The sequence below is a fragment of the Chionomys nivalis genome, chromosome 8 (assembly GCF_950005125.1).
Source record: "Chionomys nivalis chromosome 8, mChiNiv1.1, whole genome shotgun sequence".
Lineage (NCBI taxonomy): Eukaryota > Metazoa > Chordata > Mammalia > Rodentia > Cricetidae > Chionomys > Chionomys nivalis.
In genome coordinates, this window is record NC_080093.1 from 93,151,776 (window position 1) to 93,223,864 (window position 72,089).

The 72,089-nt window shown below is 40.6% G+C and overlaps 2 protein-coding genes across 2 annotated transcripts in view; both read left to right on the forward strand.

Annotated features, from left to right (window-relative positions):
• The window catches only part of LOC130880509 (tripartite motif-containing protein 30A-like), a 13,660-nt gene extending 8,246 nt beyond the window's left edge, over positions 1-5,414 (forward strand). Inside the window, exons 5-7 of the mRNA XM_057779574.1 lie at positions 4,177-4,277; positions 4,550-4,576; positions 4,816-5,414. Of these exons, the coding sequence (XP_057635557.1) occupies positions 4,177-4,277; positions 4,550-4,576; positions 4,816-5,414 (727 nt within the window). The remainder of the gene's footprint in view (positions 1-4,176; positions 4,278-4,549; positions 4,577-4,815) is intronic.
• Positions 5,415-29,259: 23,845 nt separating this feature from the next.
• Positions 29,260-52,365, forward strand: LOC130880352 (tripartite motif-containing protein 30A-like). The gene is made up of 7 exons (XM_057779340.1): positions 29,260-29,685; positions 31,959-32,054; positions 33,054-33,284; positions 37,678-37,700; positions 51,121-51,239; positions 51,493-51,519; positions 51,767-52,365. Exons 1-7 carry the CDS (start codon positions 29,266-29,268, stop codon positions 52,363-52,365), a joined length of 1,515 nt encoding a protein of 504 aa, XP_057635323.1. The 5' UTR covers positions 29,260-29,265.
• Positions 52,366-72,089: the final 19,724 nt, after the last annotated feature.

Consider the following 72,089-nt stretch of genomic DNA (forward strand, 5'->3'; position numbering starts at 1 on the left):
CTTCCACTAAGGAGTCAACAAAGTTTGGCATATCACTTTGACGCAGGACCAAGACCCTTTCCCCTATACCTAGACTGAACAAGGTATCCCTCCAAAGAGAATGAGCTTCAAAAATCCAGTTCATGCAGTAGGGATACATCCTGGTCTCACTGCTAGTGGCTTTATAGACTGAATAAGTCACAGAACTGTCACTCACATCCAGAGGTCTTAGTTTGGTCCTATACAGGTTACCCCACTGTCAGTCCAGAGTCAGTGAGCTCCCATTAGCTCAGATCACCTATTTCATATTATCACTCCCCCCTCTCTTCGACTGGACTTTGGAGCTTGGCCCTGTCCTTAACTATGGATCTTCACATCTGCTTCCATCAGTTGCTGGATGAAAGTTTTAGGATGGCAATTAAGGTAGTTGTCAGTCTGATTACAGGGAAAGGCCAGTTTAGGCACCCTCTCCACTCCACTATTGCTTAGGACCTTAGCTGGGGTCATCCTGTGGATTTTTGGGAATTTCCCTAGTGCCAGGTTTCTCGCCAACACCATAATAACTTGCTCAAAGAAGATAGCTGTTTCCTTGCTCTTCCTCTCTGTCCTTCCTCCATCTTGACCATCCCATTCTCTCATGTTCTTCCCCCTTTAGCTTCTGTCCCCCATTTTTTCCCCTCCAATCCCAATTCTCTCAGGAGATCTCATCTATTTTCTGTCATCTACTCCTCCTGGGTGAGTCTGCTTTTTTTTTTTTTGTTCTAGAATTTCAGTTGTGCTGTTAAGTTTCTAGTATGAGATTTCTCCACTTTCTTTATGTAGACACTATGAACTTTTCTCTTAGCACTACTTTCATAGTGTCCCATATGTTTGGGTATGTTGTGTGTTCATTTTTGTTGAAGTCTAGGAAGTCTTTAATTTCTTCCTTGACCATGGGGTGATTCAGTTGAGCATTGTTTAATTTCCATGAGTTTGTAGGTTTTCTGCAATTAGTGTCTAACTTTAAGACAAGGTAATCTGATAAGATACAGTGGGATATTCCTTTTTTTTTTTGGTATTGAGGTTTGCTTTGTTACCAAATATGTGGTCAGCTTTAGAGAAGGTTCCATGAGGTACTGAGAAGAAGTTATATTCTTTTGTGCTTGGGTGAAATGTTCTAAGATGTCTGTTAAGTTCATTTGAGTTAAGACATTTGTTAGTTCTCTTATTTCTCTGTTAAGTTTCTGTCTTGCAGAGCTGTCTATCAGTGAGAGTGGGGTGGTGAAGTCTGTTACTATTAGTGTTTGGGGTTTAATGTGCAATTTAAGCTTTAGTAATGTTTCTTTTACATATGTGGGTGTTCTTGTATAGATGTTCTGAATTGGGACTTCATCATGTGCACAGATGTTCTGAATTGGGACTTCATCATGATGGATTTGTCCTGTGATGAATATGAAGTGTTCTTCTAAATCTCTTTGATTGATTTTAGTGTGAAGTCTATTTTGTTAGATATTAGGATACCAACTTGTTTCTTAGGTCCATTTTATCAGAAAATCTTTTTCCAACCCTTTATTAATGTGTGTCTTTGGGGTTTAAATGTGTTTCTTGTATGCAGCAGAAGGATGGATTCTCTTTTTGTATCTCTGTTAGCCTATGTGTTTTTGTAGGTAAATTGAGTCCATTGATATTAAGAGGTATTAATTGCCAGTGATGGTTAATTCCTGTTATTTTTTGGTTGGTAGTGTTTGTGTGTTTTCCTTCTTTGGGGTGTGCCGGTGTGAGGTTATCTGTTGCCTGTATTTTTGTTGTTGCAGCTGAATTCCATGGGTTGAAGTTCTTCTTTTAGTACTTTTTGTAAGTCTGGATTTGTGGATAGGTGTTGTTTAAATCTAGCTTTCTCATGGAATATTTTGTTTTTCTCTGTCTATAGTTATTGAAAGCTTTGCTAGGTATAGTAGTGTTGACTTGCTCCTGTGGTCTCTTAGTGTCTGCGACATATCTGTCTAGGACCTTCTGACTTTCAGAGTTTCCATTGAGAAGCCAGGTGTAATTCTGATAGATCTGCCTTTATATGTTACTTGGCCTTTTTCCTTTGTATCCATTAATATTCTTTCCTTATTCTGTATTTTTAGTGTTTTGATTATTATCTGACAAGGGGACTTTTTTGGGGGGGTCCAGTCTATTTGGTGCTTTGTAAGCTTCTTGTAACTTTGTAGCTATATCCTTCTGTGTGTTGGGAAAGTTTTTTCTATGATATTGTTGAATATATTTTCTGTGCCTTTGAACTGGAGTTCTCATTCTTCTTTCCTTATTATTCTTAGGTTTGGTCTTTTCATGGTGTCTCAGATTTCCTTGATATTTGTGTTAAGAATTTGTTGGATTTAACATTTTCTTTGACTGATGTATCTATTTCTTCTAGTGTATCTTCAGCTCCTGAGATTCTCTCTTCCATTTATTGTAATCTGTTGGTTATGCATATATCTGTAGTTCCTGTTCATTTATCCAGATATTCAATTTCTAGAATTCCTAAGTTTGTGTTTTCTTTATTGCCTCCATTTAAATTGTCTTGAACTACTTGAATTGTTTGCTTCACTTGTTTGTTTGCTTTTTTTTTCTTGGCTTTTATTAAGAAATTTATTGATTTATTCCAATTTTATATTTGTCTTTTCCTCCATTTCTTTAAAGGGGTTTTTCATTTCCTCTTTAAGAGCCTATATAATCTTCATAAAGTTACACTTAAAGTCATTTTCTTCTGCTTTTTGTGGATTAAGATGCTCATGCCTTCTTGTTGTAGGACCATTAGGTTCTGGTATTGCTATATTGCTCATTAGGTTGTCGAATGTATTCTGAATACATTCTTGTGTTGGTCCCTACACATCTCTTCCTCCAAGAGGTGAAAGCAGTGTCTTTGCCTCTTGGTTCAATTCTTGAAGTTGGTATCTGTGTATCAGGAATTCTCTCGTGGACCAATTATTGCAATTGCTGCCTTGTCCCAGGGAGTTGTTATTGGTCCCTTATGTGTGTCATGGAACTGCTGAGGTCTCAGGGGATGGGTGTGTTTGGAGGCAGAGTGGGACTTGTAGTTTACAGGGTCTGGTAGGGGGGTAGTGAAGCAGGCTGCCTGCAGGAGGCTTGCCCATTGATCACAAGTGCAGCTCTGATGGGTGGGGGAGGGTGCTGTGGCTTTGCTTCAGTTCCTAGGGCCTAGAGACTGTGCTGTCCAGATGGGGGGCTGGCCACTCACCTCTACTCTGTGCATTGCAGTCTGTGTCTCAGTGAGTCATTAAAGGTCTTGGGTACTTAGATTTTTCAAAAACAGTCTTCAGTCTGTGGGCAAAACTGCTCCACCTAAACCACATACTTCAGAAGACTGAAAAGCTGTGCTCTTCTGTGTAAAGAGTCACATGCAGATTGTCAGCATCAGGCATGTTCTGAACATATGCAGCTCATGTCTGTATTAGTTGATGTTCTTGTCTTCTTTTTCAAAACTGTCTTCTTTAAAAAGAACTTAGCTGGCTAAGAGTATCCATATTGACAAAAGTGTTTGAAGTCTTGACTTTCACCAGAGGGTTTTCTCAGACTCTATGACTCTATTACCCAGGAGCAGTTTCTGCACCCGAACTTTAGACTGTTCTTGAGAACCCAACTTCCTTCCTTCCTTCCTTCCTTCCTTCCTTCCTTCCTTCCTTCCTTCCTTCCTTCCTTCCTTCCTTCTTTCCTTCTTTCCTTCCTTCTTCCTGCCTGTTTTTTTAATTTCAGACAAGGTTTCACTGTGTAGCCTTGGCTGGCCTGGAACTCACTCTGGAGATCAGGCTGTCATTGATCTCTGAAATCAACCTACCTCTGCCTCCTAAGTGCAGGGATTAAAGGCTTTTGGTTCCCTGTCTGGCCTACACTTAGTTTTATTGGTTTTGCTAATTCATCATTTCTTAACAGTTCCAGGAGGGAAGAAGTGAGAGTGGGGAAGAAAGTTTTTAACTGTACAAATGAGGAGCTCTGCTCCTAAGAAGTAAGGCTTTCCAAATATCACACAGCAAGAAACTGGGAGGGGTCATGAGTGTGTCTCATCTCTGCAGAGTTAGTGTCTACACTCACCCTGCACAAAATTCTCAGGAGAGCTCCAGGACCTCTATGGTCAGAATGAAAGGAAGTGATAGGGAGTCTATGGAGATCAGAGGTCACACTGTTTGAGATGTGGAGTCAATTTTTTGTCCCTAGGAGTCAGAATTTAAGACTGAAACAGCCCAAAATGATTCCAAGAAAAGAGAAAAAGATCTTCCGAGCTCCGGATCTGAAGGGCATGCTGCAAGTGTTTCAAGGTGAGAGCAGCTACATTCTGTGGTTACCTGGGGGACTCTAGGGGTTCTAGGGCTGCACTCTCTGGATAGAGTCTGATGTCTCTGATCATCGGTAGAGAAACTCAGAAGATCAGGTATTGTGTCCCAGTGATGTCATCATATATAATGAACATCATCACTTATCCTGTCCTACATCACAGTTTCCAGATCTTCCCCCACTCTGCAGAGCACATTGACTTTAATGTTCTGATTCCCTTGCTTACATTTAATGCTGTGAATTTTCATCATTTCAGGGTTCCGGGAAGCCCAGCGCCACTGGGGTAAGGAGAAATCTCACCATCAGCCTCTCTTGTCTTAATGTTTTTCAGAGTTTATTTCTCTACTATACTTTAAGTTACTGCTCCCAATATGCACAACAATCTGCCTCTCTTTGACTTTAAAAATGGCTCTGCCAAGATCCCTCTCACTTTCTCCTCAGGCCATTGCAACTTAAATCACAAATAAGGCAGTACCTTGTTTCTCATGTGACTCTTAATTTATATGTCTCATTTTTCTGCAGTTCACGTGACCCTGCCTCAACTCAACAATAAAAACATTGTCATTAATGTGGACAAAAGACAAATACAACATAGAAGTGGTTATAGAAGAAATTTGCAAGTTTCCGAGTCCTATGATTTAGGTGTCCTAGGGTATCCAGCTATCCACTCAGGGAAACATTACTGGGAAGTAGACGTGTCTAGATGTGATGCCTGGATCCTGGGAATAAATGATGGAAGATGTGCGAACCCCCAGCTTCATGCAGTGAATGAAAAGGGCTTCAGAGTCATAAAAAAATCTGTTGTTAAACAGGATGTAAAATATCAGCCCCAATATGGCTACTGGGTTATAGGAATTACAAACAGGTCTGTATATAATGTCTTTGAGGTGTGCTCTGTCCCTCAAAATGCTAGTGTCTCGTTCCTTCCTCTGACTGGCTCTCCCACTCGTGTTGGAGTTTTCCTGGACCGAGAAGCTTGCACTCTCTCGTTTTATGATGTTTCCAATCATGGAGCTCTCATCTATAAATTCTTTGACTGTTCTTCCCCTGGTGCGGTTTATCCATATTTTAATCCTATGGAGTCATCAGAGCCACTGACAGTCTGTGGGCCACCCTCTTAACCCCTCACTCTTATATGCACAATGCCCCATGTCTGATGTAGCTCAAATACCTGAAGTCCATGGTGTCATTTCAGTCTTTTTCTATCTTTGGTTGTAGGAAACCATGGCCTAGCTACCCTGAGAAGCATTTGTTATAGGTTTTTCAGGTTAGAGTCGATGTCTCCTGCCTTTCAGTTTCTGAGATACTGATGCACTCCCCCAAATAGTGAAGCATTCAATCTACTTCGTGTTGTTCTGTATGTTTCCTTAGTAGTCAAGGACACATGGAAGGTTCACAGGGCCATAGGTCTTAGACATTAATCTTGGGTACCCTGTATAGCTTCCAAACTTCATTGTTTCCTGGCAACTACAACTGTATTGATCCTGGAAATTATGATTATATTCTGTATAAAAAGTTTGATTGCTCTCAACAAAATTGTCACAGCCTCTGTCTTGCCACAGGGCCCCTCCAATCTAAGCCTTGTTTCATTCCTTATGGCCATATCAGGTGACATTGGCCTGGTAAGTAAGCACTGGCACTAACATCTGATTTTTCTATTTTAATACTCTACACTTCTAAATACAAACCATCATGCATTCTTTTCCTTGATCCAGTTACTTGTCTGTTTACAAGACAATAGCAATTCATCTCTTCCCATATTTCCAAAGACAATGACTCCTCACAAGGTGAGGGAAGACCTCTGCTACCCCGCACTTCCTGTTTTGTGGTGCCACAGATGGAAGCCAGGACCTTGTGCATGCTGAGGAGGTGCTCTGCCCCTGAGCCACTTGTCTCAGCTCTGCAACGTCTAAAACCCCAGTCCTCTGTCTCTGACAGAAGATGACAGAAAGTTCTTCTCCAGCTTGGAGAAAATATATGTCAGAGTCTCCAGCCTAGGAATGAGCCTTTAGTTGTACATCAGTTTAACCACAATGCTGTGCTTCATCAAAACTTAATAAGGAAATATCGCTAATGGTAAGCACTAAGACTGTGTTCAGAGTACCTGGGTTCTAATCCTGTCATTCCGCATAGTAGTGTAACCCTGAATAGCAACCACAAACATTTATGCTTTGTGGAGTTTTTGTTTTGATTTTTTCCTTTGTTTGTTTATTGTTTGTTGTTTTTACAATTTTAATGTTGTAGAGTGCACACATACTGTAGGTCAGGGTGAAAAAATAGATTTGGGCTATGTTAGGAGGCTCTGAGGGTAGAAGCATTTTCCTCCAAGCTCACTGACCTGAGTTCAATCAATTAAACCTCATGTTGGAAGGAGGCAGGCAACTCCCACAGATTATCCTCTACTTCCGCACACATGATGCAGTACGCACAGGCCTAGACACATACACAAATGTGAACGCATTATGTAAGTTTTTAAAAAGAGCAAGTTTGATGCACATCAAGCATCCACTGCACACTCAGTAGTTGCTTTCTCTGTTAGTTACTGGGGAGATGCCCTGGAATGGTGATCCATGCAAAAGCGGGCAAATGGGAGGAGCGAAGATTTGACTTTCCTGATATCTTGGTGTTAGATCCTGGAATTTGTCACTAAGTGTATTCTAAAATGTTGTAGATATCTATGATTATTGTTTGGTTTTCACATTTATTTTTGAGAGGATAATTGTGGGTCTATTTGTTTCTTATGAAGTACATTAAATCCTATAATTTCCATTTCACAGTGAATGATGGTGTTGCCCATGAACTTCCCTTGTGCTATGTTGTGAAATATGAACAATAGAATGTTTCTAGGAACTTACATTGCCTCTGGCATATAAGTGATATCCACTATGGCGTCTGTTTTGTCTCCTTGATGTGATCAGTGTGACTGTAATAAAGGATTGGTGAGGTTGAATACCAGAACCTGGCATGATGGTTTTGATACAATCTCAGTACTCAGGAGGCAGAGACAGTACAGTTGCTGTACATCTGAGTCCAGGCTCAATTAAGAAATAAGACCCTGCCCTGTTTTGTTTTACATTTAAGGAGGTTTTTGATGAGGTAGTTGGTTCAAGAGGACACGGTGAGAGATTACTGGGCAATACAGAGTTTATTTGGAGTCAGATTGCCATAAGTAAACAGAAAGACTGAGATGACATAGCATAGTGGGTGTTCCCAGGAGAGTTCAGGCTCTAGGACCAGAGAAGACTGAATGGAGAAATTTCTGGATAGCGTCAGGGGCCCAGTGGTGGGAGAACAGGACTGTACTTATGCTTTGTAAGATGAAGGGGTAGGTTCATAGCAGGAGCTTGTAGCCAGGCAGGGGGCAGGCAGTCATGTGATACACACAGGATACCCTTTTATGAAAACTCACTTAGGTTGGTGTGACACTGGCAAGGAATCTACTGGGGACTCATTTTGAGTGGAGCTCCATCATGTCTCTATATGTGACAGCAGAGAGGCAGTTACAGGGTGGCATGTAGATTGGAAATTCTAGCACTACATGCTGACAGAGTATGCATCAGCCACTCAAAACATCACCATGCTCTGTTTGAAGAATCAGAATACCTGTAGTATAAAATAATGGATGATTTTTACTTTAATCAAATTGTAAATTCATTAAAGAAAAAAACCTAACTTCATAGCTCTCCGGTGTCCTTTTTGTTTAATATTTCTTCTATAATGTGTTTCATGTGAAAGCCTTTCCTGTGTTGAAATAAGTGTCAGCGTGTATTGACACAGTTACACTCACACACATTGCAGCACTGCTCAGCAGTGTGACCAGTGCTGTGCTCTCCTAGTCACCTTCATTCTTGTCATTGCATTTAGGGACTGATGGCAGAATGATTTGACCACAAAGTCAAATCTTTGTATGGAGTCAGGAGTGGAATTGTGTCTGCAGAGAAATTTCTCAAAGAGCTAATTGACTCTCTGAACATTTTGTGGTTTTAATTCACAAGAAGGCTGTAGGAAGAAATAGCGGAGGCATTGGTTTAAATCTGTAGTAGACAAAGACATGGTAACTCATTCCTTTAACACCTGCTGTGTGGTATTTTGACTGTGTTTTGACAAATAAAGCTTGTTTGGAGTCAGAGGGCAGGGCTAGCCACTAGGTGACCATAGAGGTTTAGAGGACTGGAGACAGGAAGTAGTTTTGCGAGAGAGGATCTGGTTCTCTTTGAACAGAGGAATGGAAGAGATAGGAGGCAACTGTTGGCTGCTCCCTGTTCTCTGATCTTTTAGATTCTTACCCCTGATGTGTTTTTATTGATAAAGATTAATTAGGATAATGATTCAACCTGTATTTGCCAGTTTGAGGTTGGAATACTGCCAGGAGTTAGAGATCATTCTGAACACTAGTCAGTTCCAACCCAGTCTGGGATGTTAATTATAACCCTGCTTTGAAAACACAACCAAACAAAAGTTGTAAAAATTTTGCATAATTATTAACAATTCAGAAAAATCAGAATACCATAATATTGATTGACAGTCATTGTGTCCACAGCAAGAACAGCAGTTCAGTCTCTTGTCATTATCAAGATGTGGAGTTTGGGCTAGGGGTTTAGCTCAGGGATGGAACAGTGGCCCAACATTCACAAGGTTCTGGATTCAGTCCCTGAAGTGCAAAGACCAAAGTAAAACAACAGCAAAAGCCCATGGTCTCAGTACTGGGGAGGCTGAAGGAGTCAGAACTCAGACAGTGGTCAGGTTGGGGTTCATTGAGAGAGCCTGTCTCTAAAAATAAGAATAGAAAGAGGAGGAGGCAACAGGTATGATAAACAAAACTCAGCTGTCACTCTGTATGTCATATTTTAGTATATCTGAGAATATAAGGAACACATGAGATAGGCATGCAGGAGTGGGGGTGAGACTGAAAATGGGGATGGCTCAGTCTTCCCCATTGTTCTTCTTACACAACTGCTGCTGTGCCAACATGGCAACTGTCGTTCTTCTGAGCGAGGGACGTTGGGATTAACACACAACACAACTTCAGGTTCTGCAGACAAGCCTATTTTCACTTTTTCACACAGTATATATAGCCCTCAGCAGGGTAGGTCAATCCAGCAATAGCAGGAAGCTCATCACCATAACTCAATGGCTTAGGGGTAAACATGCTTAGAAACATTGCTGAAAACATCAAATTGTTCCTTTTTTGTTCCTGTTTTCATCCAGCCTCAAGAGTGCAAAACAGATCAAGGGGGGTGCGACAGCCTGTCCTCTAGGGACCCAACAATTCCCCCCTTTTTATTTTAAAAGCGTGAAAGCCCTTGTCTTAGGTCTCCCCCATATAGAGACTCTTACCCGTTTATAGGAGGCCTTAAACCCTGTCTTAGGTGAGCTCTCTATACCAGGACAGTTGCCCATCATAGGGATCCCTCATGACTTCTGCAGCATCTGCAGACAGACTTGGAGCACTTCCTGATTACCGGAAGACAGCCTGAGCAACACTTGTCAAGTGACAGTGTGCTATATATGGAATTGCTGCACAAAGCAGCAGAGAATCCAAAAACAGATAACCCCAATAGTAATATCAGTACAAATAAGAGCATTTCAGACAATCGCTGAAGGGGAGGATGGGAGGAGCTCGGGGGATTGGGATGGTTGGGATATAGGAAGGATGGATACGGGAGCAGCGAAGTATATATCCTATCTAAGGGAGCCATCTTAGGGTTGGCAAGAGTCTTGACTCTAGAGGGGTTCGCAGGTGTCCAGGAATATGTCCCCAGCTGGTACCTTGGGCAACTAAGGAGAGGGAACCTGAAATGACCCTATCCTATACTGATGAATATCTTGCATATCACCTTAGAACCTTCATCTGGCGATGGATCGAGGTAGAGACAGATTCTTAATTTGGAGCAACGGTCTGAGCTCTTAAGGTCCAAATGAGGAGCAGAAGGAGGGAGAACAAGAGCAAAAAATCAGGACCACGAGGGATGCACCCACCCACTGTGACAGTGGAACTGATTTATTTGGAGCCCACCAAGGCCAGCTGGTCTGGGACTGAATAAGCATGGGTTGATTCCGGACTCTCTGAGCATGGCGGTCAATGAAGACTGATGAGAAGCCAAGGACAATGGCACTAGGTTTCAATCCTAATACATGAACTGGCTTTGTGGGACCTTAGCCTGTTTAGAAGCTCACCTTCCTGGACGTAGATAGAAGACCTTCGTCTTCCCGCAGGGCAGAGAATTTGGACTGCTCTTCAGTATCGAGAGGGAGGGGGAATGGTGTGGGGGGAGGAGAAGAGGAGTGGGGATAGGGGGAGGGGAGTGGGGGGAGGGGGCAATATTTGGGAGGAGGGGAGGGAAATGGGAAACGGGGAGCAGGTGGAAATTTTTAATTAAAAAAGAATAAAAAATAAATAAAAGGAAAAAAAATAAAAAATAAAAAAAAAAAAAACAACTTTGAGATATCATCTTAGACCTGTCAGAATGGCTAAAATCAAAAACACCAATGATAGCCTTTTGGAGAAAGGGGTACCCTCATCCATTGCTGGTGGGAATGCAAACTTATGCCACCACTTTGGAAATCATTCTGGTCGTTACTCAGGAAATTCGAGATCAATCTACCCCAGGACCCAGCCATAACACTCTTGGGAATATACCCGAGATTCCCAATCATATTACAAAAGCATTTGTTCAACTATGTTCACAGCATCATTATTTGTAATAGCCAGTACCTGGAAACAACCTAGATGCCCTTCAGTGGAAGAATGGATGAAGAAAGTGTGAAATATATACACATTAGAGTACTACTCAGTGGTAAAAAACAATGACATCTTGAATTTTGCATGCAAATGATGAAAATAGAAAACACTATCCTGAGTGAAGTGTCCCAGACCCAAAAAGATGAACATGGTATGTACTCTCTCATAATTGGTTTCTAGCCATAAATAAAAGACATTGAGTCTATAATTTGTGATCCTAAAGAAGCTAAATAAGAAGGTGAACCCAAAGAAAAACATATAGTTATCCACCTGGATATGGGAAGTAGACAAGATTGCCAGGCAAAAAATTGGAATCTCGGGGGTGGGGCGGGATAGTGGTAGGGGGAAATGGGGAGAGAAAAATGAGAAGGGGAGGATGGGGAGAACTTGGGGAATTGGGATGCTTGGGATAAAGGAAGGATAGATATGGGAGCAGGGAAGCATATATCTTAATTAAGGGAGCCTTCTTAGGGTTGGCAAGAGACTTGAAACTAGAGGGGCTCCCAGGTGCCCAGGGGGGATGTCCCCAGTTAGTTCCTTGGGAAGCTGAGGATAGGGAACCTGAAATGGCCCTATCCTATAGCCATATTGATGAATATCTTGCATATCACCATAGAACCTTCATCTGGCGATGAAGGGAGATAGAGACAGAGACCCACATTGGAGCACCGGAATGAGCTCCCAACGCCCCAATGAGGAGTAGAAGGAGGGAGAACATGAGCAAGGAAGTCAGGACCATGAGGGGTGCACCCACCCACTGAGACAGAGGGACTGATCTATTGGGAGCTCACCAAGGCCAGCTGGACTGGAACTGAAAAAGCTTGTGATAAAACCGGACTCTTTGAACATGGCAGACAATGAGGGCTGATGAGAAGCCAAGGACAATGGCACTGACTTTTGATCCTACTTCATGTCCTGGTTTTGTGGAAGCCTAGCCAGTTTGGATGCTCACCTTCTTAGACCTAGATGGAGAGGGGAGGACCTTGGACTTCCCACAGGGCAGGGAACCCTGACTGCTCTTAGGACTGGAGAGGGAGGGGGAAAGAAGTGGGGGGGGTATAGGAGTGGGAGGAGAGGGTGGGAAATGGGAGGCTTGGAGGAGGCAGAAATTTTTTTCAAAAAAAAATAAAAATAAAAAAATAAATGCTAAAAAAAAATAACCTCAGGTTTGCCCTTATAGGCAAAAGCAGATAGGCAGTGTGCAATGGCATCTTTTGCTCATTCTCCTGAATGCAAGGATGCAAAAATTACTCCTGAAAAGGTGTCTATTGATACATGGACAAGCTTAAGTGTCCCTGCGACAATCAGGTGTGTAACATCCATCTGCCATAACTGATTTGGTCACAACCCTCATGGGTTAACTCCTAAATTGGGTCTGCTTAGGAAAGGAGCACACTGAGGACAAGAAGATGTAATGGCTCGTGCTACTTCTCACTTGCATTGAGTATGATGCCGAAGGGAGCGTGCACTAAGGTTAAATTTATCATGTATTTCTTGGGCGAAATCAGAAGTAAAGCAAGCATATTAGTATTTATCAGCTAAATCTTTACTTGCTGACAATGGCCCAGGCAGCTGGGTATGACTGCTGATATTCTGACAAACAAAGGCTCAGTCCACTGCCAAATCAAATGCTGAATACAACTGAGCAAATGATGCACTTTAGAGGTAGGTGATGTCTCCAGTGGCTTAAAGATGTAGGCCATATACACACTATCAGTATACAAATTTACAAGTTCCCCAGGGAAGAGGGAACAGCAATGAGCCAGGCTGTTACCTCTGCAGCTTGGGCTGATACATCCCCTACAGGATGTTTCCACACTTTTCCTCCAGAAACCACTACTGCATTACCTTTAGGGGAAGCATCTGTAAAGACAGCATGAGCTGAGGATATGGGAGATCCTCTAATCACTCAGAGGAATATAACAGGATGATTTTTGAATAGAACCATTAATGGATGCTGAGGATAATGAGAATCAAAACTTCTGGAAAAGGAGGTGAGAAAAAGGTCCACCCATCATGGTACTGCTGTAAACGTGCTAGCTGGTCTTTAGTATAAGGTGTTATAATCTAGTCAGGGTACTTCCCAAATGTCTGGACAGCAACCTTCTTAGCTTTCCAAAGTAATTGTAATATAGCTTCATAGTATGGGATGACTACCCCTGCTGGAGAGGCAGGCATGTGTACCCATAAAATAAGTCCATCCTGCCAAAAGACTCCCATAGGGGCAAAATTGGAAGCAAGAATTACAAAATTTAATGATTGATCATAATTAATCTGCTAGAGGTGGACCCTTTCAATGTTGTCCAGAAGAAGCCTTAAGGTCTGCCTGGCCGCAGGCATCACTATTAGAGGAAAAGTTGGGTCAGGATATCCCAAGAGCATATCATACAATGGTCTTAAACCTGTTTCGATTGCTAAAGAGGGGGGTATCACTGTACGTCTCTGAGTAATTGCTGCCAATCATATAAGGTTTTAGATGAGAGGTGTCAATAGTAAATTTTTTAAAAAATATTTATTTATTTATTATGTATACAATATTCTGTCTGTGTGTATGCCTGCTGGCCAGAAGAGGGCATCAGACCCCGTTACAGATGGTTGTGAGCCACCATGTGGTTGCTGGGAATTGAACTCAGGACCTTTGGTAGAGCAGGCAATGCTCTTAACCTCTGAGCCATCTCTCCAGCCCCAATAGTTAATTTTTTTGGCTTAATTTTATCCATGGCCAATTGGTTCCCATGGTAGGAATATGGGACTTGCATTTGGACCTTCTCAGGAGCTATGATCAGCCCTACCTTCTCTAAATCCTGTTGCATTTCAGTATAAGCCTTGAGCAGTTGATCTTGATCAAGCCCTGCTATTAATAAATCATCCATATAATGAACAATATATAACTGTGGAAACTGACAGAGGACAAGCTCCAAAGCAGCAGCAACATAAGTTTGACAGATGATAGGACTATTTGCCATTCCCTGTGAGAGTACAATTAATGGAATCGCAAAGCTAGTTCCTTAAAATTACCTGAAGGGAGGCTAAAAGGAAAACGAGGGCATCCTGTTTGGCTAGAGGAATAGTAAAAAAGCAATCCTTTAAATCCACTATAATTATATGCCAGCCCTGGGGTATGGCTGAAGGGAAGAGCAATCTCTGCTGAAGTGGACCCATAGATTGCATCACCTCATTGACAGTCCTGAGTTCCTGAAGTAATAGATTCCATTTTCCAGATTTCTTTTAAATGATAAATATGGGTATATTCCAAGGGGAATTAGAGGGGACAATGTGCCCAGCCTTCAGCTGATCTTGGACCAAGGCATGAGCAACCTGCAATTTCTCTTGAGTTAAGGGCCACTGCTCCACCCAAACTGGATCATCAGATTTCCAAGTTATAAATATTGGGGCAAGCTTAGGAACAGTGACCCTAACTAAAAATGGCCTAGAATACTTCAGTCTCCCAGCAGTCTGGTAATTTGTATATCTGGTATCACTGGCTGCAACTGGCCCTGCAGATTTTTTCCCAACCTCTGTCCTGGTCTCTATCCTAGTTGCTGCATAATTTGGGACGCTGCTGGTGGTAGTGTGGGCTAAGTGGTGAAGACAGCTCCCATCTCACTCAGGACATCTCCCCAGAGATTAACAGGTAGTCCTGGGAGGACATATGGCTGAAAGTAACCCTCATGGCTTTTATTATCCTGCAATTTTAATATTTTTCCACTCTTCTTCGGACATGTTTATTCCTTGTAGGGTGGCAGTACTACTTTCTAATGGCCACTTCTTAGGCCAGAATTCTAAGGACAGGACAGAGACATCAGTTCCAGAGTCTAAAATCCCATTAAATGACTTCCCATCTATAGTCAATTCCAATCGTGGCTTTTCTTTCATATGAGCTACCCAAAAGGCTGCAGTGCCAGATGACCCAAAACCCTTAGCACCCTGACTGAACCTGGCCACAGGGTTGGAGATGTTACCTAAGGATACTAAGACCAGTTGGGTAATACGATCCCCCTGAGGAATTACTGTAACTCCTTGAGTAACTTCATGTCATAATTTTTATTTCTCCTTGATAATCTGTACCAACAACCCCAGGATGTATTTGAATTCCTCTCAAGATGGTACTGCTTCTTCCTAAGATATGCCATAAGGTCCCTCTACAGAGCAGCCCCGAAACATTACTGGGTAAAGCTTGAACCCCCATTCGGGCTGTCAAGACTGCTCCGGTGGAGGTACTGAGGTCCAGTACTGCACTTCCTAGGGTGGCGTGGGCAAGGTCTGTGACACAAAAGGATTGCCCTAAGGAACAAACTGGATACGACCACTGCCCAGTGGGACCCCCTGACTCCTGTTGCCATTGCTCCATACACTGAGGTTCTGGGGCTCTGGAGCAGGGCCCTCTGCCAGTTGCCCTGCTGTTGGCTTAGATAGACAGAGGCCTTCCATCTATATCTGTCTTTGATCTGCAATCATTTGCCCAATGGGTCCACCTTTTACATCGTGGGCACTTTCCTGGTCTGGTGGTAGCTCCCTGAGGAAGCTGTGGACAATCCTTTTTTTAAATGCCCAGGGGCACCACAGTTAAAACAGGCTTTATCCCCAGTTGTTCGTGATCCTTGCCCAGGCTTGATGGCGGTGGTAATCACCTGGCCCTGTATGATGTGACAGTCAATATCCCGGCAGATTCAGACGTTTTCGTTTAAGCTTTTTGCCTTATGTGGCTGCAAGACTTCCTTACAGTATTTATTTGCATTCTCAAATGCAAGCTGCAATATCCTATCCAAATAGTCGTGAAATGGTTCTGAAGGCCCTTGTAAAACTTTTGACAGCTGATACCCTGTGGCCTTGTTCGGCAAGGCTTTGGTAGCCGCAGCCACCATCTGGATATATACGGCAGAATTGAGCACAATTTTATTGGCCAAGTCAGCATAAGCTCTTGCTCCAGTTAGCATGTCTAGATTGTGCTGTGCCTGTCCTGCTTGCGCATTTAGCCTAGCTTTTTGTAAACAATTTTCTTGATATTCTCCCCTCCACAATAAGTAATCTCCTCCTGAAAATACTGCACGGCATAGCTGCTACCAATTGCTAGGTGTAAGATTCCAATGCCGCAAAAGACTCTACTATGGCAAGAGTAAATGGGGCCTGAGAGCCGTATGCCGCCTCGGCCTCTTTCAGTTGCTTCATTTCCTTAAAGCCCAAAGTCACATGATGTCTCAGCACCTGTCCTGGATTGTTAGGATCGAGTACCTCTATAACCAGAGCGACTGTGTGCCAGGCCGGAAAACAGACACCTCCTCTTCTTCCTGAGCCCTCTCTTTAGCCGCAACAACCTCTGGTCTCACTTTCATTTTATCAGTAAGTAGGGCCATGAACCAGGTGCCATAACGAAAAGGTAGATATAGGGATGCTATCAGCACCCTCCTTTTGCAGCCATTTCTACAAACCTCTATTTACCTGTTTCCAATCAGAGATGTTCAAACCTCCACCTGTCAAAAAACATGGGCTTGCTGCTGCTATATTCTTAAAAATTCCTCTATAGTTCTCTCTTTGACCACAGTTCCTTGTTGCTCTAACAATTTAGGTATCTCTCTTACTGCTTGTGGATCCCATTTACCCCAATCCACCCTTACTGGCCTAGGACAACCCCGTGTGCTACCCCTTCTTTCTCATATCTCTGTGGAAACCTCCACTTTGCTGCACCAGAACAGCAACTGTTGCTCTTTTGAGCGAGGGACATAGGGATTAACACACAACATAACTTCAGGTTCTGCAGACAAGCCTTTATTCCACTTTCTAATGCAGTATATATAGCCCTCAGCAGGGGAGGCCCAACCAGCAAAAGCAGGAAGCTTATCACTGTAATTCGATGGCTTAGGGGTAAACATCCTTGTAGAAACATTGCCGAAAACAATAGATTCTTCCAATTTTCAACCAATCACAAGAGTGCAAAACAGATCAAGTGGGGGTGCGAAGGCCTATCCTCTAGGGACCCAACAAATAGCCACGTGGCCTTAAGTTCAATTCCTAGAAGTGCAAATACCAAACAAAAACAGGAGCATCAAAAGCTTATGATTCCAGTACTAGAAAGATTGAGGGAGGAGGAGCTCAGAGGTCAAGTTGGGATATATTATGAGGCTATATTTTGAAATAAGAAGAGGAGAAATAGGAAAAAAAAAACAAATATGTTAAATTTAAATTTTGGTGACATATCTGTTTAACATCACACCTTATGTCACTTTTTACTAGATCTGAGAATATAAGGAACAAATGAGTTGCGTTATTGAAGGAAGTTGGCCATTGGGAGCAGGCTTTGAAGTTTCAATATATGTGGCCATTACCAATGCTCTCCACCCTCTGCTTCATGTTTGTGTCTCGAGTTGTGACCTTTTACCCCCTGATTCAGCACTGTATTAGTCAGGATTCTCTAAAGCAGTGGTCTCAGACTTCTTTTAGAAGTTAGCTCAATTTGGGAAACAACCAAAAAATAACTAAAAGATAAAGCAATTATATTTTTATTTATTATAAGTGAAAATTTCACCAAACAGGAATGAGAAATCCAAGCTCAGCTGTGCTAAGGAAATGAGAAAGATAGAGATAGAGATAGAGATAGAGATAGAGATAGAGAGAGAGAGAGAGAGAGAGAGGAGAGAGAGAGAGAGAGAGAGAGAGAGAGAGAGAGAGAGAGAGAGAGAGAGAACCTGGGCTGTACACCCATTTTTCTCTAGGTCCCAGAAAGCCACACCCTAACTTGGTTCCACCTCTTAAAAATAATTGGTTAATAAAACTTCTCCATCACCTCCCCTTTTTTTTTGTCTAAACAAGAGCAATACAAACCCAATACCAAACTGTATACAATAGGAACAGTTATCAAGTATAAAATTACAAACAACATAAACAATATTAAGCAAGGAACAAATGATAAATGTTTTAATAAACATTTTATTTCAAATAGTCAAAGTCTTGCATCAGAAATAAGCTTGGCTAAATCATAAGAGGAAAGTAACTATGATTATCTAATCTTTAACCCCATTGAAGACCTGAGAAGGGAGACAATAATACTTGAGCAGGCAGGAAGTTCAATCAAGCAGCTTCCAAAGCGAGTAGTATAAGACAGAGACAATTGTCTACCTGAGCAATCACCCTAAGTCTCATTTGCAACATTGAAGCAACCAACTTTGGTTAAGGCCTGTCATAACTGACAGACCATTTTTAGAGGCAGGGAACTTTTCAGAAATGTCTTACCCAGTCTTGGGAAGGTTGGGCAGTCTTTTTTTTGTGTCCTGCCTATCCAGTCTGGATACCATGTACTTTGTTAGTGGTTGAGGCATGGGCAGTTCCTTGCCCAAAGGCCAATGTGCCAAGAAGAAACAAACTCTGAGTGAAGTGTCTTCAGTTCTCAACAGTCTCTCGGGACTAGATTGGTGCTGTCAGGAGCAATCATGTCTCAGTTCAACAGAAACTTAAGTTATTTAAATGCCATGTTCTACAGATTCTTGAAGTGGTTGAAGATTAGCTAACTAGGCAGAAAAGAATCTCTATGTATCTAAAGAACCCAATTGATCTGACTATATGTATAACAAACATGAACAACTATTGACCTATAATATTTAGTACTTGTACAACTTAAAGACTAAGTCTTTAAGTCAGAATGTTAAATAATCAGTAAACAAATGTGCAACAAATGAGGAAAATTGCCTCAAAATGTAAACAATGTATACATATCTTGGTCAGAGTTAAGCATAATATAAAATGCAGTGAAAAAATATATTCTAAAAGTTGTATCAATATACAAAATGTTTCTACAGTGGTAGAAACATGCATATATACAATTTGACAGAATAACTTTGTATAGGTGTACAAATATTGTAAAAAGAAATAACAAATATAATTTGAACTTGTATACATAATTAAAAACTATAACAATGTAAACTATCCATGAATAATATTCCTCAAAAATATTCACTCTATTATCCACTATTATTATCCTTTTTTAAAAAATCTCTAATCCTACATAGTTTCCATCCCAACCATCTACCTTATACAAGTAATACACAATAAGCTCTAAACAGTGTTTCCAATCCTGAGGACAAAATTTTTGGAAGAGGGGACATCGTCTTCTAGAATTGCTTCCTTTGCCATGGGGGTAATGTTGTCTTTATGGGATCTGCAAAAGTAAAATTATGGTTAAGCTTCAAGATTACTGTCTAGTATATTTGCAAATGATTTCTGAGCAGTCAATAGGGTTGTTTCCAAAGTTTTTATTTGGAGTTTTGGCCAGAACATCATGAGAAGGTGTACCATTTCAGCAGCTGTTACTTAAAAAGTGGTTTTATAGCATTGCTATCAGCATCATGAAGTGATCTTAACAAGGCAGAGTTGTTGCTGTGGGACCCCATCTTTTTCCTGGAAACTTCAAAGATTCCTGCAGGAAAAGGATCAGTAGGAAATGCTATTGGTCATCGTGGAAAACTTAAACATTACTTATAATGGGCCACGTTTATCATGGGGACCTGTGAGAGGACCCCCAAGGAGTTTCCTGGTGGTATCGGGTTGCCTTGTCTGTCTTTTGTTGACCTACATTCATTGGTCCAATGTCGGCCTTTGCCACACCTCTTACATATACCTGAAGGCTGAGTCCTTCTATTCTTGCCATTCTCAGAGCAGACATTATTTCTAGGAATTCCTTGTCAACAATCCATTCTCAGATGCCCTATTTTAACACAATTAAAACATTTGGTATTTTATGTTTTCTCATACCATTGGAAATTGCTTTTCCTATATAACCTTTAGTACTATAGTCAAGTGTCTCAACAATTATTGTATACAAAATCCATTCATTCATTGGTACTGATCTGACCTTTAATGGCCCAAGGATCTTTTTGCATTTTAAGTTGGCATTCTCAAAAGCAAAAGATTCAAATAGTACATGTCTAGTTTTTGGGTCTGTTACCCCTATTTGTACAGCCTTAGTTAATCTTTGTACAAAGTCATAAAAGAGTTCTCTCTGACCATGTTTAACCCTAATATATGATTCAGTTCTCTTTTATGGTTCCTGAATCCTGTACAAGCATTTAAAGCTGCTGTGCTACATAGGGATAAGGTGTTTTTGTTGTAGAGAGCCTGGTCCTGAAGATCAGAGTAAAGTCCCTCACCTAGAATTTGATCTTGGGATATCTCAAGTCCTTTTGCTTTTCCCTGTTGCTCTAAAATTTCCCTTTTAGTTTGTCATTATCAGTATGTAAAGACTGTATCATTTTAAACATTGCCTCATTCTTGGCCCTATTATCAAACCATGTTTGTTTATTTATTTATTTATTAAAGATTTCTGCCTCCTCCCCGCCACTACCTCCCATTTCCATCCCCCTCCCTCATCAGCTCGAAGAGCAGTCAGGGTTCCCTGCCCTGTGGAAAGTCCAAGGACCATCCACCTCCTTCCAGGTCTAGTAAGGTGAGCATTCAAACTGCCTAGGCTCCCACAAAGCTAGTACGTGCAGTAGGATCAAAACTCCATGCAATTGTTCTTGACTTCTTATCAGTCTTCATTGTCCGCTATGCTCAGCAAGTCCGGTTTTATCCCATGCTTTTTTCAGACCCAGGCCAGCTGGCCTTGGTGAGTTCCCGATAGATCATCCCCATTATCTCAGTGTGTGGGTGCACCCCTCGCGGTCCTGAGTTCCTTCCTCGTGCTCTCTCCTTCTGCTCCTGATTTGGACCTTGGGATTTCAGTGCAGTGCTCCAATGTGAGTCTTTGTCTCTGTCTCCTTTCATCCCCTGATGAAGGTTAATATTCAGGAGGATGACTATATGTTTTTCTTTGGGTTCACTTTCTTATTTAGCTTCTCTAGGATCACGAATTATAGGCTCAATGTCTGTTATTTATGGCTAAAAACCAATTATGAGTGAGTACATCCCATGTTCCTCCTTTTGGGTCTTGCTAACCTCACTCAGGATAGTGTTTTCTATTTCTATCCATTTGCATGCAAAATTCAAGAAGTCATTGTTTTTTACTGCTGAGTAGTACTCTAATATGTATATATTCCATACTTTCTTCATCCGTTCCTCCATTAAAGGGCATCTAGGTTGTTTCCAGATTCTGGCTATTACAAACAATGCTGCTATGAACATAGTTGAGAATATACTTTTGTTGTACGATAGGGCATCTCTTGGGTATATTCCCAAGAGTGGTACCATGCACAAAACTCAAGTCCAAATGGATTATACACCTCAATATCAATCTGAACACACTGAACCTGATAGAAGAGAAAGTGGGAAGTACTTTACAACACATGGGCACAGGAGAATACTTCCTACGTATAACCCCAGCAGCACAGACATTAAGGGCAACATTGAATAAATGGGACCTCCTGAAACTGAGAAGCTTCTGTAAAGCAAAGGACACTGTCACTAAGACAAAAAGGCAACCCACTGACTGGGAGAAGATTTTCACCAACCCCACAACTGACAAAGGTCTGATATCCAAAATCTAAAAAGAACTCAAGAAACTAGACTGTAAAATGCTAATCAACCCAATTATAAAATGGGGCACTGAACTGAACAGAGAATTCTCAATAGAAGTTCAAATGGCCAAAAGACACTTAAGGTCATGCTCAACCTCCTTAGCAATCAGGGAAATGCAAATCAAGACAACTTTAAGATACCATCTTAAACCTGTCAGAATGGCTAAAATCAGAAACAGCAATGATAGCCTTCGCCAGAGACGTTGTGGAGTAAGGGGCACACTCATCCATTGTTGTTGGGAATGCAAACTTGTGCATCCACTTTGGAAAGTAGTGTGCCGGTTTCTCAAACCATGTTTTTAAGGAAAAAATATGAAGGAGTAAACTAATCTCCAGAATCAAGTAGAGGGATGTAGGAGGTAAATCATATAAACCTTGCATAATATCGTTCATGGCATAGTAGAAAAGCTATTGAACTCCTGAATTGTTTATTGTCTGTAATCTTGACCTTTTAAATTATAATTTATAATATATATTTTAAATTATAAATCTTACCTGTGGTTGAGTTTGAGCTGGAGTAGGTATAATAACTGTTACCTCCCAGTAGGTGTCACTGTACACATGTAGCTGCATGGTCAGTTTGAATCTGATTTTAGTGTTCAATGCTCAGAGTAAAAACAGTTATTTAGTGTAAATCCCACTAGAAGCCATCCATGTAGTTGCGGAGGGTCAAGGTGCCTGAGGACTTGGAGTGGCTCTGATGAATTTAATGAGAAAATATGAAGGACTAGCAGCTAGCAGCTACTCAGGGCCACTGCACAGGAGGAATTCCATACCTAAATGAATGACATGGAGCCTGATGATGACTGGCTAGAGCCACTGGAGACCTCAACCCCACGATTCAGGCAGCAACTGTAGAAGTTATCTCAATTTGGGAAATAATCAGGGTAGCTAAAAGAGAAAGCAATTATATTTTTATTTATTATAAGGGAAAAGCTCATAAAATGGGAACAAGAAGTTCAAGCTCAGCTGTGCTGTGAAGGAACCACAGAGAGAGAGAGAGAGAGAGAGAGCATGTGGGCTGCACACCCATTTTACTCCAGGTCTGAGAAAGCCACACCCTAACTTAGTCCAACTTCTTAAAGATAATTGGTTAACAAAACTTTCCTGTTACCTTCCTAATGCTCTGGCCCTTTAATACAGTTCCTCATGATGTGGTGACCCCTAAACATAAAATCATTTTTGTTGTTACTTCATAACAGTAATTCAGCTACTATTATGAATCATAATACAAATATTTTGGAGTTGGAGATTTGCCAAAGGAGGCACAACCCTTGCCTTGAGAACTACTACTCGGATGGAATAGAAACGATAGAATGAATCTATAAATGGGGGCAGGTATTAGAAAGACTTATAGGCCAACTAATCCAACATTGGAAGGTTCACAAATCCAGTAGTTGGTCAGTCCACAGGATGATATCTCAAATGGTCTTCAGCATAAGTCAATAGCACAAAGAAATATGTTCTAATGCCAGTGAAGGAATGGGCTTGCTGGTGAGATCTAAATTAAAGGTGGATTTTCCCAACTCAAAGATTTGGATTAGAAGTGGGTCTTTCCACTTTGAATGATTTAATTAAGGAAAAAAGTCTCTCAAAGGTACCTAGTCATTTGTGTTTTAGTTAATTCTAGATGGAGTCAAGTTGACAATGAAAAATAACCATCATAAACACCATGCCTCCCTGCCTCCTGCTATGTTCCCCACTGTCATCCTCATGATCTCAGCCCCTTTGTAACTTTAAGCCCCAAATCTGACACCTTCCTTATATGGTCCCTCAGTCATGATTATCACAGTGTGATGGTTAGAATGACCATGGCTCATAAGAATGGCACTATTAAGAGGTATGACCTTGTTTGAGTAGGTTGTGGCCATGTTGGAGGAAGGGTATCACTGGGGGTGAGGTTTGGGGTTTCAGTAGCTCAAGCCAGACCCAGTGGCTTATCTCGTCCTGCTGCCTGCTGGTTATCTGTGTGCTGCTATGCCTATTGCCAGGATGATAATGAACTAAGACTCTGGACTACAACTCTGCCCTAATTACATGTTTTCATTTATAAGGGTTCATGTGGTCATGGTATGTCTTCCCAGCAGTAGAAATTGATGCTAAAACACACAGCAGTAAAAAAGTAATTACTTGCATACATCACCACAACTACTTTTACATAGTAGTGAGGATCAGCCACAGAGCTCCACCCATGCTAGGCACACACAGTGTCAACTCAACCACATTTTCAGCTCTACACATTTTCGACTTTTAAATCAGGGGACACTGAGGCAACATCAGAGGTCTGTAATGGATATTTTAACTCAGATATAGACCTCCTGAGATAATTTGTGGAGGGACTCCTGGAAGGGAAGCAATGTGTCAATCAGATTAGCCCTGCAAAGAGAACTTCATCTGGTCAGCAACAGAATGCATAATCTGTAAGACACCCCTGAGCAGCTCAACAGCCCTCAGCAGCTTGCTAGTTTAACTGCTGTAAGCATTATGAAGTGTTCCTGCTGCGCTGTGCATGTGAAAACTCCTGGTCCTGTCCCTGCTGAGTGAGATATCTTTTCTGACTGTGTGGCAGCTTCCCTGAATGGCATGTTCCTTCCTGTTCTCATCCTGTAAGTGCCTAAGTCCAACCCCAGAGGAACATTGCAATTCTGTGTTCCTCACCTAGTATTTCCTTCTATTTGGGACACACCTGCCCCCACAAAGTAAAACGCAATCAGGAACTCAGGTGCAAGAGCATCCCAGGGGAATTCTTTCTTTCCCATTAGAAGAAGATTTTTGAGGGTTAGGATTTTTTAGGGTGATTGTGACACGAGTTTGAAACGGTGACATAACAAGTCCCTGGAGCACTGGATAATATCCCAAGTTCCTGGTGGGCAGGGCTGACCTGTACTGATTCACTCTAGTTGTATAGAGTGAGCAGTACAGTCACAGTACCATTACTGTGTGATGGCACCCCATTGGTTGATAGTTTCATAGTTTCTCTTTCTCAGTTCCAGCCCTCAAAGTCTTAACTTTCATTTTTCTACTGGCTTACCAGAGATCAGACTTAGTGAATGAATCCTCAAGACATTTACTCTGGCCTCCATCGCTCCTCTCTACAGATTCAGGATCTCTTGGTTGGTGTCTGAAGGTGTGAAAGCAATTTTAGAGGACAGAGTTTGGAAGTATTGAGAAGATAACATTGTCTTTGCTCTGGTGAGTTTAATTTGAAACTGAGAAGGGGAAGGGGAAGGATGGCTGCTGGCTTCCTGCTGAGTGCTCTAGGGATGAGGAGCCAGAAGGAAGCCTGGCCTTGAGGAGGACCAATTTCAAGGTCCAGAGACGTCCAGGTATTACTCTAGATGGAGTTTACTCTCATCCTTTTTAATGGTTAATTTTGGGCTGCACCTAGAATTCCCTGTTGCAAGACAGACACTCCTGTCCCCCACTGAAGAAGTAAAATCAGAATGGTGTTTTAAAACAGAGTTTAACGCCTTCTGTGTAATAGTGTATTTACACACGATTCTATGAGTTTGTTTCCTTGGCTTCTGTCTCTGTGATTAGAAGTCCCAATCTTTCTTTAGCTTCTTATACATTTACTTGTACTGTGAAACAGCCTCAAGTCTGTAGAGAATTGTTAATGTTACTTAAAAGTGATTACATTTGTCTGCCTTTTCCTTGGTTCATGTCTGCCATGCCTAAATAAAATTCAGCCTGTACTAGTAATTCCAGCTACAAAGATTGCTGATGTAGGAAGATCCAAAGTCCGAGACCTGTTGGGAGACCTAATATAATTGGATCTAAAGGAAAGAATACTTATGATATCTTATTTCAAATAAATCTTGCCTGAAGATCAGAGGGCAAACCTAGCCATTAGCTAACCATAGAGGTTTGGAGGTTTGTACAGACAGATAGGAAGTGATATGGCTTGGTTGAGAGAAGAATAGATAAAGCAGGAGAAGACAGGAGCTGAGACACTTTTCAGCTGGGAAGTTGAGTAGGTAAGGTACATTTGCTATTAAAAAGAAATTTGGAAAATGGAGAATGGTAACAGATCTCAGTGTTGTTAATAAGGTGATTCAGCCAATGGACTCCCTACAGTCTGGCATTTATTTGCTTTCTCTATTTCCTAAAAAATGGTATCTTATAGTTATTGATTTAAAAGATTTTTTTCTTCATTATACCTTTACAAGAAAAAGACAGAAAAAAATTTTCCTTCATGGTTCTACTTATAAAAATTCTCAACCTGGTAAAAAAAATATCAATGGAAAGTTCTACCACAGGGTATATAATCAGCCTTACTTTGTGCCAATTTTTTGCGTGTGAGTCATTCAAAATTATACTTAAACCATTTCCTCAATCTATAGTTTACCATTATATGGATGATATTTTACTAGTTAACTGGAATGTAGATATTTTAGCAGAGTATTTGAAGAGGTAAAAAAAAATTTGCATGGTTGGCGGTTATAAATTATTCCTGAGAAAAATACAAAGAGGAGTCTATTAATTACTTAAGGTATAGAATAGGTCTACAGAAAATTAGATCCCAAAAGGTGCAAATTTAGAGACATCGATTACTGACTCTTAATGACTTACAAAGATTTGCAGGAGATATTTCCCATCTAAGGCCCACTATTGGAACAAAAAAAATTATCTGAGAAATTTCTTCAAAACCTTAGACAGTAAAAAGGATTTAAAAACAGACCAAGAAAATTATCAGTTGAAACAGAGAGAATTGACTTTTGTGAAAGAGAAATTATAGGATGCACATGTGAATTATTTGGATCCAAAACTTGATTGCATTTTGGATATATTACCTTTAAGCATTCTCCTAATCATCAGGAATATTGATGCAGAGGGAAGATATTATCAATGGTGTATAAAGATTAAGGGATATGAAGAGAATTATTGAATCTACTCTGAAACGAAATAAGGGGGGATATAGAAATAGGATTAAAAGGTAGATTATTGAATCTACTTGTACACCAAAGAGCAACTTCATCTTGCAGCAATTATTTTTCCTAATCATTCATTTTTTCTTCATTTTAATGGTTTCATAAATATAATTGTTCTCTGTCTTTCTTTTATTAAATTTATTGACTCATTTATTTTCATTTTATATCTGTGGGCGTTTTGCCTGTATGTATACCTCTGTAGCATTTGGATGCAGCACCGTCAGAGGCAAGAAGAGAGTGTTAAGATCTACTGGAACTGGAGTTACAGGTAGCATTGAGCAGTCATGTGAGGTCTGCGTGTTAGGATTCAGGTATTATGCTGTCCCCAGTTACCTGGCAGGACACACTCAGGCAGTACCTTGGCCAGCCCAGGGTACTATGGCTGTTATGTTGTTATGTAGTCCATATGCAGGTCCCTTTAAGAGACAAGCTCTACCCTTTCCCATTTTCATCCTGCTATTCTTCTGAAAAGGCAAGCAGGTCTCTCTCTCCTCTCTCTCTCTCTCTGTCTGTCTGTCAGAATTATTGCACTGGACCTGGAGCACAGGGGTCTGTGTGACAACAGGTGGTGCTCAATCACTGAACCATTTCTCCAGCCCTTTTACTGTGCTGCAAGTGTACCATTACTGAGCTGTAGAGCCTTGAGATTGCCATTCTCTAGCATCGCCTGCCAAGAAGCCAGGTTTAGAGACCCAGCTCTTAATTTCTCTTTGGGTTCCTCACCCTTTGTGACTTTTCTCTACTGGCTATCACATCTTGCATGTTTACTGAGCTCACTGGCTTTTCTTTCATCGGGAAACAAACATGACTGGGTGGTGGTGGCAGAAGCCTCTAATTCAAACACTAAGGAGGCAGAGAGAGGTGGAGCCCTATGAGTTCAAGGCCAACCTGCTGTACAAAGTAAGTTCCTGAAAGGAACGCTGTTTTGTAAAACCAAAAAAAAAAAAAAAAAAAAAAGCAACTCTGAACACCTTCTGTTTATTTCTGTTCTGGTCTTGTGGTGCTAATACGTCCCCTGTCCTGCTGTATTGCTGTGTTTACTAGAAATGACAACAATAAGCACCATGTTTTTCTGCCATAACTTAAAAAAAAAAGACTTTCTTTCCATTGTCCTAAATATGCTATGAGATTAGCAGTAGACTCTTTAAATGTGGCTTTAAAATAAGGAAGTTTATACCTATACTTAAACATTTGCAGAATTTTTATTCCTGAATCAATGGTGTGCATTTTCAAATTGTCTCATGCAAAGAATGGGAAGAGTTTTTCTTATCTTTCATTTGCTGATGAGCTGTGGGTTGCCTATTGGCTTTGCCTACTGAACTAATATTACATGTTATCAGGTAAAATTAGTTTACTTTGAAGTATAATTTTTTGTGATTTTGAACTCAGCATCCAGCTGGCCTTCATATATGGAGTCTTCGATGAATGTCTTTGTTAAATTTCTAGACCACGAATGTTGGGAAATACTACTTTAAAGTGAGTTGGATTTCTTTTTCCTATTGCTTTTGTTAACAATGGAAAAACATGTTACATTTGTCTTATTGAATAAAATTAACCTGAGGTCATGAGGTTGAGTTAGCAACTAGCTGACAGGAAGTAGTAGGGAGGGACCTCATGAAGAAAGGACTCTTAAGTGTGAGTGGAGCAGAAGGACACACTGCTTTTGTGAGCAGCAAGCAAGGAGAAAGGACTAGCTATTGATTATTCAGCCTCTCTGAATGAACAGAATTTCACCTCAACCTTTGGATCCTGAAGTCATAGAGGGTGGAGATCTAGTTGAAGTTTACCTTAGTGGCCTTGAGAGAGCCTGTAAGGGAACAGAATTTCTACAGCCTGTGCCCTTTTGCCCTTGTGCCCTTTGAACTGTTGGTAGCTGCTGAGTTACAGTTGCTGATTAGGACAACAGTTGCTTAAGGGGAAGCCACTGTATTTGAGGAAAAACACACAGGATAAATTCTCAACATTTACATACACAGCATTCCTCAAAATCTGCAGTGCTTGGAGAAATAATTCCATACATCCAATGTCCTGGCTATCAATTCTATCTTGGATGTCACCTTTTTTCTTTACTGAACTCTATGTGGTAGGTCAATGACCTCTGAAAGAAGACACTAAAGGGTTGCTATTCATCCCCTTTCAATGTATTACAGACAAATGAGCCTTGTAAGTGGCTATCACTATACATCTAGTACAGGGCTTGCCTTAACCATGTGTACAAACACAAATGTTGTCATTTATTAAATGGCAATAAGAGAAATCATTGCTTATGTGTTATCAGGAGATGGGACTGTGTACACTCCAGGTCAGCACCAGGCTTCTAGTAAAAGACTGGTTAGCAGAGGATCAGAGGGTCACGCTGCCTGGTGCTGTTGAAGGAGGAAGTACAGTGGGGGAGAAGTGAATAGTTTGATGCTTGTAACACTGAAGATGTGATTTTGTCCTGGGAAAGAAAGGGAAGGACAGAAGGTCGGTTACACAAGACTGATGGAAGGAAACATGATCTTCCTGGTCTTCAGTGAAATGAAATAACAATCCTGCATCTGAAATTAGTCATTTGGGATGAAATATAGCAGAGGACTGGAAAGAATGACAACATACTCCTTTGCTATGTCTCTGAACTCTCCATATCTCTCTCCTTTGTTCTTTCCCTTATCATTGAGGGCATTCATTGATCTCTTTATGGTTAAGTGCTGAGTTTCTCTTTCTCACTTGTTCCCCTTCTCGTCATCCCAGTCACTCAGGTACCTGAGCAGAAGTGTCAGGAGTACAGACCGACAGACTCAGCATCACAGCAACAATGACCTCATCAGTCCTGGGGATGATCAAGGAGGAGGTGACCTGTCCTATCTGTCTAGAGCTTCTGAAAGAACCTGTGAGTGCCGATTGTGACCACAGCTTCTGCCGAGCCTGCATCACACTGAACTATGAGTCCAACAAAGGCAAAGAAGGGGAAGGCATCTGCCCTGTGTGCCGAGTGAGTTACCTGTTTGGGAATCTGAGGCCTAATAGGCATGTGGCCAACATAGTGGAGAGGCTCAAGGGGTTCAAGTCCAGCCCAGAAGAGGAACAGAAGGTGAATGTTTGTGTACAGCATGGAGAGAAACTCCAGCTCTTCTGTGAGAAGGACATGGTGGCCATCTGCTGGCTTTGTGAGAGATCTCAGGATCACCGTGGTCACCAAACTGCACTTGTTGAAGAGGTGGCCAGTAAGTACAAGGTAGGAAGTGGGAGGGTGTGGGACCCAGAGCAGGAGACAGTAACAGATGGGAAATCTCCACTTGGTGTGTCAGTTCAATTACCTGGACATCATAGACTCTGGGGTTGGTACATCATTCCATCCTTTCCTACCTTTAGAGTCCTAAAAGGACATGATGATTTATTCCACTTATTTGCATGAGAATCTGCCTGGACTACAAATACTAGGATAGAAAAATATTTGGAACTGTCCTGTAAAGTTGAGTTGATGACCAAGAAACGCCAAGAGCAGAACCGCTAATTCATTTCATATTTATCTACTTACATTGTTTATGTCAGATTCATTCATACTACCTAAAAACCAGTCCAGTGACTTCCAACCATGGGGTAGTAAATGAATGACGTGCAGTAGTGAAGAGAATGTACGTGCAGCAGTTAAAACATCTGGGAAGAGGGGAAAGAATTCCCTAGTGAGATGCACAGAGGCAAGTTCCGTGTTGGGACTTTGTTTTCATTTGTTTGTTTTTGAACCCACATGTAAACTCATGGAGACTGTTGCAGCATGCACAGAGCCTGCAAGCATCTGCACCATATGGGATTCTAGAGCTGGAAGAAGTGGGCACATGACCCATTCCTAACCCAGAAGCAATCTGCAGCTGATAGCTATTTGTAAACCTACTTTTCTCCAAGGGAGTCTCACTGGGGAAATAAACTATTCTTAGGAAAGGTCCCATGCCCAGCAGGAGACAATGACCAAACAAAATGAACTATACCCACATTTGAGGGTTCTTTTTCTCATAACGATAAGTTTGGGCTGTACTGATATGGAAAGTAAAGCCTTGTGTCTGGTTTTGAGTGAAATGTTTCAGCAAAGTTTTTGTTATGTTTGGGTTAATCTCTAGAGGCTGAGAAACAGTTGCTTTTTTGTTTTGTAACAGGAGACATACAGGGTGTGGATCTGAACGGGAGAGGAGGTGGAGAGGAAGTGGGAGGAGTAGATGCCAGAGAATCTGTAATCACAATGTATTGCATTAAAAAATCTATTTTCAATGAAAAAAAACTTGTGGAGGCCCAAAAATGTGAGCCTATTCCACTTCGTCTGAAGGTCAGAGAGTTTGAGCTTATTCAAAGTTGTTGACAACTGTGGCCTACACCCTAACCTAGGGTGTGGTTACTTGGTGTTTTGGACATTAAGATAGTCCATAAAAGGAGATCCACTCCACCCTGACCAAAGATCAGAGAATTCAAGCATACTTCTGCTCCTTCTTTTGAATTAGGAGGTTTGACCTAGGAAGAGGCTGCCTTCATTATACTTGGATAGGGTAGGTTCACTGCCTAAACAACAGAATGCTTTCCTTGTAATTAATGACTTGATGTCTCAAAGTATTGATGCAAGCAACTGTTCTAGTTGTCATTTTTGTCATGTTAAAGCAGTCTTTTGCCTTCTCCCCCCTGTTGTATTGGTGTACAAATATGTATGGAAAGTTAAACAGGGGGAAACTCAGAGAACTCAGAACTCCCAACTCAGTATGCAGGAGGCTGAGTTACCCTCCTATTATTATCCTGTGTCTCTGTGGTTCTTTCTTATCTCTGTTCCTTCTAACATTTCTAATCCTCATGATCAAACCCAGGAACGTAGAAAATGATTATGGCTAGGAACCTGGCAAAAGTCACCTCAAAAATGTGGCTCCCAACATATGGCAGCCCAATGTAGGGCAGCTTGTGACAACACAAGAAAAAAATACAATAAAAAGGGGGAAAATGACAAAAGAAAGTTCATGTGACAAGTATGGTGGGGCATGGCTCAATATAAGGACTCTGGAAACCCATGTGTTTGAGGTTATACAGGTATAGACAGAAATTCCAGGACAGCCAGGGCTACATAGTAAGATCAGCTTTTTGTTGTTGTTGTTTTTTAAGAAAACGAATATGCAGGTGTCAATTGCAGCGCATGCGTGTATGTATATATTTATGTGAAAGACCAGGAAAGCTAATACAATTACCCCAGATTTCTGATGCTGGAATCAAAGTGAGATGTGTGTACTTGGTGGGAAGATTGACTGAGAGAGATTTCTGTGTCTGTCTGTATGGGGCTTATGTGTATGTAAATGCAAGAATGGATTGAGCTGGAGACTGAAGATTTACCTACTTTATGTGCATAAATCATGGCACAAGATATTAAAAAGAGAACAGTCTTAGACCTCCTGTCTTTCCAGAAGGGTTTCTTGGCCTTTGGCTAGGAGCAGCTGTCCTACTAGGCACACAGCTTGACTCTGCTACGATTGCTTTCCACAGGGGATGCTCCAGGCTGCCTTGGAGCTGCAGATGGCTAATGAGGAAAGATGTGACCAGTGGAAAGATGAACTTCACAAGAAGAGAACTTTCTGGAAGGCAAGTGGAGACTCTGCCTCCCAAGGGAGATAGCCTGATTCCTGGGAAGGACCTGGGCAAGAAGCTTCCTGGCTCTTCATTTGCAGATGGAATTGCAGGCCTGCTTTTCGTCCCACCTGGCTCCCGTGTGGCAAGCTTAGCCCCAGAAATAATAACACGGAAACTGTATTCATTTAAACACTGCATGGTCCATTATTTCTAGCATCTTCTTTGCTAACTCTCACATCTTGACTAACCCATTTCTAATAATCTGTATGTCACCATGAGGTTGTGGCTTACCGGCATGAGTCTAGCCAGCATCTGTCTCAGGAAGGGGAATCATGGCGTCTGCCTGACTCTGCTTCTTTCTCCCAGAATTCTGTTCTGTCTACTCCGCCTATCTAAGCTGCTGTCCTATCAAAGGCCAAGGCAATCTCTTTATTTGACCAATGAAAGTAACACATAGACAGAAGATGCATCTACATCATTCATTCCCTGGAGTCTGATGGGGACAAGAGGCCTTGATTAGTCCTCTCTGCCTGTTCTCCTCGAGCTGGGGCTGCACAGAGAGTGCATCACAGCTAAGTGTGGCTGTGTGAGGAGCTGACACCATGGCGGGGGCCTGGTGAGAATGGCACTGAGTCCTGGGACTCACTCCTGTGGTGCTTTCTGGAACTGTGACTGTTGGGAAGATGTTTGGGGATAGTCACAGTTTTTATTCTTGGGGTTAGCTTTTCTCAGGGGTTCAGAGGTAGAATGAGGAGTATTGCAAGTAGCTGTGTGAAAACAGAGTCACACCCAGGTACCCACTTTGGCTCAGGTGGCCTTGGTAAAGGTGACCTAAGATCTTTGTTTTGGAATGTCATGAACAGAAACTGATAGGAGACAGATGCCTTCCTAAGAGTGCCTTCCCTTCCCAAGCTCAGTTCCTGTGAGAACTCCCCATCAGAACAGTGGATTTCTGTCTCTCAGTCCCATTAGGACAGTGTGAATAACTCTCCATTTTTCTTATCCCTGAAGAACCAAATACAGAGTGGTGTAGAAAATGTCCACAAGGAGTTTAGAGAAATGCGAGAATTCCTGTATTCGGAGGAGAAGAATAAGCTGCAGAAGCTGATGCAAAAAGAGGAAGACATTGTCAAAAGACTGGAAGAATCTGAAAATGAGCTGGAGAAGCAGAGGGAGTCAGTGAGAGACCTCATCTCAGATCTTGAGCATGGATTGCAGTGCTCAACCATAGAGATGCTGCAGGTAAGTCTGCAGAGGGTCTGTCATCTGAGAGTCAGGATACCTGGAAGCCATTTCCCTCCTTCTGTGCTGCTGTGATCTCCCTGGGGAGAACAGTGGGGGCTCTCTGGACCCTCCCTGAACTCTTTCCTGAACCAGTTTCAGAAGCTGGGGAAATGATCGCATGCCTGGATGGCCAGGGGAAATTGCATGTTTTAGTTTATCAAAAAAAGTATAGTAGCAGAACGTTGGAGAGATCTGTTGCATCATGGGTAGTTACTACCCTACTGCAATGTGAGCATGCGTGAAGCATATTTAACAGTCATTTGTCATTTCACCTGAATTTGATATTAGTTTGGAGAGTTTCACTCCCACTGCCTCTGATTCATTGGTGTGGTCAGTGGGAGGGGAGTTGCCACCCAAGATTTCAGAGAGTTTTCCTCTTCCGTCTTCGAGTTGCTGAGATGAAAGGTGTCTTCTCTATCTGTACATGTACAAAATTTGTATTGCATTTTATCTCTATCATTTTTTTAAATACTTTAAACCAAAGTCATAGTCTGATGATGAATATCTCTGTAGGAATTTGGTTCTTACACCTCAATTGCCAATCTTATAGACCTTGATAGTTCTAGGAAGTTATCATACTCCTTTAGTTTACTGGTTTCCATTGCATTGGTTTAATTATTATTGAGGACACTCATTCATCACCTATATTAGATGGAATTATGTATATATGACTAAACTAAGCTAGTTCACATAGATATCAACTACAGACACAACACTCTACATGCCTGAAATTGTATCACTTGACCAAAGAATCTGCTCACTTTCCTCTGCCTCCTGCCTCTTATAACCCAAATTCTAATCTTTACTTTGGTGAGATTAATTTTTTGCTACAAACCACAACATTATATGGTAATTACTGAGCCATTTTCACAGCAATTTATCAGAACCCAGGGCTTTGATAAAGTTAAACTAAGATTCAGGGAAATTTTGGCAATATTGCTCTGTGAATAAAGTGGCTTTCCTTTGCTATAGATTTTGCTGTAGGTAACTCCCTTTCTGTTGCATATTTGGGAATTAATTTTCACAGTTCAGAACTGTTTTCTATGCCTTTGGGCTACATGTGAAAACAGTTTCCTACTACCAGGCATTGTTCCTCTCCCCTAGGTAATGCAAGAATCTGTTTTTCTGCAATTATCTTTATCAGAAGGCTTTTGGTCAGTGCTTAGCATCCAAGGAAAGAACATTCTATTTAAGGTATTCAGAGATATCCAAGGACATAGAGATACTACTTACCTATGCTTCTGGTCTGGTTTTACCTCACAACTAGAACAGCTGATAATAGCATACTCCGGAACTGAGGATTTAGAGGCCAAGGTCCCTTCTTTGTTTCTACTGCCTAGAGCAGAATTCAAGACTGAAACCCATAGAAACCACAGCTTCTGGTGTATGTGCTATCTGATTGAGAGGCATGACTTCTCTCTTACTGTTTACGTTGTTGCTTGGTTACCCGATTCTATACATGCTGGGAGAGTAAAAAAGCAGAACACTGATAATAAACATTTTAGCTTTTTACTGACCACCTAACAACATAGTGTTGCACACTCACCTTCCCCTCCAGAATTCCCTGATTATTTAATTCCTTTCTTAACTAACTTTCTCCATTAAGGAGCTCACCAGTGTGCACTAGCTACCTTTGAGCTGACAGGCTCGTGTGTGTGTATGCATGTGTCTGTGTGTGTGTGTGTGAGAGAGAGAGAGAGAGAGAGCCCTTATGTGATTTTTTTTTTTTTTTTGGTTTTTCGAGACAGGGTTTCTCCGTAGCTTTGGTGCCCATCCCAGAACTAGCTCTTGTAGACCAGGCTGCCTCGAACTCCCAGAGATCAGCCTGCCTTGCCTCCCGAGTGCTGGGATTAAAGGCGTGCGCCACCACTGCCCGGTCCTTATCTGATTTTTTATGGGGCAAAAGCATTCCAGCCCTGGAACCTGCTAGGGCTGGGGAATTACTGGTTTTAAGGATACATATGACTGAAAATACTTGCAATGGGGAGAACAAGAGAGAACATGGAAGAACAAGTTAGAGCAAGACAGAGCAAGGATGAATAAGAATTGAGAGAAGAATAAATATACATGGATAGATGGTATTTGTTGTGAGTAGATTTTTTTTAAGCCTCAAATTTTTAGCCAACCATTAGCTATCATGCCATCTTTAATCGAAACCTGAAAGGAAGTCTTAAAGCCTGGAACTTTAAAGTTCCTGTTAATTTTTTTACATGATATGTATAATAATATCACTTAGTGTTGTTTTGTCCTGTGCCCAGATGGTTTAGTATAACATAAGTTTTCTGAGTTTATAAAGATACAACAAATGACAATACTTCTTGCTTTGAAGACCTAATATTTTAACATATATGCTTATTATATCATTTTAATTCATGTATCTGCTGATTAGTTTTCCAGTTGACTCTATTTTATCTACCATGATAATGACTCAGTGGACATGAGCATACAGATGTCTCTATGAGAACAATTTTAAACATCAGAATTCATCTATAACTAGAATGATAAGTTCTCCCCAGAATCCTTTTTTCTATGAAATCTGCTTTTTTGGTTTATGTTATATAAAACAAATCCATGTGTAGCCAAGCATCTACTGCCTGGGATCCCAGGACTTGAGGGCTTCTCATACACAGAAACAAAACATGAGGACACACAACAACGAAAATGAAATAAAAACTTCCAAACCTACAGCCAGGTGTGCTGGCTCACACCTTTAATCCCAGCAGTTAGAATGCAGAAACAAATGAAGCTTCATGGGTTCAAGGCCAGCCTGGTCTATATAGTGAATTTCAGGCATCAGGTTTATATAGTGAAATGCACAACTGGCCAAGGTAGAAAGAGGAAGAGACTGCAGACTTTCCAGCTTTAAATGGAATATATCTATATCTATCTATGTATCTATCTATGTATCTATCTATGTATCTATCTATGTATCTATCTATGTATCTATCTATGTATCTATCTATCTATCTATCTATCTATCTATCTATCTATCTATCTATCTATCTATCCCACCTCTAATTCAGAGGCCCAGGAATTTCTGCAGAAGAAGGGTCAGAAGGAGTGTAGGAGGCAGAGGTGATGAAGGTCTACCAGGAAAACAGTGTCTTCTGGGCATAGCTTAGCAGCAACACATATGAACTAGCATTGGCTGTGACACCAAACCCAAGACCTGTGCAAGCCAAAACCACACCAAGTTCCACGATGGAGAGTGAACTTTCATAGGAAGTTTAATGATGGGCAAGGAGCCCTTGGTAATTGCTAGTTGCTAGAAGAATGGTCACATTTCTCAAAGATTGTAACTTTACTTAAATCTACCAATATTATTTGAAATCCAAACATGAGAAAATATTTACATAATATTAGGTATCAAACCCAGGATATATGGCTAACTGAGGTGCCTACTTAACATATCAAAGTGAACCTGGTGGGTCAGGTCTTGATATCTGTTCAAGTAAAAGAGCAAAAATTGTATTGGAAAGATAAAAAAGGATATTTATTAATGTGGCTGCATTTGATAGACGGACAAAAGTTTAAAAAAAAACCCTTTGTCCATCTTCATTTTCTCAAAGTAATATCAAAATTTAAATAGAGAGGCAAGGATATACAAAAATGAGTATTCCTTGTAAAAGTGTGGTCTTTCTCCCATTATTATCTGGGTTACAGACTCATACTTTAATTTGGTCTGATAAGTAATTAAAAGTGCTTGAAATCTCTTTCGGTGACCAGTTCTCACTCTGAGCTGTTTTTCTTCTCCAGTGTGAAAATCCTGGAGAAATTCCCATTTTGGGGGATGATCATTGTTTCAATAGTTTTTCAACTTGCCGCATATGTCTCTTTAAATTAACTTCTTTTCCTGCCAGAACAATTGCAGAGAAAAGAAAAAGAGAGAGATATGGTTAGTTGGTTTTAAGTATCTGACAATCTATGGTTCTAGTCCTTGTGGCTTCTTTACTAATAACATATTGAATTGTGTCTAAATGACTCAAATAATTTAGGAATCAGCTTCTCATATTGTCAGTTGTAAGTAAGGTGATGGAGAGCTGACATGGAGCATGGATAGAGCCATGTGTTTGCATGTTTAGTTGTACATACCTCAAAACCTAGGTAAGCTTTCAAACTACCATTTATTCATCTTTGCTTTCCAAAGCCTTGTAGTATGGGACAGAAAATAGTCTTAGTTTACATGTAAGTCAAGTAAAGAGTCATGTATCCTATTTATATCATGTCTTGGAGAACCGTGGGTTACAGATTTGATTCTCTGAATATGTTTCTACATTCAGTGAGAGTGAGACCAGGATTTGCAAGAACACGCAGAACATGTTATTGACTGTGTTTTCTCCCTTCTCTCTAGGGTGTGAATTGTGTCCTAACGAGGTATGTTTGTACTGACATGGAAGAATAGCCCTATCATGTGGTGAGAATTATTTAGTATTCAACTAGAATAAATGGGGGGATTTAGACAAATTGTTAGTTTGAAGTTCCAGTAAGGAGGAGGAGGATGTAGGGAAATACAGGCTCTGACTGTTTTGTAACTACTGGGAACTGATTTGATTCTTTTAGGGGACAGGGCAATGGGGAGTCACAGAGTTAGGTTTAGCAGTGGGAAGAGGCGAATGGAGCCACAGGAGCTTTCAGACTCCTTGTGGTTCCATCATGCTGTCTGTGCTCTGTGCTTGTGTCTGACTTTGTCTGCAGCTCACAGATACTTGATTCATAGATTCATCCTAGGTAGGGTATGTTGTCCTTGTCTGCAGTGCTCACAGAATTGTATACTCGAAAAAATTCCTCTGGATTTGTGTATTTCTCATGGGGCTAGAAGAGATCCAGAGTTCCTTTGTGGTTGTACTTAAATTTTTCTTTTGTTTTTGTTTTTATTTATTTATTTTTATAAACAATCTTTTCTCATCTTACATATAAATCTCTGCTTCCCCCCCTTCTCAGTTCTCCTGCTCTGCCCACCTTCTCCCACCCCAACCCCCATCCACTCCTCAGAGAGGGTAAGGCTTCCATTGGGGAGTCAACAAAGTTTGGCATATCACTTTGAGGCAAGACCAAGGCCCTTTCCCCTATAACTAGACTGAACAAGGTATCCCTCCAAAGATAATGGGCTTCAAAAATCCAGTTCATGCAGTAGCGATACATCCCGGTCTCACTGCTATTGAACTTACAGACTGTCTATGTCACAGAACTGTCACCCACATTCAGAGGGCCTAGTCTGGTTCTATGCAGATTACCCCACTGTTATTCCAGAGTCAGTGAGCTCTCACTAGCTCAGATCAGCTATTTCATATTATCACTCCTCCCTCTCTTCAATGGGACACTGGAGCTTGGTCTTGTCCTTAACTGTGGATCTTCACATCTGCTTCCATCAGTTGCTGGATGAAGGTTCTATGATGACAATTAAGGTAGTTGTTAGTCAGATTACAGGGGAAGGCCAGTTTAGGCACCCTCTCCACTCTACTGTTGCTTAGGACCTTAGCTGAGATCATCTTGTGGATCCCTGAAAATTTCCCTAGTGCCAGGTTTCTTGCTTGTACCATAATGACTTGCTCAATGAAAATATCTGTTCCCTTGCTCTCCTTCTCTGTCCTTCCTCCATCTTGACCATCCCATTCCCTCATGTTCTCTTCCCCGCCCCTTCTTTTAACCCCTTCACCTTCTGCTCCCCATTTCTCCTCCTCTACTCTCAATTCTCTCAGGAGATCTCATCTATTTCCCCTTCCAATGGAGATCCTTGTTTGTCTCTCATAGGGGTTCTCCTTGATCTAGCTTCTCTGAGGTTCTGGACTATAGGTTTGTTATCCTTTGCTTTTTATCTAGTGTCCACATATGAGTGAGTACATACCATGTTGGTCTTTCTGGGTCTGGCTTACCTCAGTCAGTTTGGTTTTTCTCTAGTTCCATCCATTTGCCTGAAAATTTCAAGATGTCATTGTTTTTATCCCTGGCCAGTACTCCATTGTGTAAATGAACCACAGTTTAAAAAATCCATTCTTCAGATGAGGCATCTAGGTTTTTTTCAGATTCTAGCTATTACTAATAATATTATGAACACAGTTGAGCAAATGTCCTTGTGGTATGAGTGTTCTTCCATTGGGTGTATGCCCAAAAATGGTATTCCCATGTCTTAAGGTAGATTGATTCTCAATTTCCTGAGAAATCACCATACTGATTTCCACAGCAGATGATCAAGTTTGCACTCCCACCAGCTTAAGCATCCTCTCCAGCATAAGCTATCTTTGTGTTTTTGATCTTAGCCATTCTGACAGGTATAAGATAGTATTTCAGAGTCATTTTGATTTCCAGTTACCTGATGACTAAGGATGTTGAGCAATTCCTTAAATGTTCTTTGGCCATTTGAGATTCTTCTGTTGAGAATTCGTTGTTTAGATCTATACCCTATTTTTAATTGGATTATTTAGTATTTTGATGTCTAGTTTTTTGAGTTCTTTATATATTTTAGAAATCAGTCCTCTGTCTGATACGGGGTTGTTGAATATTTTTTCCTGTTCTGAAGGCTGCCATTTTGTTTTACTGACTGTGTCCTTTTCCTTACAGAAGCTTTTCAGTTTCAAGAGGTCCAATTTATTGATTGTTGATCTCAGTGTCTGTGCTGCTGGTGCTGTATTTAGGAAGTGGTCCCCTATGCCCATTTGTTCAAGACTACTTCCCACTTTCTTTTCTATGAAGTTGGTTCAGTGTTGCTAGCTATATGTTGAAGTCTTTGATCCATTTGAACTTGAGTTTTGTGTATGAGGGTAGATATGGATCTATTTGAATTCTTCTACATGTCAACATCCAGTTGTTGAAGTTTTTTATATTGTATAATTTTAGCTTCTTTGTCAAAAATCAGGCGTTCATAGGTGTGTAGATTAATATCCAAGTCTTTGATTTGATTCCATTGGTAAACCTGCCTGATTTTTATGCCAATACCAAGCTGTTTTCATTACTATAGCTCTAGAGTAGATCTTGATGTCAGGGATGATGATGCCTCTGAAAGTTCCTTTATTATACAGGGTGGCTCTGACTATCCTGGTTTGTTTTGCTTTTTTTCCCATATGATGTTGAATATTGTTCTTTTTAGGTCTGTAAAGAATTGTGTTGGGATTTTGATGGGGATTGCATTGAATCTGTAGATTGCTTTTGGTAAGATGGCCATTTTATTTTGTTGATCCTATCTTTCTAAGAGCGTGGGAGATCTTTCCATTTTCTAATGTTTTCTTCATTATCTTTCTTCATAAACTTAATGTTTTTGTCATACAGGTCTTTCACTTCTTTGATTAGTGTTATTCCAAGATATTTCATTTTATTTGTGGTTATTGTGAAGGATGGTGTTTCTCTGATTTCTTTCTCAGCTTGTTTATCATCATTATTTAGGAGGGCTACTAATTTTTTGGAGTTGATCTTGTATCCTTCCACATTACTGAAGGTGTTTATCAGTTGTAGACCCTGGTAGAATTTTTGGGTCACTTATTTAAATTATCATATCATCTTCAAACAGTGAGAGTTTGACTTCTTCCTTTTCAGTTTTATCCCCTTCATCTTTTTTGTCTTATTGTTCTTTCTAGAACTTTGAGTGCTATGTTGAATACATATGGAGAGAGAGGTTTTCACCCTTGCCTTGTTCCTGATTTTGATGGAATCCCTTTGACTTTCTGTACATTTAATTTGACATTGTCTGTTGGTTTGCTATATATTGCTTTATTATATTTAGATATATTTCTTGTATCACTGATCTATCTAAGACCTTTATCATGAAGGGGTGTTGAGATTTGTTGAAGAATTTTTCAGCATCTAATGAGATGATCACATGTGTTTTTTTTTTCTTTCAGTTTATTTATGTGGTGGATTTCATTGGCAGGTTTTCATATGTTGAACCATCCTTGCATCCCTGGGCTGAAACCAATTTGATCATGGTGAATGATTTTTTTTGATGTGTTCTTGGATTTGGTTTGGCAGTATTTTTTATTGAGTTTTTTTATTTTGCATCAATGTTCATGAGGAAGATTGGTCTGTAATTCTTTTTCTTAGCTGAGTCCTTGTGTGGTTTTTGTATCAAGGTAACTATAGCCTTGTAAAAAGAGTTTGGCAATATTCCTTTTAAGAAACAATTTGAAGAATTGCTCTTTTTTGAATTCTGTGCTGAAACCATCTGGCCCTGGGATTTTTTTGGTTGGCATACATTTTAATGACCTTCTTCCTCTTCCTCTTCCCCTTCCTCTTCCCCTTCCCCTTCCCCTTCTTCTCTTCTCTTCTTCTTCTTCTTCTTCTTCTTCTTCTTCTTCTTCTTCTTCTTCTTCTTCTTCTTCTTCTTCTTCTTCTTCTTCTTCCTCCTCTTCTTCTTCTTTTCTTTTTCTTCTACCTATAGGTCTATTTAAATTGTTCATTTGACCTTGACTTAATTTTGGTATGTGGTACCTATCCAGAAAATTGTCCATTTCTTTTAGATTTTCCAGTTTTGGGGACCTAATTTTTCTATGGATTTCTGATGGAGGTCTGTGAGAAGAATGCTGCAGCTTACTTGCTGGCAGGGACTTTGAAACGACACAGAGTTGTGGCAATAAAAATGGCTCCAGCAGTAGCTCAGCCATGAAGCTGGAAAGCTAAGGAATGGGCTGGATCCAGCCACCAAAGCCACGGCTTTAATCCTGCCCATATTGCTCAGTAATTTAAAGGCTCATGTGGTCAGAAAAAGAGAGATACAGTAAAGAGAGATTAAAAAACAAAGAAAACCTCTAAATGATTTACGGTGTGTTAAAAATATATGCAAGCTAAAAGTTAAAGTTCTTAAAAGTAAAAAAAACAGGAGAAAGAGAGTAGTTGAGTGTGGTAGTACACACCTTTAATCCCAACACTTGGGAGGCAGAATGGAGATTGACCCCTGTGACTTCAAGGTGTGATAGCACTGCGTGTGCTACCACACCTTTAAATCCCAATGCCTGGGAGGCAGAGACAGGTGGACCTCTGAGAGTTCAAGGACAGCCTGATCTACAGAGTTATTCCAGGACAAAGATATACAGAGAACCTGTCTCAAAAAGTAAAAGTAAAAATAAACTAAATAGAGGTTAAAATAAAGCTGCACAAAGATGGAAAATACACAGAGAATCTTGATACTATATGCTATTATGCTCTCTTTGAATTATTTGAATGCTGAGGAAGGAGCAACAGCTGCTAAAAGATATTTGTTTATAAATGCTGCTGAACTAATCCAAGATGGATATTTTGAAAATACCTTGACTTTAAAATTTGGATCTAAGGACATGATGCTTTGGAAAGGAGTTTCTTCTCTTTTTTTCCACAGAGGATGAGACCCTGTGGATTGCTCCTATCCCAATATGGTATGATGGACCACGCCCTCCTGAAGGATTGCTGTGAACACCTTCAAAAAAATCACTTCACTCAACTGCTGACTCAGATGAATCTAGCACACAGGTTATACCATGAAAGACCTAAATAACAGCGCCCCCATACAGCAGGAAGCAGTTTGGAGAGAAATAACTACGTCCATATTCCCAAATATTGTTTATAAATGTTCTTTTACATTAATGGGGGATATGATAGAGGTATGAATAATTTGCATTAGTATAGATTTTACTTTATTGATAGAGATTTAAGGTCAATTTTGTTATATGTATATGTATTTCTGATCTTGATTAAGGTATTGTGATTGTGTAGTTAATGTAAAAATGTAATGTATATAGGTTGTTAATAGATAATGATCTATCATAGTCAAGTTTGTAGTCATGTTAGTTAGATTTTCTAGATGTGCATGGATATATTTCAGATAGGCATTCATCATATTTTTCAAAGGCTAGAGAATATGGCATTTTAAATGTTTTAATAACTTAGCGTTTTTCATGACAATGAGACACGTCTGCTCCTGGCAGCACCAATCTACTTCAAGAAGAAAGAAGATGGGCATCAAAGAGGCACCTTATGGAGTTTGATAGCCATTTGGGCAAGAAACTGCTCTTGTCTGGACTATTGTATAAACTGGACACAGAGAACTCGCAGAGAGAGGACTACTGAACTTGCCTAAAGGTGAGATGATCTTTCGGGGTTCCTGGTTCATGAAAGCTTCTGTGAGACATTCTGCAGGATACAGCAGATAGTGACTGAACTGCCTTTGAAATTTCCTGCTTCATGGAAATGTCTGCTGGATACTATGGACCTGTAGGTTGAAGATGGATGCCCCAATGCTACAGAGGAACTTTGGGTGACTGCCCAGGCAGCGAGATGTCTCTGTGATTTCTAGAGTTTTGTAAGTTGCTTACTTCTCATTTACTTAGGTAATATTATATCCTTCTGGAGTCTTTGCTAGAGTTGAAGAATAGATAGACAGTTATAGCTGTTTTCCTTTGTTATGATAAAAGATAAAATAGATGTAAATATTGTAACTGTAATTCTTGCTTGATAACTGTTTTGTTATATGTAATTTTGCTATGTTAAAGTGAAAGCCTTTCCTTTTTGTTTAAACAGAAAAAGGGGAAATGATGGAGGAAGGTCATTGGTTAATTAATAAACTGCTTGACCTCATAGGTTAGAACATAGGTGGGTGGAGTAAACAGAACAGAATGCTGGGAGGAAGAGGAAGTGAGCTCAGATGCCATTTCCTCTCTTCTCTGGGGCAGATGTGATGAAGCAAGCTGCCAGGTCAGACATGCTGAATCTTTCCCGGTAAGACTAGTGCTACACAGATTATTAGAGATTGGTTGATCTGGATATGAGAATTAGCCAGTAAGGGCTAGAGTTAATGGGCCAAGCAGTGTTTAAAAAAATACAGTTTGTGTGTTGTTATTTCGGGGCATAAGCTAGCCAGGCGTCCGGGAGCTGGGTGGCAGGAATGCAGCCCATTGCTCCTACTACAGATTTCCTCAGTGTCTGTTGTTATATCCCACTTTTTACTTCTAATTCTGTTAATTTGTATATTCTATATCTGTCTTTTTGTTGGTTTTGGTAAGAGTCTATTTTGATGATTCTCTCAAAGAAAGTGTTCTTTGTTTCATTAATTCTTTGTATTGTTTTCTTTGTTTCTATTTTATTGATTCCAACCTTCAATTTCACTATTTTCTGTCATCTACCCATCCTGGGTGAGTCTGCTTTTTTTTTTGTTCTAGAATTTCAGTTGTGCTGTTAAGTTTCTAGTATGAGATTTCTCTACTTTCTTTATGTAGGCACCATGAACTTTTCTCTTAGCACTGCTTTCATAGTGTCCTATAGGTTAGGGTATGTTGTACATTCATTTTTATTGAAGTCTGGGAGGTCCTTAATTTCTTCCCTGACCATGGGGTGATTCAGTTGAATATTGTTTAATTTCCATGAGTTTGTAGACTTTCTGCAATTATTGTTGTTGAATTTTAACTTTAAGACAAGGTAATCTGATAAGATAGAGTGGGCTATTTCAATTTTTTTTTTGTGTCGAGGTTTGCTTTGTTACCCACTATGTGGTCAGTTTTAGAAAAGGTTCCATGAGGTGCTGAGAAGTTATATTCTTTTGTGCTTGGGTGAAATGTTCTAAGATGTCTGTTAAGTCCATTTGAATTATGACACCTGTTAGTTCTCTTATTTCTCTGTTAAGTTTCTGTCTTGCAGAGCTGTCTATCAATGAGAGTGGGGTGGTGAAATCTGTTACTGTTAGTGTGTGGGGTTTGATGTGCGATTTAAGCTTTAGTAATTTTTTTTTACATATGTGAGTACTCTTATATTTGGGGCATAGATGTTTTGAATTGGGACTTCATCATGATGGACGTTTCCTGTGATGAGTATGAAGTGTCCTTCTAAATCTCTTTTGATTGATTTTAGTGTGAAGCCTATTTTGTTAGATATTAGGATACCAGCTTGTTCCTTAGGTCATTTTATTGGAAAGTCTTTTTCCAACCCTTTATCCTTTGGTAATATGTGTCTTTGAGGTTTAAATGTGTTTCTTGTATGCAGCACATACAAGATACAAAATGGATTCTCATTTTGTATCTCTGTTAACTTGTGTGTTTTTTAGGTAAATTGAGTCCATTGATAATAAGAGATATTAATTACCAGTGATTCTTAATTTCTGTTATTTTCTGGTGGTAGTGTTTGTGTGTTTCCCTTCTTTGGGATCTGCCAGTGTGATGTTATCTGTTGTCTGTGTTTTTGTGGTTGCAGCTAACTTCCCTGGGTTGGAATTTTTCTTCTAGTACTTTTTGTAAGTCTGGATTTGTGGATAGGTATTGTTTAAATCTGATTTTTCATGGAGTATCTTGTTTTCTCTGTCTATAGTGATTGAAAGCTTTGCTGATTGTAATAGTGTTGACTTGCTTGTGCAGTTTCTTAGTGTCTGATGCATATCTGTCCAGGACCTTCTGACTTTCAAAATTTCCATTGAGAAGTCAGATGTAATTCTGAGAGGTCTGCCTTTATATGTTACTTGGCCTTTTTCCTTTGCAGCTCTTAATATTCTTTCTTTATTCTGTATATTTAGTGTTTTGATTGTTATATGACAAGGGGACCTTTTTTTTTTTTGGATCCAGTCTATTTGGTGCTTTGTAAGCTTCTTGTACCTTTGTAGCTCTATCCTTCTGTAGGTTGGGAAAGTATTCTTCTATGATTTTGTTGAATATATTTTCTGTGCCTTTGAACTGGAGTTCTCATTCTTCTTTCCTTATTATTCTTAGGTTTGGTCTTTTCATGGTGTCCAAGATTTCCTTGATATTTATGTTAAGAATTTGTTCGATTTAACATTTTCTTTGACTGATGTATTTATTTCCTCTATTGTATCTTCACCTCCTGACATTCTCTCTTCCATCTCTTGTAATCTGTTAGTTATGCTTGCATCTGTAGTTCCTGTTTATTTATCCAGATTTTCAATTTCTAGAATCCCTAGGTTTGTGTTTTCTTTATTGCCTTCATTTAAATTAAGTCTTGAACTCTTTGAATTGTTTGCTTCACCTGTTTGATTGCTTTTTTTGTTTTCTTGGCTTTCATTAAGAGATTTATTGATTTATTCCAATTTTATATTTGTCTTTTTCATTTCTTTAAGGGAGTTTTTCATTCCCTCTTTAAGAGCTTGTATTGTAACAAAAGGAGTGGTGGGCCGCGTTCTTGCCTGGATCCCAGCTAGCTTTACACCTGAAATAATTACATGAAAACTGTATTCATTTAAACACTGCCTGGCCCATTAGTTCTAGCCTCTTATTGGCTAACTCTCACATATTGATTCAACACATTTCTAATAATCTTTGTAGAACCATGAGGCTGTGGTTTACCGGGAAAGGTCCAGCATATCTGACCTGATGGCTTCATGGCAGGCGGCTCTCTGTCTCTTCCTTATTTCTCCCAGCATTCTCTTCTGTATACTCTGCCCAGGTAAATTCTGCCCTATCAAAAAACCAAGGCAGTTTCTTTATTTAACCAATGAAAGTAACACATAGACAGAAGATCCTCCTATACCATTTCCCCTTTTTCTGTTTAAACAAAAAGGAAGGCTTTAACTTTAACATACTAAAATTACATATAACAAAGCAGTTATCAAGCAGGAATTACAGTTACAATATTTAGATCTATTTTATCTTTTATCATAACTAAGGAAAACTATATCTATCTATTTATTCTTCAACTCCATCAAAGACTCCAGAAGGATATCATATTACTTAAGTAAACAAAAAGTAAGCAACTTCCAAAACTCTAGAAATGTAGAGACATCTTGCTACCTGTACAGTCACCCAACATTTTTCTGTACTATTGGGGCATCCATCTTCAGCCTACAGGCCCATAGTATCCAGCAGACATTTCCATGAAGCAGAAAATTTCAAAGACAGTTCAGTCACTTTCTTTTGTATCCTGCAGAATGTCTCACAGAAGCTTTCATGAACCAGGAACCCCGAAGGATCATCTCACCTTTAGGCAAGTTCAGCATTTCTCTCTCTGCAGGTTCTTTGTGTCCAGTTTATGCAACAGTCCAGGCAAGAGCAGTTTCTTGCCCAAATGGCTAACCAACTCCATAAGGAGCCTCGTCAATGCCCATCTTCCTCTTGAAGTAGATTGGTGCTGCCAGGAGCAGATGTGTCTCATTGTCATGAAAAGCCCTAAGTTATTAAAACATTAAATGCCATATTCTGTAGTCTTTGAAAGATATGAAGAATGCCTATCTAACTGAAATATATCTCTATATATCTAGAAAACTAACATGACTACAAGCTTGACTATTATTGATAATTATCCATTAACCTATATTTCTTAATTATACATTACATTTTTAAATGAACTACACAATCACAATACCTTAATCAAGATCAGAAATACATATACATATAACAAATTTGACCTTAAAATCCATACCAATGCAAATCATTCATATCTATATCATATCCCCCTTTAAATGTAAAAGAACATTTATAAACAATATTTGGGAATATGGATGTAGTTATTTCTCTCCAGACTTTTTCCTGCTGTATTGGGGGTGCTGTTAATCAGGTCTTTCATGGTGAATCTTGTTTGTCAGATTCATCTCAGTTGGCAGTTGAGTGAAGTAATTTTTTGAGGGTGTTCACAGCAACCTTTCAAAAGGGCATGGTCTATCATACCATATTGGGATAGAAACAATCCACAGTGCCTCATCCTCTGTGAAAACAAAACAAAAACTTTCCCAAAGCATCATATCCCTTACCCAAATTCTGAAGTCATAATACTCTAATGATATACATTCTGGTTTAGGTTGGCAATCCATATAATGAAATGTCTCTCTGTATTTAGCTCATTCACAGTCAAAAAATTCAAAGAAAATACAATATACAGAATTCAAACTCTGTGAATTTTCCATTTTTATGTGACTTATTTTTCTTTATTTCTTTTAATCTATAACTATCTGTGCTCTGTCATCTTTAAAGACTTTACCTTTTCTAAAGGCATTAACTTTATTTGCTATGTTATTTTTCTTCTCTCTCCCAAGCCTATGTATGTCTCACACTATGACGCATTTAGAGGTCTTTTATGTCTGAATCTGTCCTACTGTGAATCTGTAATTCTTTACTATCCAAGAGCACTTCTTAAAATGCTAAGCACTTCTTAAAAACTTAAGTTGAGCTATGTAGAGGTAATACAGTACTGCCTGCTTCCTGCCCAGTCTAAACCTTAACTGAACTGTTATTATGATAATTACGATAGTTCCTGCCTGAGGTCAGCACAGTTCAGCATGGCAGGGTGAGCCGGAGCTGCTCCTGCTTCAGCCATTTGGTGCCCATGCGCCATGCACTATTCCGGGCACACAGCAAGTCCACATTGCCATCAAGCAAGCAAGCATTTTATTCAGAAAACCCTATCCTTATTCTGTCTCCTGCAAGAGACAGAGGTCACAGTAGGAGCATAGCCCAGAAAGCCGATGTTTTAAAACTGTGTGGCTTTTTCCCCTCTGCCTCCACACTCAGCACTTTAACTCTGAGAATGATCTTTTTATCTCGGTTATAGCCTAATCTGCCAGGCAGGCCACTGCATAGCCTGGAAACATCTTTGTGTATGATGGCAGGAATCCGCCATGCTCTCCCGCTTGTGCAAGCCTAGTAAACCTGATCCTGCCATCTGCCCAGGTGCAGGTGGGGAGCAGTGAGCCATTGGCATGGTCTCAGAGTACTTTCTTCCCAATCCCGAGTGGGCATATAAACATTCGGACCCAGAAATACCCCATAGCCAGAGATTGCACTGGCAGCCCCACGAAGCCTTGTTTTAAAATGGCACAGTCTTTTTTAAATAAGGCTGCTGAGTCAGGAAATTTTCTCTGTTGCATGCCATCCACAAACAGCAAAAAGCTGTGTTAAACTCATTTTTTTTTTAAACTCTCTCATTTTTAAACCCTCTCAGACTTTACATGGAGTTAGTAGACCACATTGGGCAGTCACTCTGTAAGAAAAGGAGCGGCAGGCTACATTCTTGCCTGGATCCCAGCTGGCTTTACACCTGAAATAATTACATGGAAACTGTATTCATTTAAGCACTGCCTGGCCCATTAGTTCTAGCCTCTTATTGGCTAACTCTCACATATTGATCCAACCCATTTCTAATAATCTGTGTAGAACCACGAGGCTGTGGCTTACCAGAAAAGATTCATCATGTCTGACCTGGTAGCTTCATGGAAGACAGCTCTCTGTCTCCGCCTTCTTTCTCCCAGCATTCTGTTCTGTCTACTCCACCCAGCTAAATTCTGCCCAATCAAACAGCCAAGGCAGTTTCTTTATTTAACCAATGAAAGTAACACATAGACAGAAGGCCCTCCTACATCACTGTATCATCTTCATAAAGTTATATTTAAAGTCATTTTCTTCTGCTTTTTGTGGATTAGGATGTTCATGCCTTCTTGTTGTAGGACCATTAGATTCTGGTATTGCTATATTGCTCATCAGGTTGTTGAATGTATTCTGAATGTCTTCTTGCATTGGTCCCTACCCATCTCTTCCTCCAAGTGGTGAAGGCAGTGTCTTTGCCTCTTGGTTCACTTCTTGAAGTTGGCGTCTGTGCCTCAGGAATCCTCTCCTGAACCAATCATTGCAGTTGCTGTCTGTGTCCCAGGGAGTTGCTATTTGTCCCTTCTGTGTGTCAGGGAACTGCTGAGGTCTCAGGGGATGGGTGTGTTTGGAGGCAGAGTGGGACTTGTAGTTACAGGGTCTGGTGGAGGGTGTTGAAGAGCCTTCTGCAGGAGGCTTGCCCACTGATCACTAGTGCAGCTGAGATGGGTGTGGAAGGGTCCTGGGGCTTTGCTTCAGTTCCTAGGGTCTAGAGACTGTGCTGTCCAGATTGGGGGCTGGCTACTCACCTCTTGGTCCACTCTGCATCACAGTCTGTGTCTCAGTGAGTCACTGAAGGTCTTGGGTACTTAGATTTTTCAAAAACAGACTTGAGTCTGTGGGCACAGCTGCTCCACCTAAACCACATACTTCAGAAGACTGAAAAGTTGTGCCCTTCTATGTAAAGAGTCACATGCAGATTGTCAACATCAGGCATGTTCTGAACATGTGCAACTCATGTCAGTATTAGTTTGGTGTTCCTGTCTTCTTTTCAAAACTGTCTTCTTAAAAAAGAACTTAATTTAGAAGCTGGTTAAGAGTATCCGTATTGACAAAAGTAAAGTCTTGACTTTCACCAGAGGGTTTTCTCAGACTCCATGACTCTATTACCCAGAAGCAGTTTCTGCACGCTGACTTTAGAGTGTTCTTGAGAACCCAACTTCCTTCCTTCCTTCCTTCCTTCCTTCCTTCCTTCCTTCCTTCCTTCCTTCCTTCCTTCCTTCCTTCCCTCCCTCCTTCTCCTTCCCACCTGCCTGCCTGCCGGTTTTGTTTTTCAGACAAGGTTTCACTGTGTAGCATTGGCTGGCCTGGAACTCACTCTGGAGATCAGGCTGTTATTGATCTCTGAAATCAACCTGCCTCTGCTTCCTAAATGCAGGGATTAAAGGCTTTTGGCCCCCTGCCTGGCTTACACATTAATTTTTAGGTACCTTAGTTTGATTTGTTTTAAGATTTTCTAATTGATCATTTCTTAAGAGTTCCAGGAGGGAAGATGTGAGAGTGGGGAAGAAAGTTTTTGACTGTACAAGTGAGGAGCTCTGCTCCAGAGAAGTAAGGCTTTCCAAGTATCACACATCAAGTAAGCGGGAGGGGGCATGAGTGTGTCTCTCACGTCTGCCTAGTTAGTATCTACCTTCTCTTTCCCAGCTCAGAATTCTCAGGAGAGCTCCAGAACCTCTATAGTTACAATGATAGGGAGTGATAGGGAGTCCTTGGTGGTCAGAAGTCACACTGTCTGAGTTGTGGAGTCAATATTTTGTCTCTAGGAGTCAGAACTTAAGACTGAAACAGCCCGAAATCGTCTTGAGACCTGAAATTGTCTTGAGAAGACAGAGAAGGATCTTCCGAGCTCCAGATCTGAAAGACATGCTGCAAGTGTTTCAAGGTGAGAGCAGCTACATTCTTTGGTTACCTGGGGGACTCTAGGGGTGCCAGGGCTGCACTGTCTGGATAGAGAGTGATGTCTCTGATCATGAATAGAGAAAGGTCCCAGTGATGGCATCATATATAATGGACAGCATCATTCATCCCGTCCGATGTCACAGTTTCCAGACCTTCCCCCACTCTGCAGAGCATATTGACTTTAATGTTCTGATTCCTTTGCTTGAATTTAATACTGTGCATTTTCATAATTTCAGAGCTCCGGGAAGCCCAGAACCACTGGGGTAAGGAGAAATCCCATCATCAGCCTCTCTTGTCTTAATATATTTTTAGATTTTATTTCTCTACTAATACTTATGTTTTATGTTACTGCTCCCAATTTGCACAGCAATCTGCCTCTCCTTGACTTTAAAAATGGCTCTGTTAAATTCCCTCTCACTTTTTTCTCAGGCCTCTGCTAATTAAATCACAAATAAGGCAGTACCTTGTTTCTCATGTGACTCTTAATTTATATGTCTCATTTTTCTGCAGTTCACGTGATCCTGCCTCAACTCAGCAATAAAAACATTGTCATTAATGTGGCCCAAAGACAAATACAACATGGAAGTGGTTGTAGAAGAAATTTTCAAGTTTCTGATTCCTATAATTTAGGTGTCCTAGGGTATCCAGCTATCTACTCAGGGAAACATTACTGGGAAGTAGACGTGTCTAGATGTGATGCCTGGATCCTGGGAATAAATGATGGAAGATGTGCTAAACCCCAGCTTCATGCAGTGAATGAAAAGGGCTTCAGAGTCATAAAAAATTCTATTGTTAAACAGGATGTAAAATATCAGCCCAAATATGGCTACTGGGTTATAGGAATTACAAGCAGGTCTGTATATAATGTCTTTACAGTGGGCCCTGTCCCTCGAAAAGTCAGTGTCTCATTTCCTCTTCTGACTGGCTCTCCCACTCGTGTTGGAGTTTTCCTAGACCGAGAAGCTTGCACTCTCTCATTTTATGATATTTTCAAACATGGAGCTCTCATCTATAGATTCTATGACTGTTCTTTCCCTGATGCAGTTTATCCATATTTTAATCCTATGACATGTTCAAAGCCATTAACAGTCTGTGGGCCACCCTCTTAACCCCTCACCCGTATCTACACAGTGCCCTATGACTGATGTAGCTCAAATACCTGAAGTCCATGGTATCATTACAGTTTTTTTTTTCTATTTTTGGTTGTAGGGGACCATGGAGTTACTTTGGCCTAGCTGCACTGAGAAACATGTATTTTAGGTTTTTTTGGTTAGTGTCCATGGCTCTTGCAATACATTGTGCCTTTCAGTTCCTGAGATACCAATGCACTCCCTCAAAAAGTGAAGCATTCAACCTACTTTGTGTTGCTCTGTATGTTTCCTTAGTAGTCAAGGACACATGGAAGCTTGACAGGACTGTAGGTCTTAGACATTAATCTTGGGTACCCTGTATAGCTTCCAAACGTCATTGTTTCCTGGCAACTACAACTGTATTGATCATGGAAATTATGATTATATTCTGTATAAAAAGTTTGATTACTCTCAACAAAATTGTCACAGCCTCTGTCTTGTCACAGAGCCCCTCCAATCAAGGCCTTGTTTAATTCCTTATGGCCATATCAGGTAACCTTGGCCTGGTAAGTAAGCACTGGCATTTACATTTGGTCTATTTCAATACTCTACACTTCTAAATACAAACCAGTATGGATTCTTTTCCTTGATCCAGTTACTTGTCTGTTTACAAGACAATAGCAATTCATCTCTTCCCATATTTCCTAAGACAATGACTCCTCACGAGTTGAGATAAGACCTCTGATAACCTGCATTTCCTGTTTTGTGGTGCTACAGATGGAAGCCAGGGCCTTGCACATGCTGAGGAGATACTCTGCCCCTGAGCCACTTGTCTCAGCTCTGCCAAGTCTCCACAAACCCATTCTTCTGTCACTGACAAAAGATGACAGAAAGTTCTTCTCCAACTTGAAGAAAATATGTGTAGGAGTTTCTAGTCTAGGAATGAACCTTTAGTGGTACATCAGTTTAACCACAATGCTGTGCTTCATCAAAACCTAATTAGGAAATATCTCTAATGGTAACCACTAAGACTGTATTCAGAGTACCTGGGTTCTAATCCTGCTGTTCTTCATAGAATTGTAACCCAGAATAGCAACCTCAAAAACTTATGCTTTATGGGTGGGTTTTTTATTTTTCTTGCTTTGTTTGTTTATTGTTTGTTGTTGTTACAGTTTTACTGTTGTAAAGTGCACACATACTGTATAGTGCACACATAATGTCAGAAAATAGATTTCAGCTGTGTTAGGAGGCTCTGAGGGTAGTAGCATTTTCCTCCAAGCTCACTGACCTGAGTTCAATCAATTAAACCTCATGTTGGAAGGAGGCAGGCAACTCTCACAGATTATCCTCTACATCTGCACACATGATGCAGTACGCACAGGCCTAGACACATACACAAATGTGAACGCATTATGTAAGTTTTAAAAAAAGAGCAAGTTTGATACACATCAAGCATCCACTGCACACTCAATAGTTGCTTTCTCTGTTAGTTACTGGGGAGATGCCCTGGAATGGTGATCCATGCAAAAGCGGGCAAATGGGAGGAGTGAAGATTTGACTTTCCTGATATCTTGGTGTTAGATCCTGGAATCTGTCACTAAGTGTATTCTAAAATGTTGTAGATATCTATGATTATTGTTTGGTTTTAACATTTATTTTTTGAGAGGATAATTGTGGGGTTCCATTTGTTTCTTATGAAGTACATTAAATCCTATGATTTCCATTTCACAGTGAATGATGGTGATGCCCGTGAAGTTCTCTTGTGCTGTGTTGTGAAGTATGAACAATAGAATGTTTCTAGGAACTTACATTGCCTCTGGCATATAAGTGATATCCACTATGGCGTCTGTTTTGTCTCCTTGATGTGATCAGTGTGACTGTAATAAAGGATTGGTGAGGTTGAATACCAGAACCTGGCATGATGGTTTTGATACAATCTCAGTACTCAGGAGACAGAGACAGTACAGTTGCTGTACATCTGAGTCCAGGCTCAATTAAGAAATAAGACCCTGCCCTGTTTTGTTTTACATTTAAGGAGGTTTTTGATGAGGTAGTTGGTTCAAGAGGACACGGTGAGAGATTACTGGGCAATACAGAGTTTATTTGGAGTCAGATTGCCATAAGTAAACAGAAAGACTGAGATGACACAGCATAGTGGGTGTTCCCAGGAGAGTTCAGGCTCTAGGACCAGAGAAGACTGAATGGAGAAATTTCTGGATAGCGTCAGGGGCCCAGTGGTGGGAGAACAGGACTGTACTTATGCTTTGTAAGATGAAGGGGTAGGTTCATAGCAGGAGCCTGTAGCCAGGCAGGGGGCAGGCAGTCATGTGACACACACAGGATACCCTTTTATGAAAACTCACTTAGGTTGGTGTGACACTGGCAAGGAATCTACTGGGGACTCATTTTGAGTGGAGCTCCATCGTGTCTCTATATGTGACAGCAGAGAGGCAGTTACAGGGTGGCATGTAGATTGGAAATTCTAGCACTACATGCTGACAGAGTATGCATCAGCCACTCAAAACATCACCATGCTCTGTTTGAAGAATCAGAATACCTGTAGTATAAAATAATGGATGATTTTTACTTTAATCAAATTGTAAATTCATTAAAGAAAAAAACCTAACTTCATAGCTCTCTGGTGTCCTTTTTGTTTAATATTTCTTCTATAATTGTGTTTCATGAGAAAGCTTTCCCTCTGAAATAAATTTCAGCGTGTATTGACACAGTTACACTCACACACATTGCAGCACTGCTCAGCAGTGTGACCAGTGCTGTGTTCTCCTAGTCACCTTCATTCTTGTCATTGCATTTAGGGACTGATGGCAGACTGATTTGACCACAAAGTCAAATCTTTGTATGGAGTCAAGAGTGGAATTGTGTCTGCAGAGAAATTTCTCAAAGAGCTAATTGACTCTCTGAACATTTTGTGGTTTTAATTCACAAGAAGGCTGTAGGAAGAAATAGCGGAGGCATTGGTTTAAATCTGTTGTAGACAAAGACATGGTAACTTTAACACCTTTAACACCTGCTGTGTGGTATTTTGACTGTGTTTTGACAAATAAAGCTTGTTTGGAGTCAGAGGGCAGGGCTAGCCACTAGGTGACCATAGAGGTTTAGAGGACTGGAGACAGGAAGTAGTTTTGCGAGAGAGGATCTGGTTCTCTTTGAACAGAGGAATGGAAGAGATAGGAGGCAACTGTTGGCTGCTCCCTGTTCTCTGATCTTTTAGATTCTTACCCCTGATGTGTTTTTATTGATAAAGATTAATTAGGATAATGATTCAACCTGTATTTGCCAGTTTGAGGTTGGAATACTGCCAGGAGTTAGAGATCATTCTGAACACTAGTCAGTTCCAACCCAGTCTGGGATGTTAATTATAACCCTGCTTTGAAAACACAACCAAACAAAAGTTGTAAAAATTTTGCATAATTATTAACAATTCAGAAAAATCAGAATACCATAATATTGATTGACAGTCATTGTGTCCACAGCAAGAACAGCAGTTCAGTCTCTTGTCATTATCAAGATGTGGAGTTTGGGCTAGGGGTTTAGCTCAGGGATGGAACAGTGGCCCAACATTCACAAGGTTCTGGATTCAGTCCCTGAAGTGCAAAGACCAAAGTAAAACAACAGCAAAAGCCCATGGTCTCAGTACTGGGGAGGCTGAAGGAGTCAGAACTCAGACAGTGGTCAGGTTGGGGTTCATTGAGGGAGCCTGTCTCTAAAAATAAGAATAGAAAGAGGAGGAGGCAACAGGTATGATAAACAAAACTCAGCTGTCACTCTGTATGTCATATTTTAGTATATCTGAGAATATAAGGAACACATGAGATAGGCGTGCAGGAGTGGGGGTGAGACTGAAAATGGGGATGGCTCAGTCTTCCCCATTGTTTTTCTTACACAACTGCTGCTGTGCCAACATGGCAACTGTCATTCTTCTGAGCGAGGGACGTTGGGATTAACACACAACACAACTTCAGGTTCTACAGACAAGCCTTTATTTCACTTTTTTTTCACACAGTATATATAGCCCTCAGCAGGGGAGGTCAAGCCAGTAAAAGCAGGAAGCTCATCACTATAACTCAATATCTTAGGGGTAAACATCCTTAGAAACATTGCTGAAAACAACAGATTGTTCCTGTTTTCAACAAACCGCAAGAATGCAAACCAGATCAAGTGGGGGTGCGACAGCCTGTCCTCTAGGGACCCAACAATTCCCCCCTTTTTATTTTAAAAGCATGAAAGCCCCTGTCTTAGGTCTCCCCCATATAGAGACTCTTACCCGTCTACAGGAGGCCTTGGTCCCTGTCTTAGGTGAGCTCTCTATACCAGGGCAGTTGCCCATTATAGGGATCCCTCATGACTTCTGCAGCATCTGCAGCCAGACTTGGGGCACTTCCTGATTACCAGAAGACAGCATGAGCAACACTTGTCAAGTGACAGTGTGCTATATGTGGAATTTCTGCATAAAGCAGCAGAGAATCCAAAAACAGGTAACTCCAATAGCAATATCAGTACAAATAAGAGCATTTCAGACAATCGCTGGACCCAGCCCCCAAGCTGGGCCATGGCATTCCACCAACTAGATCCAGACACAGCAGGGGCCCATGTGCTATTAATACTAATAATATGATGAGCTGTCTGCAGGGTGAAATTCAAAAAGGGGGAATGTCAAGGGCCATCCAAACATGCATTCAACTGTTCAACCACATCAGAAGCATTTACAACATTAGCAGGTGTAACGTACAAGACACTTGTTGCAGGAATCAAAGGGACTCTACCTGCTCTTATAAAAGCACAGTTTTTTGCTTTAAATTTAAAAGTCCAAGTCCAATATGAGAGTCCAGAGCACTCTGTGTCTTCAGGGACTCGCTAACCCCTCCAGAAAGCTGATCTACAGTCTCTGTAGTCACAGCTGTCGCTGAAATGGCAACTCCAGCAACTGTAGCTGCAGTGGCAGTGACAGAAATAGCAGTAACAATTGCAGCTCTTCACCCACTGTCGATAAAGGACGATCTCCTGAAGTTCTTGAGACACCAGCACCAGCAGAGGAATCACAGCTGGCACTCAAACAATCAAAGCTCCATCAGAACTGTCCCAGCAATTACTCAGCTTGCAGATCCTGGAAGAACAATTAAGTATATCACCCTCCCCCCAAAGTGCAATTCCACAATACAAAGAAAAAATGGGGCAGGAATGCAAGCAGAGGATCGAATAGTCATATTGCATACAGTAGTATTACAAATCAGGCTTTTGAGTGATAAATTCTCCCAATAAACTGTGCGGTGGAGATTAAAATCTCTATCAGCATCCCAACACCGAGGAGCAGGTTTGGGAGCATAGGTATTGTGTAATACTCACTGGCATTAAAAGAGGGGGGTTTCCTCACCAGACTCCCCATCACTCACAATTCCATTGTTGTTACCAGAGTCATCACCTGAAGCAGAAGGAGCATCACAGTCTTCATCCTGAGTCACTGGCCTTACGCACCGCTCTGGCACCTAAATTGGTTTATCAACTTCTGGAGGAAAAACACATACAGCCCCCCTCACCTTGGCCAACAAAGGGGTTGGATCCATCCATCTTCCTGTTTGCAGATCTTTCCAATGAACTCATCCTAGGCTCTGAGCCCTAACTTGTGTATGGTGCTCCATAGGCAAGCACCCTTCAGCATCCAAGAGAATGGTGGACAATTGAGTTGCTGGGGAGAATATGAACTCTCTCCTTTTAAATATTTGAAAATATTGCTTGAGGGTCTGATTGGCTCTTTCCACAATTGTTTGACCCATTGGGTTATATGCGATGCCTGCTTTATGGGAAATTTCATAGAATGAGCAAAAGGATAAAATTCTTTTGCTGATATATGCTGGGCCATTATCTGTCTTTATAACTTCAGGTTTGCCCATATAGGCAAAAGCAGATAGGCAGTTTGCAATGGCATCTTTTGCTCATTTTCCTGAATTGCAAGGATGCAAAAATTACTCCTGAAAAGGTGTCTATTGATACATGGACAAACTTAAGTGTCCCTGCGGCAAACAGGTGTGTAACATCCATCTGTTATAACTGATTTGGTCGTAACCCTCGTGGGATGACTCCTAAATTGGGTCTGCTTAGGAAAGGAGAACACGAAGGACAAGAAGATGTAATGGCTTTTGCTACTTCTCGCGTGCATCGAGTATGATGCCGAAAGGAGCGTGCATTAAGGTAAAATTTATCATGTATTTCTTGGGCGAGGTCAGAAGTAAAGCAAACATGTTTATATTTATCAGCTAAATCTTTACTTGCTGACAATGGCCCAGGTAGCTGGGTATGACTGCTGATAAGTCTGACAAACAAAGGCTCAGTCCACTGCCAAATCAAATGCTGAATGCAGCTGAGCAAATGATGGACTTTAGAGGTAGGTGATATATAGGCAGATGTCTTCAATGGCTTAAAGATATGGGCCATATACACACTATCAGTATACATATTTACAGGTTCCCCAGGGAAGAGCTGGAGTGCAATGAGGCAGGCTGTTACCTCTACAGCTTGGGCTGATACATCCCCTACAGGATGTTTCCACACTTTTCCTCCAGAAACCACTACTGCATTACCTTTAGGGGAAGCATCTGTAAAGACAGCATGAGCTGAGGATATGGGAGATCCTCTAATCACTCAGGGGAATACAACGGGATGATTTTTTTAATAGGACCATTAATGGATGCTGAGGATAATGAGAACCAAACCTTCTGGAAGAGGAGGTGAGAAAAAGGGTCCACCCATCATGGTACTGCTGTAAATGTGCTAGCTGGTCTTTAGTATAAGGTATTATAATCTAGTCAGGGTACTTCCCAAACATCTGAGCAGCAACCTTCTTAGCTTTCCAAAGTAATTGTAATATAGCTTCATAGTATGGGATGACTACCCCTGCTGGAGAGGCAGGCATGTGTACCCATAAAATAGGTCCATCCTGCCAAAAGACTCCCATAGGGGCAAAATTGGAAGCAAGAATTACAAAATTTAATGATTGATCATAATTAATCTGCTGGAGGTGGACCCTTTCAATGTTGTCCAGAAGAAGCCTTAAGGTCTGCCTGGCCGCAGGCATCAATATTCGAGGAAAAGTTGGGTCAGGATATCCCAAGAGCATATCATACAATGGTCTTAAGTCACCTGTTTCGATTGCTAAAGAGGGTGGTATCCACTGTACGTCTCCGAGTAATTGCTGCCAATCATATAAGGTTTTAGATGAGAGGTGTCAATAGTAAATTTTTTTAAAAATATTTATTTATTTATTATGTATACAAAATTCTGTCTGTGTGTATGCCTGCTGGCCAGAAGAGAGCATCAGACCCCGTTACAGATGGTTGTGAGCCACCATGTTGTTGCTGGGAATTGAACTCAGGACGTTTGGTAGAGCAGGCAATGCTCTTAACCTCTGAGCCATCTCTCCAGCCCCAATAGTTAATTTTTTTGGCTTTATTTTGTCCATGGCCAATTGGTACCCATGGTAGGATAATGGGACTTGCATTTGGACCTTCTCAGGAGCTATGATCAGCCCCACCTTCTCTAAATCCTGTTGCATTTCAGTATAAGCCTTGAGCAGTTGATCTTGATCAAGCCCTGCTATTAATAAATCATCCATATAATGAACAATATATAACTGTGGAAACTAACAGAGGACAAGCTCCAAAGCAGCAGCAACATAAGTTTGACAGATGATAGGATTATTTGCCATTCCCTGTGAGAGTACAATTAATGGAATCGCAAAGCTAGTTCCTTCAAATTACCTGAAGGGAGGCTAAAAGCAAAACGAGGGCAATCCTGTTTGGCTAGAGGAGTAGTGAAAAAGCAATCCTTTAAATCCACTATAATTATATGCCAGCCCTGGGGTATGGCTGAAGGGAAGGGCAATCCCTGCTGAAGAGGATCTATAGGCTGCATCACCTCATTGACAGCCCTGAGTTCCTGTAGTAATAGATTCCATTTTCCAGATTTCTTTTAAATGATAAATATGGGTGTATTCCAATGGGAAGTAGAGGGGACAATGTGTCCAGCCTGCAGCTGATCTTTGACCAAGGCATGAGCAGCCTACAATTTCTTTTGAGTCAAGGGCCACTGCTCTACCCAAACTAGATCGTCAGATTTCTAAGTAATAAAAATTGGGGCAGGCTTGGTAACAGTGACCCTAACTAAAATGGCCTAGACTGCTTCGGTTTCCCAGCAGTCTGGTAATTTGTTTATCTGGTGTCACTGGCTGCAACTGACACTGCAGATTTTTTCCCAGGCCTTGTCCTGGTCTCCATCCTAGTTGCTGCATAATTTGGGATGCTGGTGGTGGTGGTGTGCGCTGAGTGGTCAAGACAGCTCCCATCTCACTCAGGACATCTCCCCAGAGATTAACAGGTAGTCCTGGGAGGACATATGGCTGAAAGTAACCCTCATGGCTTTCATTATCCTGCCATTTTAATATTTTTGCACTCTTCTTGGGACTTGCTTGACCTGTTCCTTGTAGGGTGGCAGTACTTCTTTCTAATGGCCACTTCTTAGGCCAGAATTCTAAGGACAGGATGGAGACATCAACTCCAGAGTCTAAAATCCCATTAAATGACTTCCCATCAATAATCAATTCCAATCGTGGCCTTTCTTTCATATGAGCTACCAAAAAGGCTGCAGTGTCAGATAGTCCAAATCCCTTAGCATCCCGATTGGACCTGGTCATGGGGTTGGAGATGTCAACTAAGGGTACGAAGACCAGTTGGTGTATACAATCCCCCTGAGGAATTACTGTAACTCCTTGAGTAACTTGATTCATAATTTTTATTTCTCCTTTAGAATCTGCATTAACAACCCCAGGATGAATTTGAATTCCCCTCAAGATGGCACTGCTTCTTCCTAAGATAAGCCCCATGGTCCCTCTAGAGAGCGGCCCCAAAACATTACTGAGTAAAGCTTGAACCCCCATTTGAGCTGTCAAGACTGCTTGGGCGGAGGTATTGAGGTCCAGTCCTGCATTTCCTGGGGTGGTGTGGGCAAGGTCTGCTATGCAAAAGGATTGCCCTGTGGAACAAACTGGATACGGCCACTGCCCGGGTGGGACACCCTGACTCCTGGTGTCATTGCTCGATACACTGAGGTTCTGGGGCCCTCGAGCAGGGCCCTCTGTCAGTTTCCCTGCTGTTGGCCTTGGACGGGCAGAGGCCTTCCATCTATATCTGTCTTAGATCTGCAATTATTTGCCCAGTGGGTCCCTCTTTTACATCATGAACACTTTCCTGGTCTGGTGGTAGCTCCCTGAGGAAGCTGTGGAAAATTTTTTTTTTAATGTCCAGGGACCCCACAGTTAAAGCAGGTTTTATCTCCAGTTGTCCATGATCCTTGCCCAGGCTTGACGGCAGTGGCAATTACCTGGCCCTGTATGAAGTGACAGTCAATATCCCGGCAGATCCAGATGTATTCATTTAAGCTTTTTGTTTTATGTGGCCGCAAGGCTTCCTTACAGTAATTATTTGCATTCTCAAATGCCAGCTGCTTAACTATGGGCATAGCTGTGGTCACATCACCAAACAATCTCCCTGCCAACTGCAATATCCTATCCACATAGTCCTGAAATGGTTCTGAAGGCCCTTGTAAAACTTTTGACAGCTGATAACCCATGGCCTTGTTTGGCAGGGCTTTCCAAGCTTTGGTAGCGGCAGCCAACCATCTGGATATATACGGCAGGATTGAGCACAATTTTATTGGCCAAGTCAGCATAAGCTCCTGTTCCAGTTAGCATGTCTAGATTGTGCTGTGCCTGTCCCGCTTGCACATTTAACCTAGCTGTTTGTAAACAATTTTCTTGATATTCTCCCCTCCACAATAAGTAATCTCCTCCCTGTAATACTGCACGGCATAGCTGCTGCCAATTGCTAGGTGTAAGATTCCAATGCCGCAAGAGACTCTACCATGGCAAGCGTAAACAGGGCCTGAGAGCCGTATGCCACCTCAGCGTCTTTAAATTGCTTCATCTCCTTAAAGCCCAAGGCCACTTCTTTTAGAAGTTATCTCAATTTGGGAAACAACCAAAATATAGCTAAAAGATAAAGCAATTATAGTTTTATTTATTATAAGTGAAAAACTCACCAAACAGGAATGAGAAATCCAAGCTCAGCTGTGCTGGGAGGGAATGAGAGAGAGAGAGAGAGAGAGAGAGAGAGAGAGAGAGAGAGAGAGAGAGAGAGCACCTGGGCTGTACACCCATTTTTCTCTAGGTCCCAGAAAGCCACACCCTAACTTGGTTCCACCTCTTAAAAATAATTAGTTAACAAAACGTCCCCATCACCTCCCTTTTTTTGTCTAAACAAGAGCAATATAAACCCAATACCAAACTGAATACAATAGGAACAGATATCAAGTATAAAATTACAAACAACATAAACAATATTAAGCAAGGAACAAATGATAAATGTTTTAATAAACATTTTATTTCAAATAGTCAAAGTCTTGCATCAGAAATAAGCTTGGCTAAATCATAAGAGAAAGTAACTATGATTATCTAATCTTTAACCCCATTGAAGACTTAGAAGGGAGATAATAATACTTGAGCAGGCAGGAAGTTCAATCAAGCAGCTTCCAAAGCGAGCTGAATAAGACAGAGACAATTGCCTACCTGAGCAATCACCCAAGTCTCATTTGCAACATTGAAACAACCAACTTTGGTTAAGGCCTAGCATAACTGACAGACCATTTTTAGAGGCAGGAAACTTTTCAGAAACGTCTTACCCCATATTGGCAAGGTTTGGCAGTCTTTTTTCTTGTGTCCTGCATATCCAGTCTGGATACCAGGTACTTTGTTAGTGGTTGAGGCATGGGCAGTTCCTTGCCCAAAGGCCAATTGTGCCAAGAAGAAACAAACTCCCAGTGGAGTGTCTTCAGTGCTCAACAGTCTCTCGGGACTAGATTGGTGCTGTAGGAGCAAACATGTCTCAATTCAACAGAACCTTAAATTATTTACATGCCAAGTTCAACCGATTCTTGAAGTGGTTAACTAGGCAAAATAGAATCTCTTAGGTAACTAGGCAGAATAGAATCTCTATGTATCTAAAGAACCTAATTGATCTGACTATATGTATAACAAATGTGAAGAACTATTGACCTATAATATTTAGCACCTGTATAACTTAAAGACTAAGACTTCAAGTCAGAATGTTAAATAATCTGGAAACAAATGTGCAACAAATGAGGACAATAGCCTCAAAATTTAAACAATGTATACGTATCTTGGTCAGAGGTAAGAATAATATAAAAGACAATGAAAAAATATATTCTAAAAGTTGTATCAATATACAAAATATCCTAAACAGTGGTAGAAACATGCATATATACAATTTGACAGAATAACTTTGTATAGGTGTACAAATATTGCAAACAGAAATAACAAATATAATTTGAATTTGTATAAATAATTAAAAACTATAACAATGTAAGTTATCCATGAATAATACCTCACAAGTATTCACTCTATTATCCATTATTATTATCCTTTAAAAAAAAATCTCTAAACTTACATTATTTCCACCCCAACCATCTACCTTATACAAGTAATACTCAATAAGCCCTAAATGGTGTTCCCAACCCTGAGGACAAAATTTTTGGAAGAGGGGACATCGTCTTCTAGAATTGCTTCCTGTTTCCATGGGGGTAATGTTGTCTTTATGGGATCCACAAAAGTAAAATTATGGTTAAGCTTCAAGATTACTGCCTAGTATATTTGCAAATGATTTCTGAGCAGTCAATAGCGTTGTTTCCAAAGTTTTTATTTGGAGTTTTGGCCAGAAAATCATGAGAAGGTGTACCATTTCAGCAGCTGGTACTTAAAAAGTGGTTTTATAGCATTGCTATCAGCATCATGATGTGATCTTAAAAAGGCGGAGTTGTTGCTGTGGGGCCCGGTTTTCTTCCTGGAAACTTCAAAGATTCCTGCAGGAAAAGGATCTGTAGGAAACGTTATTGTTCATCCTGGAAAACTTAAACATTACTTATATTTGGCCACGTTTATCATGGGGGCCTGTGAGAGAACCCCCAAGGAGTTTCCTGGTGGTATCGGGTTGCCTTGTCTGTCTTTTGTTGACCTACATTCATTGGTCCAATTTCGTCCTTTGCCACACCTCTTACATATACCTGAAGGCTGAGTCCTTCTATTCTTGCCATTCTCAGAGCAGACATTATTTCTAGGAATTCCTTGTCGACAATCCATTTACAGATGCCCTATTTTAACACAATTAAAACATTTGGTATTTTATGTTTTCTCATACCATTGGAAATTGCTTTTCCTATATAACCTTTAGTACTATAGTCAAGTGTCTCAACATTTATTGTATACAAAATTCATTTATCCATTGGTACTGATCTGATCTTTAATGGCCCAAGGATCTTTTTGCATTTTAAGTTGGCATTCTCAAAAGCAAAAGATTCAAATAGTACATGTCTAGTTTTTGGGTCTGTTACCCCTATTTGTACAGCCTTAGTTAATCTTTGTAAAAAGTCATGAAAGAGTTCTCTCTGACCCTGTTTAACCCTAATATATGATTCAGTTCTCTTTTATGGTTCCTGAATCCTGTACAAGCATTTAAAGCTCTTGTGCTACATAGGGATAAGGTGTTTTTGTTGTAGAGAGCCTGGTCCTGAAGATCAGAGTAAAGTCCCTCACCTAGAATTTGATCTTGGGATATCTCAAGTCCTTTTGCTTTTCCCTGTTGCTCTAAAATTTCCCTTTTAGTTTGTCATTATCAGTATGTAAAGACTGTATCATTTTAAAAAGTGCCTCATTCTTGGCCCTATTATCAGACCATGTTTGTTTATTTATTTATTTATTAAAGATTTCTGCCTCCTCCCCGCCACTACCTTCCATTTCCCTCCCCCTCCCCCAATCAAGTCTCCCTCCCTCATCAGCCCGAAGAGCAGTCAGGGTTCCCTGCCCTGTGGAAAGTCCAAGGACCACCCACCTCCATCCAGGTCTAGTAAGGTGAGCATCCAAACTGCCTAGGCTCCCACAAAGCCAGTACAAACAATGCTGCTATGAACATAGTTAAGCATATACTTTTGTTGTACAATAGGGCATCTCTTGGGTATATTCCCAAGAGCGGTACCATGCACAAAACTCATGTCCAAATGGATTAAAGACCTCAATATCAATCTGAACACACTGAACCTGACAGAAGAGAAAGTGGGAAGTACTCTATAACACATGGGCACAGGAGACCACTTCCTACGTATAACTCCAGCAGCACAGACATTAAGGGCAATATTGAATAAACGGGACCTACTGAAACTGAGAAGTTTCTGTAAAGCAAAGGACACTGTCACTAAGACAAAAAGGCAACCCACTGACTGGGAGAAGATCTTCACAAACCCCACAACTGACAAAAGTCTGATCTCAAAAATCTAAAAAGAACTCAAGAAACTAGACTGTAAAATGCTAATCAAACCAATTATAACATGGGGCACTGAACTGAACAGAGAATTCTCAACAGAAGAAGTTCAAATGGCCAAAAGACACATAAGATCATGCTCAACTTCCTTAGCGATCAGGGAAATGCAAATCAAGACAACTTTAAGATACCATCTTACACCTGTTCAGAATGGCTAAAATCAGAAACACCAATGATAGCCTTTGCTGGAGAGGTTGTGGAGTAAGGGGCACACTCATCCATTGCTGGTGGGAATGCAAACTTGTGCAACCACTTTGGAAAGCAGTGTGCTGGTTTCTCAAACCATGTTTTTAAGGAAAAAATATGAAGGAGTAAACCAATCTCCAGAATCAAATAGAGGGATGTAGGAGGTAAATCATATAAACCTTGCATAACATCGTTCATGGCATAGTAGAAAAGCTTTTGAACTCATGAATTGTTAAATTGTCTGTAATCTTGACCTTTTAAATTATAATTTATAATATAAATTTTAAATTATAATCTTACCTGTGGTTGAGTTTGAGCTGGAGTAGGTATAATAACTGTTACCTGCCAGTAGGTGTCACTGTACACATGTAGCTGCATGGTCAGTTTGAATCTGATTTTAGTGTTCAATGCTGAAAGATATGCTCAGATTAAAAACAGTTATTTAGTGTAAATCCCACTAGAAGCCATCCATGTAGTTGCGGAGCGTCAAGGTGCCTGAGGACTTGGAGTGGCTCTGATGAATTTAATGAGAAAATATGAAGGACTAGCAGCTAGCAGCTACTCAGGGCCACTGCACAGGAATTCCATACCTAAATGAATGATGTGGAGCCTGATGATGACTGGCTAGAGCCACTGGAGACCTCAACCCCACGATTCAGGCAGCAACTGTAGAAGTTAGCTCAATTTGGGAAATAATCAGGGTAGCTAAAAGAGAAAGCAATTATATTTTTATTTATTATAAGGGAAAAACTCATAAAATGGGAACAAGAAGTTCAAGCTCAGCTGTGCTGTGAAGGAACCACAGAGAGAGAGAGAGAGAGCATGTGGGCCGCACACCCATTTTACTCCTGGTCCGAGAAAGCCACACCCTAACTTACTCCAACCTCTTAAAGATAATTGGTTAACAAAACTTCCCTGTTACCTTCCTAATGCTCTGGCCCTTTAATAGAGTCCCTCATGATGTGGTGACCCCTAAACATAAAATCATTTTTGTTGTTACTTCATAACAGTAATTCTGCTACTATTATGAATCATAATGCAAATATTTTGGAGTTGGAGATTTGTCAAAGGAGGCACAACCATTGCCTTGGGAACCACTACTCTGATGGAATAGAAATGATAGAATAAATCTATAAATGGGGGCAGGTATTAGAAAGACTTATAGGCCAACTAATCCAACATTGGAAGGTTCACAAATCCAGTAGTTGTTCAGTCCACAGGATGATATCTCAAATGGTCTTCAGCATAAGTCAATAGCCCAAAGAAATAGGTTCTAATGCCAGTGAAGGAATGGGCTTGCTGGTGAGATCTAAATTAAAGGTGGATTTTTCCCAACTCAAAGATTTGGATTAGAAGTGGGTCTTCCCACTTTGAATGATTTAATTAAGGAAAAAAGTCTCTCAAAGGTACCTAGTCATTTGCGTTTTAGTTAATTCTAGATGGAGTCAAGTTGATAATGAAAAATAACCATCATAAACACCATGCCTCCCTGCCTCCTGCTATGTTCCCCACTGTCATCCTTATGATCTCAGCCCCTTTGTAACTGTAAGCCCCAAATCTGATACCTTTCTTATATGGTCCATTAGTCATGGTTATCACAGTGTGATGGTTAGAATGATCATGGCTCATAAGAATGGCACTATTAAGAGGTATGACCTTGTTTGAGTAGGGTGTGGCCTTGTTGGAGGAAGGGTATCACTGGGGTTGAGGTTTGGGGTTTCAGTAGCTCAAGCCAGACCCAGTGGCTTATCTCGTCCTGCTGCCTGTTGGTTATCTGTGTGCTGCCATGCCTCTTTCCAGGATGATAATGAACTAAGACTCTGGACTATAACTCTGCCCCAATTACATGTTTAATTTATAAGGGTTCATGTGGTCATGGCATATCTTCCCAGCAGTAGAAATTGATGCTAAAACACACAGCAGTAAAAATGTAATTACTTGCATACATCACCAATGTATACATCTAATTTTAGTTAGAATTAACTAAAACGCAAATGACTAGGTACCTTTGAGAGACTTTTTTCCTTAATTAAATCATTCAAATTGGGAAGACCCACTTCTAATCCAAATCTTTGAGTTGGGAAAAATCCACCTTTAATTTAGATCTCACCAGCAAGCCCATTCCTTCACTGGCATTAGAACCTATTTCTTTGGGCTATTGACTTATGCTGAAGACCATTTGAGATATCATCCTGTGGACTGAACAACTACTGGATTTGTGAACCTTCCAATGTTGGATTAGTTGGCCTATAAGTCTTTCTAATACCTCCCCCCATTTATACAGTACTGTTTTATACAGTACTGAGGATCCACCCCAGGACTCCACCCATGCTAGGCACACACAGTGTCAACTCAACCACATTTCCAGCTCTACACATTTTTGACTTCTAAATCAGGGGAAACTGAGGAAACATCAGAGGTCTGTAATGGAAATTCTAACTCAGATATAGACCTCCTGAGATATTCTCTTGAGGGATTCCTGGAAGGGAGGCAATGAGTCAATCAGATCAGCACTGCGAAGAGAACTTCATCTGGTCAGTAACAGAATACATAATCTGTAGGACACCCCTGGGCAGCTGGAGAGCCCTCAGCAGCTTGCTAGTTTAACTGCTGCAAGTATTATGAAGTGTTCCTGCTGGGCTCTGCATGTGAAAACTCCTGGTCCTGTCCCTGCTGGGTGAGATATCTTTTTTGACTGTGTGGCAGCTTCCATGAATGGCATGTTTCTTCCTCTTCTCATCCTGTAAGTGCCTACGTCCAATCCCAGAGGAACACTGCAATTATCTGTCACTCACCTAGTATTTCCCTCTGTTTGGGACACACCTGCCCCGACAAAGTAAAATGCAATCAGGAGCTCAGGTGCAAGAGCATCCAGGGAAATTCTTTCTTTCCCATTAGAAGAAGATTTTTGAGGGTTAGGATTTTTTAGGGTGATTGTGACATGAGTTTGAAACGGTGATATAACAAGTCCCTGGAGCACTGGAAAATGTCCCAAGTTCCTGGTGGGCAGGGTTGACCTGTACTGATTCACTCTAGTTGTATAGAGTGAGCAGTACAGTCACAGTACCATTACTGTGTGATGGCACCCCATTGGTTGATAGTTTCATAGTTTCTCTTTCTCAGTTCCAGCCCTCAAAGTCTTAACTTTCATTTTTCTACTGGCTTACCAGAGATCAGACTTAGTGAATGAATCCTCAAGACATTTACTCTGGCCTCCATCGCTCCTCTCTACAGATTCAGGATCTCTTGGTTGGTGTCTGAAGGTGTGAAAGCAATTTTAGAGGACAGAGTTTGGAAGTATTGAGAAGATAACATTGTCTTTGCTCTGGTGAGTTTAATTTGAAACTGAGAAGGGGAAGGGGAAGGATGGCTGCTGGCTTCCTGCTGAGTGCTCTAGGGATGAGGAGCCAGAAGGAAGCCTGGCCTTGAGGAGGATCAGTTTCAAGGTCCAGAGACATTCAGGTATTTCTCCAGATGGAGTTCACTCTCATCTTTTTTAATGGTTAATTTTGGGCTGCACCAAGAATTCCGTGTTGCTAGACAGACACTGCTGTCCCTCACTGAAAAAGTAAAATCAGAATGGTGTTTTAAAACAGAGTTTAATGCCTTCTGTGTAACAGTGTATTTACCAGCAAATCTATGAGTTTGTTTCCTGGGCTTCTGTCTCTGTGATTAGAAGTCCCAATCTTTCTGCAGAATCTTATGCATTTACTTGTAGTGTGAAACAGCCTCAAAACAACAACAACAACAACAACAACAATAGCCTCAAGTCTGTAAAGAATTGTTAATGTTAGCTAAAAGTGATTATATTTGTCTGCCTTTTCCTTAATTCATGTCTGCCATGCCTAAATAAAATTCACCCTGTACTAGTAACTCCAGCTACAAAGATAGCTGATGTAGGAAGATACAAAGTCCAAGACCTGTTGGGGGACCTAATAGGATCAGGTCTAAAGAAAAGAAAAGAGTTGTGATATCTTATTTTCAAATAAAACTTTCCTGAAGATCAGAGGGCAGAGCTAGCCATTTGCCAACCATAGAGGTTTGAAGGTCTGTACAGACAGACAGGAAGTGACATTGTTGGGCTCAGAGGAAGTGATAAGGTGTAATGACACAGGAGCTCAGTCACTTCTCAGCTGGGGAGGTGAATAGGTAAAGTGTATTAGCTATTAAAAAGAAATGTGGAAAACGGAGAATGGTAACAGATCTAAGATCTATGTCAGTTATTATAAATAATATGTAAGCAATTTCCTCAAAAATTATTTTTTTAACATTATATGGATGATATTTTACTAACTAACTCAAATGTAAATAGTTTAGAAAGAGTATTTGAAAAGGTAAAGAAAATTTTGCCTTGTTGGGGGTTACAAATTGTTCCTGAAAAAATGCAAAGAGGAGATTCTACTAATTACTTAGGATATAAAACAGTTCTACAGAAAATTAGACCCCAAAATGTATGAATTTGGAGATATCCATTGTTGACTTTTTTTGTTTGTTTGTTTGTTTTAATTTTCGAACAGGGTTTCTCTGTAGCTTTTGGTTCCGGTCCTGGAACTAGCTCTTGTAGACCAATCTGGCCTCGAACTCACAGAGATCCGCCTGCCTCTGCCTCCCGAGTGCTGGGATTAAAGGTGTGCACCACCACTGCCTGGCCCATTGCTGACTCTTAATGAGTTCCAAAGATTGTTAGGAGATATTTCACATCTAAGGCCCACTATTGGAATAGAAAAAAATGATCTGAGAAATTTCTTAAAAATCTTAGGCAGTGTCAAGGACTTAAATAGTCCAAGAGCATTATCATCTGAAACTGAGAGAGAATTGACTTTTGTGGAATAGAAATTGTGGAATAAACATGTGGATTATTTGGATCCAATACTTGATTGCATTTTGGTTATTTTACCTTCTAAGCATTCTCCTACAGGAAAATTGATGCAGAGGGAAGATATTATCAATGGGGATATAGACATGAAGGGATATAGAGAGGATTATTGAATCTACTCTGAAAAGAAATAGAAATAGGATTAAAAGGTAGATTATTGAATCTACTTTTTCACCAAAAAGCAACTGCTAGTTTTAAATATTTTACATTGACTTGGATTTTTTTGCATATTGATACAAACTTGGAGATTATTTTGTTAGAATACACTGTATATACATTTCTAATATTGTTTAAGATATGGCACCCATGCAATTCATTTAGCAATATATTGTGAGTTTCTAGCCCTTGAAAGTTATTATTACCAAGTATTTAGGATAATAAGGAAATGCAGGTTAGCAATTAGTCATCTATTACAATCAAACTTGTATTCATATTAGGTATGTTTTCAAGGTCAGAGATAAATTTTAGAAAGTTCATCTTTAAACACTTTAGAGATCTACAGCATATGGCATTTAAAATGTTTATTAACATAGGTTCTTTTCTTGATATATGGAAATGAGACATGCTTGTGCCTAGCATCACCAATCTACTTCAGAGAACATGATGGGCCCTGAAGAAACTCCACATGGAGCAAAAAAAAAAAAAACATGTTCTTGCCCTGAATGCTGACAGCATGCTGTACTAATTGAACAAGTAGGACACAAGAGAAAGAATTGTAAAATTTGCGAAGACAAGGTATGATGGCCCTTCAGAATATCCCGCTTCTAAAAAAAAAAAAAAAATCAGTCAGAGGCTAGGTAACCCAGGGACCTAGGGTAAAACCCAAACACTATTGGGGGAAAAAAAAAAAAGAGAAAAGCACAAAAATAAGCTAACAAAGTTTCTTTTTGTTTGGGGTTATGTATTTGTGGATCTGCCTGTGTATATATGCATTTGAAAGGATAGTTGAGGTGGTCAGAACTGGTGGACTCCTTGAAGCTGGAGTTACGGGCACCTATGAGCTGCTTCATGTGGGTGCCAGGAACTGAACTAGGATGTTCTACAACGCACAGTGAGTACGCTTAAACATTGAACCCTTTCTCCAGCCCTAGGTAGTATGACATTTCATTGATTCATTTTTTTGTTTTGTTTTAATGTCATTTTATGTGTATAGGTGTCTGACCTGGATATAGGTCTATGCACTACTTGAATACCTGGTGCCCATAGATGCCAGAAGATGACATCAGATTCCTTGGAACTAGAGTTAC

Coding starts and splice junctions, on each gene's coding strand:
- LOC130880352 (XM_057779340.1), top strand. CDS start 29,266: ATGACCTCATCAGTCCTGGGGATGATCAAGGAGGAGGTGACCTGTCCT. Junction 29,686..31,958: donor AGGTGGCCAGTAAGTACAAG/GTAGGAAGTGGG, acceptor TGCTTTCCACAG/GGGATGCTCCAGGCTGCCTT. Junction 51,240..51,492: donor CATGCTGCAAGTGTTTCAAG/GTGAGAGCAGCT, acceptor TCATAATTTCAG/AGCTCCGGGAAGCCCAGAAC.